At 39.0% G+C, this 72,089-nt stretch overlaps 2 protein-coding genes, 1 long non-coding RNA gene, 1 other non-coding gene and 1 pseudogene across 4 annotated transcripts in view; 1 reads left to right on the forward strand and 4 right to left on the reverse strand.

The window, feature by feature from the left end:
• Positions 1-25,011: 25,011 nt before the first annotated feature.
• On the reverse strand, positions 25,012-29,503 carry LOC111796789 (annotated as a pseudogene).
• A 4,040-nt stretch (positions 29,504-33,543) lies between these two features.
• LOC111796942 lies at positions 33,544-34,224 on the forward strand. Its single transcript, XR_002815443.1, has 2 exons — positions 33,544-34,062; positions 34,187-34,224. It is a non-coding gene; the product is annotated as an uncharacterized LOC111796942 (long non-coding RNA).
• Positions 34,225-37,022: 2,798 nt separating this feature from the next.
• LOC111797786 lies at positions 37,023-37,162 on the reverse strand. Its single transcript, XR_002815611.1, has one exon. It is a non-coding gene; the product is annotated as a small nucleolar RNA Z247 (small nucleolar RNA).
• Positions 37,163-43,966: 6,804 nt separating this feature from the next.
• Positions 43,967-57,400, reverse strand: LOC111796790 (TMV resistance protein N-like). The gene is made up of 6 exons (XM_023679548.1): positions 56,910-57,400; positions 54,722-55,793; positions 54,353-54,628; positions 52,868-54,274; positions 51,522-51,642; positions 43,967-44,103 (listed from the first exon to the last, which is right to left on the reverse strand). The coding sequence occupies exons 1-6, from the start codon at positions 57,398-57,400 to the stop codon at positions 43,967-43,969; spliced, it is 3,504 nt and encodes a 1,167-aa protein (XP_023535316.1).
• Positions 57,401-71,218: 13,818 nt separating this feature from the next.
• The window catches only part of LOC111796791 (TMV resistance protein N-like), a 41,090-nt gene continuing 40,219 nt past the window's right edge, over positions 71,219-72,089 (reverse strand). The window contains exon 4 of the mRNA XM_023679549.1: positions 71,219-72,089. This exon is cut by the window's right edge and continues 299 nt beyond it. Coding sequence (XP_023535317.1) covers positions 71,219-72,089 — 871 coding nt within the window.

Here is a 72,089-nt window from a genome sequence, read left to right on the forward strand (position 1 = left end):
ATAGGAACTCCGTGGGAATTAGTAGACTATCATACTCATATCCTAGAGTCATAACCTTTCCATTAACATGCATAACATACTCACATTTACTGCATGCTTTCATACATTTATCATGTTCAACACATAGAACATTCTAGTAATCATTTATAACATGCTTACATTACAGGCAAACACTCATAATACACAAATCGTCAGTCAAAGCTCATATTCACATACTAAGCTCTTAATCATGTAAACAACATATTCGCAAGTTGTAAAACAAGTTAAGAACTAGTTTAAAGCATGATATGCTACTTACCTGGTTTCGAACTCCTCTTTTCTGGGATGTACGTTTAATAAGGTATTTCGACACAATTCCTCCCTATTAGACCTATATTTCACAAATTTCAAGATAAGTATAGGCCAATTTTGATAGGACAGGTCAAAAGGAGTCGAACGGGACAAACCGAAAGCTGAAATGAGGTCTCACACGCCCTCACATTCTCGGTGTGTTTGTCCCATGTGCCAGGAGAGCTCCCAGTTGCATGCCCAGTTGTGGCTCCTCACGCGCCCTGCGTGTAGTGCACGCGCTCCTTCTTCTTCCTTGCGTTTTCTGCAATTTTCCCAACTTTCCTATTAATGCCCGTTATGTCCCGAAGCCATATTCCATCTCTACAGCTCGGATTTCATTCCGACTTCTTCTACAACTTTATAGATCTCCTTATTACGATTCGAGCAAGCCATATTTTATAACTTACTACTCAGTATACACAAAGACATCAAGATTGAAAGGTTCAGTAACATGGGTTTCTTTGTTACCTTTGAATAAACGTTCGATTCAGCTTAAATTCAAAGCTTCAATGGCTGAAAATCATCACACTCGTTCCCCCATCCTCACGTTTGCACACTACCACAACAATCGCTGAAGAATCTTTCGAATTACCGAACACATGGGTAAGTTTCTCCTTCCTCTATTTTTTGGGTTTCAACCATCCATTACCCTTCGGTTTCAAATCCTAATCCATTCCCTATCTTGCTTCCCCAGCCTCTAGCAAACCCTTCTTCATTCCACACCTCCATCTTCCTCTCTTTTTCTCCCTTTAATCCACCTGTCCCTTCCTCCTTTCTCCATGGCATCAACTTCAAGCTGTTGTTGTCTTTTTTTTTTCTTTATTTATTTATTTATTTAACTAATTCATTTATTTTCTTATTTCATAAATATCATAATAATAATAATTATCATTATTGTTATTATTAATTTCAACCCAAAAAACTTACCTACCTAAACACACATTATTTTATTTTTGGATCATTACAAAATGTCTCCAAGCTGTTTCTTTCTTCGGATGAAATCAATCTTGATGAGCCCTCGATCTGCACATTCATAGATGTAGTAGAATTTGATTTCTATGTGCTTGCTCCAGTCGTGCAAAACTGGATTTTTTATCAGGGAGATCGTAGCTTTGTTGTCCACATATAGCATTGGTGGATCGCTTTCTCTTTCGACGAGTTCTTCCATCAGTCGTGCAAGCCAGACCCCCTGTGTTACCTTTTGCTTTATTGATTGCCAGCAGATCGCGCCGCCTGAGAGGAAGTAGATCATCCCGCTGGTGCTCTTACGATCATCAACGTCACCGGCCATATCACTATCACTGTAGCCGACCAGCTCAAGCTTCTCCTTTCCTCTCCCTGTGCAGTATCTCACACCCCAGCCTCTGGTTCCAGCCACATAGCACAGGATACGCTTGACAGCCACAAGATGCTCCTCCCGAGGTGCTTCCGTGAATCTACTCACGTATCCAACTGAGTAAGCAAGGTCAGGTCGTGTGTTTACCAGATAGCGTAGGCTCCTGACAATGCGGCGGTAATTGGTGGCGTCGACTGTCATCGTAGTGCCAGTTTTTCTTAGCTGGAGCCGAGCCTCCATGGCGTCCTTGTAGAGTTACTGCCTGCAAGCCCAATTGTGGCCAGCAGCTTCTTCGCATATGCACTTTGGCAGATGGTGATGCTGGTAGAACTCTGTTGCACTTTGATGCTGACGTAGTAGTTGAGCACGCCGAGATCGCTCATCTTGAAGTTCTTTGACATCTCTCTATTGAACCTTCTGAGGACTTCCATGTCGCCTCCAGTGATTATGAGGTCGTTAACGTACACTCTCACGATCAGTCGCTGCTCTCCGTGGTCGTGCGTGTACATGCCATGCTTAAATGCACAGTACTTGAACTTCAGTGACAGTAGGGTACTGTCGTGCTTCGCATTCCAGGCTTGTGGTACATGCCGAAGCCCATAGAGTGCCTTGTGCAGGCGCAATACCTTACCGGGGTTGTTGTTGTCCAGGAAGGCAGGTGGTTGTCGGACGTAGACGGTCTCCTTCAGCACTCCGTTAAGGAAAGCGGACTTCATGTTGATTTGGTGGATCTCCCAAGAGCAATGTGCCGCGATTGCCAGCAAAAGGCGGACGGATTCTAACCTTGCCACCGGTGCAAATACCTCCTCGAAGTCCACTCCTTGGTTCTAAACGTAGCCCGTCGCCACCAGACGGGCCTTGTGCTTCACAACTTCTCCCTTTTCGTTGCGCTTCAGTTTGAAGACCTATTTGAGCCCTATGGCTTAATGTTTCGGCGGCATATCCACTAGACTTCATGTCTGGTTCTCGATGATGGATGTCATCTCCTCCTGCATTTCCTTCAGTCAGCACGAGTTCCTTTCTACTTTGGTGAAGGTGTTCGGTTCATCTGCGCTGATGGCATGCAGTTCGGTCACCTCTTGTTCAAGTTCGCGCGGTGCCAGTCTAGGTGGTTCACCTCCTCCCACTAGGTCGTCCATCCTCTAGTACCTGGCCGCAAGATCATCATCGTGATCAGCATCCAACGTTGAATCTGCAGTCCGTGGTGTTGCGAACTCCAGTGGTTCAGGGGGTGCAGCTGCTGGCGGCAGTGACGGTTCCTGATGCTGGGCTCCTCCTTCTTCTGGCTCGGTGATGAGGTACTCCACTGTTAATTGATTTGGGTTGTGGTCTACCTCGATCACGTCATTCCACTGCTAGAAGGTGCTTTCGTTGAAGATGACGTCGCGAGACATGTGAGCTTGCCCCCCCCGCAGGATCAGAGTCTGTACGCCTTGCTCCTGGGTTCATAGTCGATGAAGATGACTTTCAGCCCCCTTGAATCGAGCTTGGCGAGGTGGGAACTTGCTACCTTCATGTATGCAACGTAGCCGAACACTCGGAGATGATGTACTGCAGGCTTCTTGTTGTACCAGGCCTCATGTGGCGTCTTCCCGTCGAGGTTTCGTGTTGGTGAACGATTGAGGAGGGTAGACTGCCGTCATTACCGTCTCTCCCTAGAATCTTTCAGGCATTTTGACCGTCACCAGCAATGATCTCGCTGTCCCGACGATGGTCTAATTTTGGCGCTCCACCACCCCGTTCTGTTGGGGGGAGTAGGGCGCCATTAGGTGTCGTTTTATGCCAAACTCGTTGCAGTACTTACCGAAACTTGTCGAGGTGAATTCTCTGCCTTGGTCTATGCGCGACACTCGCATCTTATTCCAGCATTCGGCCTCTGCTCGTGCCTGGATGCGCTTAATCGCTTCAACCGCCTCACTGTTTTCGTGCAGCAGGATTAGTGTCATCGACCAGCAGGAGGAAGAGGATCTTGTTGCCTGGGGTCGCCGGCTTGATGGGCCTGCAGATATCACTGTGTACAAGCTCCAACGGCTCATCAACGCAGTAGGATATCCGAGACGAAAAGGGGGTGCGCCTCTGTTTGCCGATGAGGCACCCGTCGCACAGCTTGTTCACGCTTTTGATTGCCGGCAAACCGTGCACCATCTCCTCCTTTTGTAGTTTTTCTAGAGAAGGAAAGTTTAAGTGCCCGTACCTTGCGTGCCACCTCTAAGATACCTCTTCGGTCTTGTCCGAGAGGCTGACGGGTTGCTCTATCTCTAACTCCAGGATGTAAAGACGGTTTGTCGTGCACCGAACTTGCGTGAGCAGCCGAGTCTTTCTTAGTGCAATACCTGAAACTGCCCTTAAAGCGTGCGAGTGCCTAACTACTAAAGTTGCGAGATTGAAAGGTTCGAAGGACTAAGCTTCACCGAATATGCAACTCGGTTTTATGCCCGAACGATCCTAACGGACGGAAAAGAAAGAAGAAAGGCAAACAAGCGTACGGAAAAGANTATTGAACCTTCTGAGGACTTCCATGTCGCCTCCAGTGATTATGAGGTCGTTAACGTACACTCTCACGATCAGTCGCTGCTCTCCGTGGTCGTGCGTGTACATGCCATGCTTAAATGCACAGTACTTGAACTTCAGTGACAGTAGGGTACTGTCGTGCTTCGCATTCCAGGCTTGTGGTACATGCCGAAGCCCATAGAGTGCCTTGTGCAGGCGCAATACCTTACCGGGGTTGTTGTTGTCCAGGAAGGCAGGTGGTTGTCGGACGTAGACGGTCTCCTTCAGCACTCCGTTAAGGAAAGCGGACTTCATGTTGATTTGGTGGATCTCCCAAGAGCAATGTGCCGCGATTGCCAGCAAAAGGCGGACGGATTCTAACCTTGCCACCGGTGCAAATACCTCCTCGAAGTCCACTCCTTGGTTCTAAACGTAGCCCGTCGCCACCAGACGGGCCTTGTGCTTCACAACTTCTCCCTTTTCGTTGCGCTTCAGTTTGAAGACCTATTTGAGCCCTATGGCTTAATGTTTCGGCGGCATATCCACTAGACTTCATGTCTGGTTCTCGATGATGGATGTCATCTCCTCCTGCATTTCCTTCAGTCAGCACGAGTTCCTTTCTACTTTGGTGAAGGTGTTCGGTTCATCTGCGCTGATGGCATGCAGTTCGGTCACCTCTTGTTCAAGTTCGCGCGGTGCCAGTCTAGGTGGTTCACCTCCTCCCACTAGGTCGTCCATCCTCTAGTACCTGGCCGCAAGATCATCATCGTGATCAGCATCCAACGTTGAATCTGCAGTCCGTGGTGTTGCGAACTCCAGTGGTTCAGGGGGTGCAGCTGCTGGCGGCAGTGACGGTTCCTGATGCTGGGCTCCTCCTTCTTCTGGCTCGGTGATGAGGTACTCCACTGTTAATTGATTTGGGTTGTGGTCTACCTCGATCACGTCATTCCACTGCTAGAAGGTGCTTTCGTTGAAGATGACGTCGCGAGACATGTGAGCTTGCCCCCCCCGCAGGATCAGAGTCTGTACGCCTTGCTCCTGGGTTCATAGTCGATGAAGATGACTTTCAGCCCCCTTGAATCGAGCTTGGCGAGGTGGGAACTTGCTACCTTCATGTATGCAACGTAGCCGAACACTCGGAGATGATGTACTGCAGGCTTCTTGTTGTACCAGGCCTCATGTGGCGTCTTCCCGTCGAGGTTTCGTGTTGGTGAACGATTGAGGAGGGTAGACTGCCGTCATTACCGTCTCTCCCTAGAATCTTTCAGGCATTTTGACCGTCACCAGCAATGATCTCGCTGTCCCGACGATGGTCTAATTTTGGCGCTCCACCACCCCGTTCTGTTGGGGGGAGTAGGGCGCCATTAGGTGTCGTTTTATGCCAAACTCGTTGCAGTACTTACCGAAACTTGTCGAGGTGAATTCTCTGCCTTGGTCTATGCGCGACACTCGCATCTTATTCCAGCATTCGGCCTCTGCTCGTGCCTGGATGCGCTTAATCGCTTCAACCGCCTCACTGTTTTCGTGCAGCAGGATTAGTGTCATCGACCAGCAGGAGGAAGAGGATCTTGTTGCCTGGGGTCGCCGGCTTGATGGGCCTGCAGATATCACTGTGTACAAGCTCCAACGGCTCATCAACGCAGTAGGATATCCGAGACGAAAAGGGGGTGCGCCTCTGTTTGCCGATGAGGCACCCGTCGCACAGCTTGTTCACGCTTTTGATTGCCGGCAAACCGTGCACCATCTCCTCCTTTTGTAGTTTTTCTAGAGAAGGAAAGTTTAAGTGCCCGTACCTTGCGTGCCACCTCTAAGATACCTCTTCGGTCTTGTCCGAGAGGCTGACGGGTTGCTCTATCTCTAACTCCAGGATGTAAAGACGGTTTGTCGTGCACCGAACTTGCGTGAGCAGCCGAGTCTTTCTTAGTGCAATACCTGAAACTGCCCTTAAAGCGTGCGAGTGCCTAACTACTAAAGTTGCGAGATTGAAAGGTTCGAAGGACTAAGCTTCACCGAATATGCAACTCGGTTTTATGCCCGAACGATCCTAACGGACGGAAAAGAAAGAAGAAAGGCAAACAAGCGTACGGAAAAGAAAGAAGAAAGGAAGAAGAAAGGCAAACAAGCGTACGAAAAAGAAAGAAGAAAGGAAGAAGAAAGGCAAACAAGCGTACGAAAAAGAAAGAAGAAAGGAAGAAGAAAGGCAAACAAGCGTACGAAAAAGAAAGAAGAAAGGAAGAAGAAAGGCAAACAAGCGTACGAAAAAGAAAGAAGAAAGGAAGAAGAAAGGCAAACAAGCGTACGAAAAAGAAAGAAGAAAGGAAGAAGAAAGGCAAACAAGCGTACGAAAAAGAAAGAAGAAAGGAAGAAGAAAGGCAAACAAGCGTACGAAAAAGAAAGAAGAAAGGAAAACAAGCGTACGAAAAAGAAAGAAGAAAGGCAAACAAGCTAGCTATCCCTAACTAGAAAGCTTCACGACCCTCCTAGTCAATAGCTGAATTCTGGTCACCTCTTCCACTGTTAGGTCGTTCATATGTCAAGCAATGTCTCGATCGTTTCTCCTTCCTCTAGCTCAACAAGCATCCTTGAGCCTGTAGGTCAAGGCAGATCAACAAGGCCCATCGGGTAATACTGAACAGTGGTGGTCGCCGTCTCCCTGATCACTTCTCACTCAACAACTCGATGTCCGTCATCACGGTGTTGGCCTCTTTATAGCGATGATGGAGATGCCGACACGCAATGTGTGTATTTTCGCGCTTTGCATTTTCTTCTACTCGAACCCAAGACCTGTGTGTTGTTACTCTAACCACTTGAGCTATTCAACTTAACTATTGATAAAGTTNCCTCGAAGTCCACTCCTTGGTTCTAAACGTAGCCCGTCGCCACCAGACGGGCCTTGTGCTTCACAACTTCTCCCTTTTCGTTGCGCTTCAGTTTGAAGACCTATTTGAGCCCTATGGCTTAATGTTTCGGCGGCATATCCACTAGACTTCATGTCTGGTTCTCGATGATGGATGTCATCTCCTCCTGCATTTCCTTCAGTCAGCACGAGTTCCTTTCTACTTTGGTGAAGGTGTTCGGTTCATCTGCGCTGATGGCATGCAGTTCGGTCACCTCTTGTTCAAGTTCGCGCGGTGCCAGTCTAGGTGGTTCACCTCCTCCCACTAGGTCGTCCATCCTCTAGTACCTGGCCGCAAGATCATCATCGTGATCAGCATCCAACGTTGAATCTGCAGTCCGTGGTGTTGCGAACTCCAGTGGTTCAGGGGGTGCAGCTGCTGGCGGCAGTGACGGTTCCTGATGCTGGGCTCCTCCTTCTTCTGGCTCGGTGATGAGGTACTCCACTGTTAATTGATTTGGGTTGTGGTCTACCTCGATCACGTCATTCCACTGCTAGAAGGTGCTTTCGTTGAAGATGACGTCGCGAGACATGTGAGCTTGCCCCCCCCGCAGGATCAGAGTCTGTACGCCTTGCTCCTGGGTTCATAGTCGATGAAGATGACTTTCAGCCCCCTTGAATCGAGCTTGGCGAGGTGGGAACTTGCTACCTTCATGTATGCAACGTAGCCGAACACTCGGAGATGATGTACTGCAGGCTTCTTGTTGTACCAGGCCTCATGTGGCGTCTTCCCGTCGAGGTTTCGTGTTGGTGAACGATTGAGGAGGGTAGACTGCCGTCATTACCGTCTCTCCCTAGAATCTTTCAGGCATTTTGACCGTCACCAGCAATGATCTCGCTGTCCCGACGATGGTCTAATTTTGGCGCTCCACCACCCCGTTCTGTTGGGGGGAGTAGGGCGCCATTAGGTGTCGTTTTATGCCAAACTCGTTGCAGTACTTACCGAAACTTGTCGAGGTGAATTCTCTGCCTTGGTCTATGCGCGACACTCGCATCTTATTCCAGCATTCGGCCTCTGCTCGTGCCTGGATGCGCTTAATCGCTTCAACCGCCTCACTGTTTTCGTGCAGCAGGATTAGTGTCATCGACCAGCAGGAGGAAGAGGATCTTGTTGCCTGGGGTCGCCGGCTTGATGGGCCTGCAGATATCACTGTGTACAAGCTCCAACGGCTCATCAACGCAGTAGGATATCCGAGACGAAAAGGGGGTGCGCCTCTGTTTGCCGATGAGGCACCCGTCGCACAGCTTGTTCACGCTTTTGATTGCCGGCAAACCGTGCACCATCTCCTCCTTTTGTAGTTTTTCTAGAGAAGGAAAGTTTAAGTGCCCGTACCTTGCGTGCCACCTCTAAGATACCTCTTCGGTCTTGTCCGAGAGGCTGACGGGTTGCTCTATCTCTAACTCCAGGATGTAAAGACGGTTTGTCGTGCACCGAACTTGCGTGAGCAGCCGAGTCTTTCTTAGTGCAATACCTGAAACTGCCCTTAAAGCGTGCGAGTGCCTAACTACTAAAGTTGCGAGATTGAAAGGTTCGAAGGACTAAGCTTCACCGAATATGCAACTCGGTTTTATGCCCGAACGATCCTAACGGACGGAAAAGAAAGAAGAAAGGCAAACAAGCGTACGGAAAAGAAAGAAGAAAGGAAGAAGAAAGGCAAACAAGCGTACGAAAAAGAAAGAAGAAAGGAAGAAGAAAGGCAAACAAGCGTACGAAAAAGAAAGAAGAAAGGAAGAAGAAAGGCAAACAAGCGTACGAAAAAGAAAGAAGAAAGGAAGAAGAAAGGCAAACAAGCGTACGAAAAAGAAAGAAGAAAGGAAGAAGAAAGGCAAACAAGCGTACGAAAAAGAAAGAAGAAAGGAAGAAGAAAGGCAAACAAGCGTACGAAAAAGAAAGAAGAAAGGAAGAAGAAAGGCAAACAAGCGTACGAAAAAGAAAGAAGAAAGGAAAACAAGCGTACGAAAAAGAAAGAAGAAAGGCAAACAAGCTAGCTATCCCTAACTAGAAAGCTTCACGACCCTCCTAGTCAATAGCTGAATTCTGGTCACCTCTTCCACTGTTAGGTCGTTCATATGTCAAGCAATGTCTCGATCGTTTCTCCTTCCTCTAGCTCAACAAGCATCCTTGAGCCTGTAGGTCAAGGCAGATCAACAAGGCCCATCGGGTAATACTGAACAGTGGTGGTCGCCGTCTCCCTGATCACTTCTCACTCAACAACTCGATGTCCGTCATCACGGTGTTGGCCTCTTTATAGCGATGATGGAGATGCCGACACGCAATGTGTGTATTTTCGCGCTTTGCATTTTCTTCTACTCGAACCCAAGACCTGTGTGTTGTTACTCTAACCACTTGAGCTATTCAACTTAACTATTGATAAAGTTGGCTCCTCCGCAATGATATATCACCAATGGCTTAAACAACGCTGTGATACCACTTGTTGACTTCTGGCCATTAAGAGGAAAACGTCGACGAGGAAAAACCGGCAGAAGGAAATCTTCTTCGAAAAAAAAGAAAAACGGAAAAAAAAGNCTATTTGAGCCCTATGGCTTAATGTTTCGGCGGCATATCCACTAGACTTCATGTCTGGTTCTCGATGATGGATGTCATCTCCTCCTGCATTTCCTTCAGTCAGCACGAGTTCCTTTCTACTTTGGTGAAGGTGTTCGGTTCATCTGCGCTGATGGCATGCAGTTCGGTCACCTCTTGTTCAAGTTCGCGCGGTGCCAGTCTAGGTGGTTCACCTCCTCCCACTAGGTCGTCCATCCTCTAGTACCTGGCCGCAAGATCATCATCGTGATCAGCATCCAACGTTGAATCTGCAGTCCGTGGTGTTGCGAACTCCAGTGGTTCAGGGGGTGCAGCTGCTGGCGGCAGTGACGGTTCCTGATGCTGGGCTCCTCCTTCTTCTGGCTCGGTGATGAGGTACTCCACTGTTAATTGATTTGGGTTGTGGTCTACCTCGATCACGTCATTCCACTGCTAGAAGGTGCTTTCGTTGAAGATGACGTCGCGAGACATGTGAGCTTGCCCCCCCCGCAGGATCAGAGTCTGTACGCCTTGCTCCTGGGTTCATAGTCGATGAAGATGACTTTCAGCCCCCTTGAATCGAGCTTGGCGAGGTGGGAACTTGCTACCTTCATGTATGCAACGTAGCCGAACACTCGGAGATGATGTACTGCAGGCTTCTTGTTGTACCAGGCCTCATGTGGCGTCTTCCCGTCGAGGTTTCGTGTTGGTGAACGATTGAGGAGGGTAGACTGCCGTCATTACCGTCTCTCCCTAGAATCTTTCAGGCATTTTGACCGTCACCAGCAATGATCTCGCTGTCCCGACGATGGTCTAATTTTGGCGCTCCACCACCCCGTTCTGTTGGGGGGAGTAGGGCGCCATTAGGTGTCGTTTTATGCCAAACTCGTTGCAGTACTTACCGAAACTTGTCGAGGTGAATTCTCTGCCTTGGTCTATGCGCGACACTCGCATCTTATTCCAGCATTCGGCCTCTGCTCGTGCCTGGATGCGCTTAATCGCTTCAACCGCCTCACTGTTTTCGTGCAGCAGGATTAGTGTCATCGACCAGCAGGAGGAAGAGGATCTTGTTGCCTGGGGTCGCCGGCTTGATGGGCCTGCAGATATCACTGTGTACAAGCTCCAACGGCTCATCAACGCAGTAGGATATCCGAGACGAAAAGGGGGTGCGCCTCTGTTTGCCGATGAGGCACCCGTCGCACAGCTTGTTCACGCTTTTGATTGCCGGCAAACCGTGCACCATCTCCTCCTTTTGTAGTTTTTCTAGAGAAGGAAAGTTTAAGTGCCCGTACCTTGCGTGCCACCTCTAAGATACCTCTTCGGTCTTGTCCGAGAGGCTGACGGGTTGCTCTATCTCTAACTCCAGGATGTAAAGACGGTTTGTCGTGCACCGAACTTGCGTGAGCAGCCGAGTCTTTCTTAGTGCAATACCTGAAACTGCCCTTAAAGCGTGCGAGTGCCTAACTACTAAAGTTGCGAGATTGAAAGGTTCGAAGGACTAAGCTTCACCGAATATGCAACTCGGTTTTATGCCCGAACGATCCTAACGGACGGAAAAGAAAGAAGAAAGGCAAACAAGCGTACGGAAAAGAAAGAAGAAAGGAAGAAGAAAGGCAAACAAGCGTACGAAAAAGAAAGAAGAAAGGAAGAAGAAAGGCAAACAAGCGTACGAAAAAGAAAGAAGAAAGGAAGAAGAAAGGCAAACAAGCGTACGAAAAAGAAAGAAGAAAGGAAGAAGAAAGGCAAACAAGCGTACGAAAAAGAAAGAAGAAAGGAAGAAGAAAGGCAAACAAGCGTACGAAAAAGAAAGAAGAAAGGAAGAAGAAAGGCAAACAAGCGTACGAAAAAGAAAGAAGAAAGGAAGAAGAAAGGCAAACAAGCGTACGAAAAAGAAAGAAGAAAGGAAAACAAGCGTACGAAAAAGAAAGAAGAAAGGCAAACAAGCTAGCTATCCCTAACTAGAAAGCTTCACGACCCTCCTAGTCAATAGCTGAATTCTGGTCACCTCTTCCACTGTTAGGTCGTTCATATGTCAAGCAATGTCTCGATCGTTTCTCCTTCCTCTAGCTCAACAAGCATCCTTGAGCCTGTAGGTCAAGGCAGATCAACAAGGCCCATCGGGTAATACTGAACAGTGGTGGTCGCCGTCTCCCTGATCACTTCTCACTCAACAACTCGATGTCCGTCATCACGGTGTTGGCCTCTTTATAGCGATGATGGAGATGCCGACACGCAATGTGTGTATTTTCGCGCTTTGCATTTTCTTCTACTCGAACCCAAGACCTGTGTGTTGTTACTCTAACCACTTGAGCTATTCAACTTAACTATTGATAAAGTTGGCTCCTCCGCAATGATATATCACCAATGGCTTAAACAACGCTGTGATACCACTTGTTGACTTCTGGCCATTAAGAGGAAAACGTCGACGAGGAAAAACCGGCAGAAGGAAATCTTCTTCGAAAAAAAAGAAAAACGGAAAAAAAAGGAGAGAGAATATATTTGCTTAAGACCTGATGATTTTATTTGATTCAGATTTATGTATTTAAATTACAAACCTATCCTAAATTTATCAGCCGTGGGCACGAGCCCAAAGTTTGCCAAAATGACCAGCAAAAATTACGCTCTTCCATTAAACGGGAGCGTTAATTCAGATTTTTCAAAAGTAAAAAACAACTAATGAAATCTAAGGAAACCATAGACTTTATCTATCCGTCTTTTCATTTGGGGAAACTTCAAATGTAATCTATTGCGGCTCATGTTCTTTACTCCCATCCCAACTCACGTTTTCATTAAATATTACATCCCTTCTAACNTCACCTCTTGTTCAAGTTCGCGCGGTGCCAGTCTAGGTGGTTCACCTCCTCCCACTAGGTCGTCCATCCTCTAGTACCTGGCCGCAAGATCATCATCGTGATCAGCATCCAACGTTGAATCTGCAGTCCGTGGTGTTGCGAACTCCAGTGGTTCAGGGGGTGCAGCTGCTGGCGGCAGTGACGGTTCCTGATGCTGGGCTCCTCCTTCTTCTGGCTCGGTGATGAGGTACTCCACTGTTAATTGATTTGGGTTGTGGTCTACCTCGATCACGTCATTCCACTGCTAGAAGGTGCTTTCGTTGAAGATGACGTCGCGAGACATGTGAGCTTGCCCCCCCCGCAGGATCAGAGTCTGTACGCCTTGCTCCTGGGTTCATAGTCGATGAAGATGACTTTCAGCCCCCTTGAATCGAGCTTGGCGAGGTGGGAACTTGCTACCTTCATGTATGCAACGTAGCCGAACACTCGGAGATGATGTACTGCAGGCTTCTTGTTGTACCAGGCCTCATGTGGCGTCTTCCCGTCGAGGTTTCGTGTTGGTGAACGATTGAGGAGGGTAGACTGCCGTCATTACCGTCTCTCCCTAGAATCTTTCAGGCATTTTGACCGTCACCAGCAATGATCTCGCTGTCCCGACGATGGTCTAATTTTGGCGCTCCACCACCCCGTTCTGTTGGGGGGAGTAGGGCGCCATTAGGTGTCGTTTTATGCCAAACTCGTTGCAGTACTTACCGAAACTTGTCGAGGTGAATTCTCTGCCTTGGTCTATGCGCGACACTCGCATCTTATTCCAGCATTCGGCCTCTGCTCGTGCCTGGATGCGCTTAATCGCTTCAACCGCCTCACTGTTTTCGTGCAGCAGGATTAGTGTCATCGACCAGCAGGAGGAAGAGGATCTTGTTGCCTGGGGTCGCCGGCTTGATGGGCCTGCAGATATCACTGTGTACAAGCTCCAACGGCTCATCAACGCAGTAGGATATCCGAGACGAAAAGGGGGTGCGCCTCTGTTTGCCGATGAGGCACCCGTCGCACAGCTTGTTCACGCTTTTGATTGCCGGCAAACCGTGCACCATCTCCTCCTTTTGTAGTTTTTCTAGAGAAGGAAAGTTTAAGTGCCCGTACCTTGCGTGCCACCTCTAAGATACCTCTTCGGTCTTGTCCGAGAGGCTGACGGGTTGCTCTATCTCTAACTCCAGGATGTAAAGACGGTTTGTCGTGCACCGAACTTGCGTGAGCAGCCGAGTCTTTCTTAGTGCAATACCTGAAACTGCCCTTAAAGCGTGCGAGTGCCTAACTACTAAAGTTGCGAGATTGAAAGGTTCGAAGGACTAAGCTTCACCGAATATGCAACTCGGTTTTATGCCCGAACGATCCTAACGGACGGAAAAGAAAGAAGAAAGGCAAACAAGCGTACGGAAAAGAAAGAAGAAAGGAAGAAGAAAGGCAAACAAGCGTACGAAAAAGAAAGAAGAAAGGAAGAAGAAAGGCAAACAAGCGTACGAAAAAGAAAGAAGAAAGGAAGAAGAAAGGCAAACAAGCGTACGAAAAAGAAAGAAGAAAGGAAGAAGAAAGGCAAACAAGCGTACGAAAAAGAAAGAAGAAAGGAAGAAGAAAGGCAAACAAGCGTACGAAAAAGAAAGAAGAAAGGAAGAAGAAAGGCAAACAAGCGTACGAAAAAGAAAGAAGAAAGGAAGAAGAAAGGCAAACAAGCGTACGAAAAAGAAAGAAGAAAGGAAAACAAGCGTACGAAAAAGAAAGAAGAAAGGCAAACAAGCTAGCTATCCCTAACTAGAAAGCTTCACGACCCTCCTAGTCAATAGCTGAATTCTGGTCACCTCTTCCACTGTTAGGTCGTTCATATGTCAAGCAATGTCTCGATCGTTTCTCCTTCCTCTAGCTCAACAAGCATCCTTGAGCCTGTAGGTCAAGGCAGATCAACAAGGCCCATCGGGTAATACTGAACAGTGGTGGTCGCCGTCTCCCTGATCACTTCTCACTCAACAACTCGATGTCCGTCATCACGGTGTTGGCCTCTTTATAGCGATGATGGAGATGCCGACACGCAATGTGTGTATTTTCGCGCTTTGCATTTTCTTCTACTCGAACCCAAGACCTGTGTGTTGTTACTCTAACCACTTGAGCTATTCAACTTAACTATTGATAAAGTTGGCTCCTCCGCAATGATATATCACCAATGGCTTAAACAACGCTGTGATACCACTTGTTGACTTCTGGCCATTAAGAGGAAAACGTCGACGAGGAAAAACCGGCAGAAGGAAATCTTCTTCGAAAAAAAAGAAAAACGGAAAAAAAAGGAGAGAGAATATATTTGCTTAAGACCTGATGATTTTATTTGATTCAGATTTATGTATTTAAATTACAAACCTATCCTAAATTTATCAGCCGTGGGCACGAGCCCAAAGTTTGCCAAAATGACCAGCAAAAATTACGCTCTTCCATTAAACGGGAGCGTTAATTCAGATTTTTCAAAAGTAAAAAACAACTAATGAAATCTAAGGAAACCATAGACTTTATCTATCCGTCTTTTCATTTGGGGAAACTTCAAATGTAATCTATTGCGGCTCATGTTCTTTACTCCCATCCCAACTCACGTTTTCATTAAATATTACATCCCTTCTAACTAAAATCTTTTTACTAGGGGGTTGTGTATAATTTAAATGCCTTTGATTGAGTACAATAGCCAATGAAANCGCAAGATCATCATCGTGATCAGCATCCAACGTTGAATCTGCAGTCCGTGGTGTTGCGAACTCCAGTGGTTCAGGGGGTGCAGCTGCTGGCGGCAGTGACGGTTCCTGATGCTGGGCTCCTCCTTCTTCTGGCTCGGTGATGAGGTACTCCACTGTTAATTGATTTGGGTTGTGGTCTACCTCGATCACGTCATTCCACTGCTAGAAGGTGCTTTCGTTGAAGATGACGTCGCGAGACATGTGAGCTTGCCCCCCCCGCAGGATCAGAGTCTGTACGCCTTGCTCCTGGGTTCATAGTCGATGAAGATGACTTTCAGCCCCCTTGAATCGAGCTTGGCGAGGTGGGAACTTGCTACCTTCATGTATGCAACGTAGCCGAACACTCGGAGATGATGTACTGCAGGCTTCTTGTTGTACCAGGCCTCATGTGGCGTCTTCCCGTCGAGGTTTCGTGTTGGTGAACGATTGAGGAGGGTAGACTGCCGTCATTACCGTCTCTCCCTAGAATCTTTCAGGCATTTTGACCGTCACCAGCAATGATCTCGCTGTCCCGACGATGGTCTAATTTTGGCGCTCCACCACCCCGTTCTGTTGGGGGGAGTAGGGCGCCATTAGGTGTCGTTTTATGCCAAACTCGTTGCAGTACTTACCGAAACTTGTCGAGGTGAATTCTCTGCCTTGGTCTATGCGCGACACTCGCATCTTATTCCAGCATTCGGCCTCTGCTCGTGCCTGGATGCGCTTAATCGCTTCAACCGCCTCACTGTTTTCGTGCAGCAGGATTAGTGTCATCGACCAGCAGGAGGAAGAGGATCTTGTTGCCTGGGGTCGCCGGCTTGATGGGCCTGCAGATATCACTGTGTACAAGCTCCAACGGCTCATCAACGCAGTAGGATATCCGAGACGAAAAGGGGGTGCGCCTCTGTTTGCCGATGAGGCACCCGTCGCACAGCTTGTTCACGCTTTTGATTGCCGGCAAACCGTGCACCATCTCCTCCTTTTGTAGTTTTTCTAGAGAAGGAAAGTTTAAGTGCCCGTACCTTGCGTGCCACCTCTAAGATACCTCTTCGGTCTTGTCCGAGAGGCTGACGGGTTGCTCTATCTCTAACTCCAGGATGTAAAGACGGTTTGTCGTGCACCGAACTTGCGTGAGCAGCCGAGTCTTTCTTAGTGCAATACCTGAAACTGCCCTTAAAGCGTGCGAGTGCCTAACTACTAAAGTTGCGAGATTGAAAGGTTCGAAGGACTAAGCTTCACCGAATATGCAACTCGGTTTTATGCCCGAACGATCCTAACGGACGGAAAAGAAAGAAGAAAGGCAAACAAGCGTACGGAAAAGAAAGAAGAAAGGAAGAAGAAAGGCAAACAAGCGTACGAAAAAGAAAGAAGAAAGGAAGAAGAAAGGCAAACAAGCGTACGAAAAAGAAAGAAGAAAGGAAGAAGAAAGGCAAACAAGCGTACGAAAAAGAAAGAAGAAAGGAAGAAGAAAGGCAAACAAGCGTACGAAAAAGAAAGAAGAAAGGAAGAAGAAAGGCAAACAAGCGTACGAAAAAGAAAGAAGAAAGGAAGAAGAAAGGCAAACAAGCGTACGAAAAAGAAAGAAGAAAGGAAGAAGAAAGGCAAACAAGCGTACGAAAAAGAAAGAAGAAAGGAAAACAAGCGTACGAAAAAGAAAGAAGAAAGGCAAACAAGCTAGCTATCCCTAACTAGAAAGCTTCACGACCCTCCTAGTCAATAGCTGAATTCTGGTCACCTCTTCCACTGTTAGGTCGTTCATATGTCAAGCAATGTCTCGATCGTTTCTCCTTCCTCTAGCTCAACAAGCATCCTTGAGCCTGTAGGTCAAGGCAGATCAACAAGGCCCATCGGGTAATACTGAACAGTGGTGGTCGCCGTCTCCCTGATCACTTCTCACTCAACAACTCGATGTCCGTCATCACGGTGTTGGCCTCTTTATAGCGATGATGGAGATGCCGACACGCAATGTGTGTATTTTCGCGCTTTGCATTTTCTTCTACTCGAACCCAAGACCTGTGTGTTGTTACTCTAACCACTTGAGCTATTCAACTTAACTATTGATAAAGTTGGCTCCTCCGCAATGATATATCACCAATGGCTTAAACAACGCTGTGATACCACTTGTTGACTTCTGGCCATTAAGAGGAAAACGTCGACGAGGAAAAACCGGCAGAAGGAAATCTTCTTCGAAAAAAAAGAAAAACGGAAAAAAAAGGAGAGAGAATATATTTGCTTAAGACCTGATGATTTTATTTGATTCAGATTTATGTATTTAAATTACAAACCTATCCTAAATTTATCAGCCGTGGGCACGAGCCCAAAGTTTGCCAAAATGACCAGCAAAAATTACGCTCTTCCATTAAACGGGAGCGTTAATTCAGATTTTTCAAAAGTAAAAAACAACTAATGAAATCTAAGGAAACCATAGACTTTATCTATCCGTCTTTTCATTTGGGGAAACTTCAAATGTAATCTATTGCGGCTCATGTTCTTTACTCCCATCCCAACTCACGTTTTCATTAAATATTACATCCCTTCTAACTAAAATCTTTTTACTAGGGGGTTGTGTATAATTTAAATGCCTTTGATTGAGTACAATAGCCAATGAAAATGCATTTTTCAGATTTTTCATCAAGCTTTTGACGAATTTGAAGATGTTTCAAAGCATAAGCAACACAACCAAAGATTCGCAAATGACTTACCGATGGTTTCATTCCATGTCAAGCTTCATTTTTCATCAAGCTTTTGACGAATTTGAGGATGTTTCAAAGCATAAGCAACACAACCAAAGATTCGCAAAGGACTTACCGATGGTTTCCTTCCATGCCATGCTTCATAAGGAGTTCGATTCATAACCGCCTTTGTTGGTGAGAGGTTTAATAGATAAACAGATGTTGCTACAGCTTCTGCCCAAAATTGGTTTGGAAGTCTCCTTGCTTGTAACATACTTCTTGCCATCTCCACAATAGTTTGATTTTTTTGTTCAGCGATTCCATTTTGTTCTAGAGTGTAGGGAGCTGTTAACTCACTTTGGATGCCCTCTTCTTCACAAAACAAATTGAACTCTTTAGATATGAACTCGCCACCTCTTTCTGTGCGAAGAACTTTAATGTGACAGCCACTTCGATTCTCCACCATAGCTGTAAAAATCTGGAACTTCTGAAAAGTTTCGAACTAATGTTGTAGGAAGTAAACCCAACTCATGCGACTATAGTCATCAATGAATAACAAAAAGTATATACTCCCACCCAAGAACTTTGTTTGCAGTGGCCCACATAAATCAGCATGAATTAGTTCTAGACAATGTGAAGCTCTTTTAGCTTTTCCAACCGGAAAGGACTTCCTAGTCTGCTTGCCATAAATACATCCTTCACATAAATTAGTTGAGTCAATTCTTGGTAATCCGAAAACCATAACTTTATCCCTGAGTATTTTCAGGCCGTTCATATGAAGATGTCCATATCTGAGATGCCATAATGTTCAGTCATCTTTCGTGCTAGCCGTAAGAGCAAAATCCTCCATGTTAGAAACATCTTATTTGAAGTCATGACAAATGACACATGTATTGTCATCAAATAGAATGGAATGTCCTCTGGTCATCAATTGTCCAACACACAATAAATTGTACCCTAAATCAGGTACAAGTTGAACATTATCTAATTGTTTTATCTTACCATGACTGGTTTCGACTTTCACTGTACATTTTCCTTCAACTTGCATCTCTTTTGTATTTCCAAGTTGCACCTTAATTTTTTGCGTCTCATCAAGCTCTTTGAATAAGATTTGGTGCCTGTCATATGGTTCGAGCATCCGCTATCAACAAACCATAAGTCACCTTTTTTTGGATTAGTATCCATGCCCGCCATAAACAGCTTTTCTTCTTCTTCTTCATTCTTTACTGCAAAATTCATTCGTTGATTTTTATACCAACAATCAGATTTTGTTTGCCAATACCTTCTGCAATGGTAACATTGTATGACATTTCTATGTTCATTGAATTGTCTCTGTCCATCATTTCTCCATCTACCCCTGTTATCACGACCACCATGGAATCTGCGAAATCTTCCTTTTCCACGACTTCTACCTGCTAAATGAATATTTTCTCTTTCGTTGTTTTCGTTGTTGGTTGTCTCCTTTACTTGTAGTGCCTTTTCTTCGTTCCTTTCTGATGCTCTATTAATTCTTGCCTCATGAGCCTGAAGCGAGCCCAACAGTTCATCAACGAAGAGTATGGATAGATCCTTAGCTTCTTATATGGCAGCCACCACATGGTCAAACTTTGGAGTCAAGCTTCTTAACACCTTTGCAACAATTGTTTCGTCTAAGATTTTCTCTCCATAGGTACGCATCTGACTCACTATTGCCATTGCTCTTGACAAAAAATCAGCAATTGATTCGCCATTCGTCATGAGCAGAGTTTCAAAATCACGTCTTAGANTTTGCCAATACCTTCTGCAATGGTAACATTGTATGACATTTCTATGTTCATTGAATTGTCTCTGTCCATCATTTCTCCATCTACCCCTGTTATCACGACCACCATGGAATCTGCGAAATCTTCCTTTTCCACGACTTCTACCTGCTAAATGAATATTTTCTCTTTCGTTGTTTTCGTTGTTGGTTGTCTCCTTTACTTGTAGTGCCTTTTCTTCGTTCCTTTCTGATGCTCTATTAATTCTTGCCTCATGAGCCTGAAGCGAGCCCAACAGTTCATCAACGAAGAGTATGGATAGATCCTTAGCTTCTTATATGGCAGCCACCACATGGTCAAACTTTGGAGTCAAGCTTCTTAACACCTTTGCAACAATTGTTTCGTCTAAGATTTTCTCTCCATAGGTACGCATCTGACTCACTATTGCCATTGCTCTTGACAAAAAATCAGCAATTGATTCGCCATTCGTCATGAGCAGAGTTTCAAAATCACGTCTTAGAGATTGTAATTTCACTGTCATGACCTTTGAATCTCCTAGAAACTTCTTCTGTAGAATTGACCATGCTTGCTTTGATGTGGTTGCTGCTGCAATTCATGAAAAAATAGTCTCATGAACTGCTTGCTAAATAATGAATAGAGCCTTGACATTGTTTTTATTAGTTTCTCTCAGTCTCTCCTTTTCTTCTATTGTGGGTTCTAATACATCAACAAACTCGTGATCCACCAAGTCCCATAACTCCTGCGATCTGAGCAAGATCTTCATCTTGATGCTCCACCACTCATATTTCTCACAATTAAAGATTGGGAATAATGATGCAGAGGAAGAAAAGTCAACTACTGCCATTTTTGTTTTGTGAAAGAAAATAATCACTCACCCTCGTGTCGAAGGAACTTGGCTCTGATACCAAATTNGCCTTTTCTTCGTTCCTTTCTGATGCTCTATTAATTCTTGCCTCATGAGCCTGAAGCGAGCCCAACAGTTCATCAACGAAGAGTATGGATAGATCCTTAGCTTCTTATATGGCAGCCACCACATGGTCAAACTTTGGAGTCAAGCTTCTTAACACCTTTGCAACAATTGTTTCGTCTAAGATTTTCTCTCCATAGGTACGCATCTGACTCACTATTGCCATTGCTCTTGACAAAAAATCAGCAATTGATTCGCCATTCGTCATGAGCAGAGTTTCAAAATCACGTCTTAGAGATTGTAATTTCACTGTCATGACCTTTGAATCTCCTAGAAACTTCTTCTGTAGAATTGACCATGCTTGCTTTGATGTGGTTGCTGCTGCAATTCATGAAAAAATAGTCTCATGAACTGCTTGCTAAATAATGAATAGAGCCTTGACATTGTTTTTATTAGTTTCTCTCAGTCTCTCCTTTTCTTCTATTGTGGGTTCTAATACATCAACAAACTCGTGATCCACCAAGTCCCATAACTCCTGCGATCTGAGCAAGATCTTCATCTTGATGCTCCACCACTCATATTTCTCACAATTAAAGATTGGGAATAATGATGCAGAGGAAGAAAAGTCAACTACTGCCATTTTTGTTTTGTGAAAGAAAATAATCACTCACCCTCGTGTCGAAGGAACTTGGCTCTGATACCAAATTTGTTGGGAAAAGAGATATCGAAAGAGATAGGAATAGATAAAATAGATCAAAGCTGTAGTGCTTTATTATCGTTTTCTCACTCAATTCTTAAAGGGTTACACAATTACCGTATTTATAGGTCTATACACTGTACTTGAAATAGTAAATTATGGAAATCTAGATAAACTCAAATCTACTAACAATCTACTAAAATTTCCTAAAATCTTGGTAGTTTGAATACTTCGAATCATATCTCAACTACTTTAAATCATATCTCCATTTTGAATATTTTGAATCATATCTCAACACTTTGAATCATATTTCAACAAAACACACGTAATGCCTCTTTTTTCTTAGAGTGTACACCCACATCCAATGGCTATAACCATCAACAAGTAAGATAAAATAATTGTTACCAGCAATCGATGATGGGGTGATCGGGCCACGCAAATTTGCATGAGCTAGTTGTAGTGTCGCTCAGCACAAAAACTAGTTTGAGTTGGGAATGACAGTCTTGCTTGTTTTGAGACTAAACAACTTTCCCATAGCTGGATTGGGTGTGATTTTGGATAGTCTCATAGCCATCTTCTTGTCCCCCATCATTTTGAGCGTCTGAAAGTTCACATGCCCAAGTCTTGCATGCCATGGCCAAGCTAGGCCTGCGAGTGACGTCACTAGAGAGGTGGGTTGGCTGGTTTTCACTAGTATCTTGTACAGGCAGTTATGCAACCGTTTTACGTTCACCAACAAGGTTCCATTTCTGTCAAACATCTTGAGGAACGAATATGCTAACTCTACTCTATTTCCTTCTTCTGTCATAAACAAAGACGGATAATATTACTCTTCAAGCTTGGGATATAATATACCTTGATCAGTAGACATTGGTCACTGTTCTTACACTGGAACGAGATGGATCATTTGCCTTCGATTGACACAATTGATCCATCGCCAAACTTCATGTTTTCAATGAGCTTCTCATCAAGCTCTTTGAACTTTGTTCGATCTTTGGTCATGTGGTTGCTTGCTCTGTTATTAAAGTACCACATATTGGTCTGCACTCAGTCTTCTCTTTTTGTGAGAAGGTTTGCCATAACCTTCTCTTCATTGAGCATCAACAAGTTTAACATCTTCTAGGCCAACATCAATGCAGGCTCTTGATCCTGCATAAATGTGAGGTTTGCCTCGTCATTATGCTTCTTGTTGCGGCACTCTACTGCATAGTGCCCATATTTTTTCATAAGAGTAGTACTTGATCATACTCTTGTCCTTCGAGGGGTTGGCATTGTCGTGGGTTTGTAAGGTATTGTCACAGCGTCCTCTACCACCATGTCTGCGACCACATCCATGACCTTTATTTTTCTTGTTATGGTTACCACGTCCCCTCGTACCTAAAAAGGAAGAGTCACCTGCATCATTTTTTCGTTTGTGCGAGCCACTCCTCATGAGTGACTGAGAGGTGTTTCTCCTCTTCTTTGTCTTCGTAGCGACAAAGTATCTCCTCATGAACCTTAAAACGAACAACAACCAACTTAAATGGCCTATTCTTGAGGTCAATGAGCAGCTCGATGGAGGTAACAATCTGCATGAATCTCGGGAGGACAAGCTCGATGGAACTTCTTGACGATGGAGATCTCCTCCACTTTGTCGCCTAATGAACGGATTCCACTAATGATCGTCATCAACTTCATGGTAAAGTCCTCTATTGATTCACCATCCTTCATGCGTATAGCCTCGAACTCACTTCTCAAGGTTTGCACCTTTGCTTTCTTGACATGTTCCACACCCACATGCATTGTTTGCAATGTCTCCCACACTGCCTTTGTCGAGTTCTTCTCTGCTAACATGAGAAGGATGTCCTCTAGAACTGCTTGGTAGATGGCAGTAAGAGCCATCCTATCCTTACGCTCCTCAATGTCATCATGCTCAATGGAATCCCATATGCCTTGTGCCTGTAAGTTGACACACATCTTTATCGTCCATGCTGTGTAGTTACTTTCGTGAGTAATGAGTATTGGAGCGTTACACTCCTCTCCTTTCCGCTTTTCATTGATGTCATATCTTCTCCTACAACTTTGTGTGGTGACGACGTTTTTTTTTTAATCCTAGCTCTGATACCAAATATTGGATGTAGCCCACGAATGAAATATGTCAAAACAACAACTAAAGCAGGAAGAAAAACTTGAAGGGAGAGAGAGCTTTTTGGATAGAGGAACCATAAGCACGCTTTTTAATTTTCTTTGTTGTTGTTTAAAAAACATACCTCTCATGAATATTTATAATGGAAAATTACTAACTAGTTTTCTAAACTTTGTCCTCAAGTGAGAACCACCACACCTGGTCCACAATTTGGCAACTACTAATAATTCTCCAGTAGTTGCGCCATAAGTTAGTTACTTATTCTACTAATTCAAGTTTATTACGTAACCACATGTTAGGAATCACCGATCTCTACAATGGTCGATATTGTCCACTTTGAGCATAAGTTCTCATGGCTTTTCTTTTTGTTTTCCCAAAAGGTCTCATACCAATGGAGATAGTGTTCTTTAACCAAGGTGAGACTATTTCTTTTCAATAATCCTCACATAGTGTACAGTGAATACATACTTAATTGTAGTTCAAAATAAATATTTTGGGAGAGATTGTAGAGTTTCTTTATGGATATGTCTTATCTAGTTTTCTTGAAACTTTTTGAAAACATTTTTGAAATTTTCTAAAAGAAAGTTTTATTTTACCAGGTTTTCAAACATATGTTATTTAATGTTTTTACTAGTTTATGTAAGATGAATGGAATCCTAATAGACATTTGAGATTTATTGGACATGTCTTGGACTAGGTTAGCATAACATGACGATAATCATCTATTAGTTGAAAAGTAAATCTAAATTATGTCACAATTACGTGAGGACTACTACTCAAATCAAAGAACTTGTAAATGTGAAAATTAGTATTGATTGATAAGAAAATGATATTACAAAGGTTTGAACACGAGATCTTCTGATATGATAGCCATGGTAAGTAATCTATTCATACTTCAATAGTGATTTCATCCTGTTCTTTACGATAATATACGAAGCATACCGTTTCATGGCCTCACTTTCTTCTTCCATATTTATCAAACCAACCCCACACATTTTTAGTTCGACATTTGGAGTAATAGTTTGAAATGGGACTAAGAATCGAAACTCAATCTCTTTACAGTTGTGGATCTTTCTTGTTAGAGTCGTAGTTCGAGGCAAAACGAACATCCAAATATGGTCTAACTTCTTCATCCCTAAAACATTGAATGAACCAACTATAAGATCTCCATTGTTTAAACTTGGGTCATTACGGTCTTTTCCAGTCACAGATGCAACAATGATGGTGGGAACATCGATAGTGTCGTTCTTGTTGCATGGTCCACAAACGACACAGACCGCAAAGCGAACCATGTTGGCATTTGGTGCGTCATGATCCCACTCGACACATATTGAAGATCCCATTTTTTTCGTCGTGAACCAATCTGGAATTTCGCTCCCGGGAACCATGATGTTGAAGGCTCCCTTTCGAAAGAGCATCTTTTGCATCCAAGAAGTGTCAATTTATGGAGCTCTTTGTTGTCAATCCATTGGTAGCAATTCAGAAGATTCACTTCTATCATGAAATATGAATGGTCAACTTTTGAAATGTCTAGAAAATCTTTCAATGAAATGCAACCCGTTGACATCACCCTTAAGATCCTTGGTGGTAGCTCTGGGAAATGAAGAAGCTTTTCACATTGGTTTATGTTCAATCTTCTCAAGTTATGGAGTCGGGAAATGCTCGTAGGAAGACGAGAGAAATTATTTCGAGACAAATTCAGATTCACCAACGACACCAAACACTCGATCCCTTATGGAACTTCTTCAAGCTTGCAATCACTCAAATTTAGCCTTGTAAGAGAGTACAAACCAGCCAGTGATGGGATCCCAAAAATGCCACTTACTGGAGCTTTGTATAACCATAGAAAAATCTTTCTAAAGATATTGTCTCCGTCGTCCCTTCTTCTTCGTCCGGTTCCTCTCATGCCGAGATCCGCCATTTCGACGTCGCCCCGCTTTCGTTTTCTATTTCCAAGCTTCCAACATCCCGTAAAATTTAAGTTTTTGAGAGATGTCATCTTATCCAACGCGTTTGAAATGTTGATAAGATTTTTGCAATTAGTTAAGCTCAACACTTCTAGGTGATCCAAGATTGCTATTGATGAAGGTAGGCTTGATATTGAGGTGCCATCCAAACAGAGTTTCAGTAATATATTTGTGTTGCCTGAAAATTCTGGGACCATCTTGAGTTTTGAACAGCTAGAGAGAATCAAAACTTGAAGAGCGTGAATGTTAATTTTGGTTGGAAAATTGGTGAGATTGATGCAATCTTTCAAACTCAAAAAAGTGAGTTTTTTTGCAGTAAAAATTGTTGGATGAATATTGACCAAATTTGTGCAACCTTCAAGCTCCAATGTTGTGAGATTTGGAATAGTTTCAAAGTTTGGAGTTTTGGACAACTTCTGTGAATGATTGAGTTTGATATACTTCAGCTCCTCCAAATGCTGTCAAGAGTAAGGATTGATATCAATTTAACTAAACAACAACATTTATGGGTACGCATAGGGTCCAACCCCACCGCTAGCAAATATTGTCTTCTTTGTGCTTTCCCTGTCGAGTTTTTTTAAAACGCGTTTGTTAGGAATAGGTTTTTACACCCTTATAAAGGGTGGTTCGTTCTCCTCCCCAATCAATGTAGGATCTTACAATCCACCCCCTTATGTGCCCAGTGTTCTCGCTGGCACTCGTTCCTTTCTCCAATCAATGTGGGACTCCCACCATATCCACCACCCTTTGGGGCTCAGTGTTCTTACTGGCACACTGACTCGTGTCTACCTCCTTCAGAGAACAACTTCCTCGCTGGCACATCGCCCGATGTTTGGCTCTGATACCATTTATAATGGCTCAATCCCACCGCTAGCGGATATTGTTCTCTTTAAGATTTTTCCTCAAGGTTTATAAAACGTGTACTAGGGAGAGGTTTCTACACCCTTATAAAGAGTGTTTTGTCTTCCTCTCGACAGATATAGGAGCTCACAAATAATACATATAATAGTATGAAATTGTTACCTTTTCTCCCTGCCAAAATTGCTTCAAATTGCTGTGGCACATGTGAAGCACAATAAGCTTATATTCTTCAGAATTCAATAGCAAAATCTCGAAGGGATACCCTTTCCACTTCAAATATCTTAACTCACTTGGAATGCAATATTCCAACTCATTTTTCAGTCTCACATTCTGAAAATTAAGCAACCTTAGTTGATGCATTCTTGAGAATAAAATTGGAAACTCCACAATGTTTCTTGTCGACTTGAACAATATGCTTTGGACCGATGCTTCTGTAACCTGAATTCACATGATACAAAATCAAGTTAATAATTTTTCAATGTTTTTGAGAATTTAGAAAGTCACTCCAAACAGACCAACCGTACATCTTACTATGCTTTTAATATCTTTCTGGTACCATAGTCGATCTTGAATAGGTTTTTGACGAACAATTTTTCGACCCATTTCTTGCAATAAATCATGCATCCTCAATCTCTTGCCATGAGAGAGAGTTAAGAGAGATTTTTGAATGAGAGATTCTACCCTTCCTTTGGCATAGAAACCACAATCATTTAGAATCTCTTCTACAAGCTCTTTTCTCTTCCTTTGGAAGAAGCAAGCAAGGTCTAGAAATATCTCTTTCTCCCGTTCATCCAATTCATCATAACTCACTTTAAGACACTTAAAAACTTTTTCATGAATATTCCCACCTCCTTTAAGCTTTTCTATCACGTACTCCCACACCCTCAGTTCTTTGTTTTTTAGAGATGATCCCAATAATTTGAGCGCAAGAGGGTGGCCTCCCACAATCTTGACAATGTTGTTGCCTCCCACAATCTTGACAATGTTCCTCGAGGGTTCTAAGCAATCTTCTTTTGGACAAGCACTCAAATTAAGGAGTTGAAGGGCTTCCTCGTTGGTAAGTTCTTCCATTTCAAAAATTCTTTTCACTCCCAACTCATTCGAAAGTAAATCTGCATTTCTTGTTGTCATAATGATTGTACTGCCATCTCCAAAACAGTCTTTATTTGGAATCAATCCCATGACTTGTTCTAAACAATTCACGTTATCTAGGACAAGAAGAATCTTTTTTCGTAAAATCGCTTGGTTTATCATAGCAATTCCTTCGTCAACATCCCATATGTCGTTGTTTTTAATTGAAAACATCCTTGAAAGGAGTTGGCTTTGTAAATATGGAAGACCAGAGGTTTCAAATTTCTCTTGAATGTTGGAGACGAAGCAATGAGCTTCGAATTTGTCGCGAATTCGCTCGTAACAAACCCTAGCTAATGTCGTCTTACCAATGCCACCCATTCCATGAATTCCTATATAGATCACATCCTCATCGGAGTTCGAGTTCAAAAGAGAAGAAATTTTGGTTAGTTTAGAATCGATTCCAACTAGTTTGTCTTCTTGAATGACATTCAAGGTCCGTTGGATTTTTTCCCATAGTAATGTGGTGATTGTTTCAATGACTTCTGATTCATATGTCCTGAGCCGAAGAAAATGGAGCACAAGTAAACAAGTAGTGTTATAGTTAATCATAATATAAATTGATTTGTAACTATAGCTAATCAATAAATAGGTAGATTGTTTACTTGTTTCTAGTGTCATGGATTTATAATTGATTTAGATTGGACGAACTTGAAATTTTAAGTTGGTTGAGTTGGTGATTCGAACAATCTGAATATAGTTCACAACCTAAGTCTTTATTATATTTTCTCGGTTGTAACCCAAACCCTATTTCAAGTTGATCCGATTGACCCAACAAAAAGAAAATGTCAATCCAACTTTATAGTTTGGGTTGGGTCGGGTCATATAAAATAAAAATACGGTGATAATGATAAACGCGTTAAAAATTCTATATTTTGCAAGTATGTTTTAAATAATGATACCAACTCAAAGACTTTTCGCCTTTATTTATATTAAAAATTTTGGTTCAATGGTATTTTTAATTTTGATTTTAAAAAGCAAGTCAATAATTCCTTTATTTATATTAAAAAAAGTCGAACATTCTTAATCTTCTCAACCATTTTAAAAGTAGAGTATACAGGCTCCGTTATAACTCTATTTTCATGTTCATTTTAAACCTAGAGTATACCAGCTGGATTGTAACCTTATTTTCATGTTGGTTAAGTTGACCTGACAAAAAAAATGAACTGGCTAAAACGAAAAATAAAATCTAACCCAACTCAAATTTGTTTAAACTAATTTTATAGTTTGATTTGTTAATACTGTTTTATGAAATTTTAATTATTAATATAACATAGGGATAAATAAGATTTTTTTAAATAATAATAATAAAAAATAACGAGACAATCCAATCCAACCTAACTCCAAAATAGAAGGTTATGTATTGTGAACTATTTGAGTCCGTCATCAACCCTAACAAAACTTTCTAATTGGTCCTAAAAAAAAATTTCAACCCTATCTAATCCAATCTATATATACTTTATGCATGACAGGTCAAAAGTAAAAATTTCCGACCCTACCTAATCTAATCTATAAGATTAGTTTAAAGAAATTTGGTTATAAAAAAGTAAAAATTATGGAAAAAGTTAAGAAATGAAGACATTGACTCAACCACTACAATAATTCTATAAATTTTTACGAACTCGCTTAAACATCATACTCGTAAACTTTACCAACGATCAACCATACTTAACCTAGGTTAATTTTTTTAAAAATATATATATTTATCTTAACAATATCAATTATAATTAATGAAGGAAAACAAAAAAAAAAAAAAAGAGAGGATAAAATTGATTTTGTTACCAAGCTTTGGAAGGCCAAGCCTTGAGGTTGGCGAGCTTTGTAAGAAGGTGCCTCCATTTTTGGATGTTGGGGTTATGTTCTCCAAATCTGTGTTGATGTTTAGCAAAAGCTTCAGCAAATGTTCCTGTCTGGTTCCGAACATCAGAAGGATCCACTTTATAAAAGATTGGCAACACGGTCATCCCAACCCGGTCGTGGCATTCAAAGATCTTACCCAGCTCCTCAAGGCACCACCTTGATGAAGCGTAGTTTTCTGAGACCACAACGAGCGCGATTCTGGACGCTTCAATGGCAGCGAAGAGATCGGAAGAAATGTCTTTGCCTTCTTCGATCTCGTCTTCGTCTCTGAAGGTGGAGATTCCTTTGCGTATTAAGGCGTTGTAGAGATGGTCTGTGAAGCCGCCACGGGTGTCTTCCCCTCTGAAGCTCAAGAACACATTGTATTTCCATTTACCATTTGAAGAACCAGAAGAAAGCATCATGGGTTTGGTCTGATCTGAGCAGCCTTCAAACCAAATGTGTTGTGTGTGAGACTTCTTTCTACATGGCCTTTAATAATTCAACTCGCTCTCCGTTCCCTTCTTGTCCTTTTTCTATTATTTGATTTGTGGGGGGAAAAATATAAGTACATTAAAATAAAGCGGAGAAAAGTATTAAACGAGCAATGACCTAAAGTCTACTAAAAGTAAATGCAACTATTCTATGTAGGTTTTATAGACTTTACTGCAATGTCGCTGTCAACCGTACAGTAGTGCCTTTCATTTACCATAAAAGTAGCACGTGATTTGAATATTTTAAGAAATACTCAATAAGTGATCTCACTATTTATTGGGGTTAGAGAATGTACACATACAATATGAATGAGACCCATCATTTAAAACTGTATTCTCTTAGGTAAACTTTTCAATTCGAGTTATCGGATGTGTATTTACTACTCTACACACAGCCCAGACATGCGAATATGGACCCACAAGGTGGTTTGTAAACCTCTTGGGACTTGTACTGGTTGACCTGTTTTCTCTTAAGAGATCCTATATTAACCAAGATTTTAGATCAACTTACGCCAAAACCAACCGGCAGTTTCTCTAAATCATCTAATGGTCGATTTTTATGCCAAGGGCGACTATGCGTGCCAACGATGGTAGAGCTAAAAAATGAGATATTAATCGAAGCACGTAACTCCCCATTTGCTATGTATTCAGGTGGCAATAAGATGTACCAGAATTTAGAATAACATTTTTTGTGGTGTAGCATGAAGAAGAACCTAGTATAATTTAAAAGTTAGTGTCTTATTTGCTAGTAGGTCAAGGCATCTAGACAAAGAATTGCAGGAATAATGCAACCCTTAAGCATAACAGAGTGGAAATGGGAGAATATAGTTGTGCATTTTATAGTAGGACTACCCACAACATTGGAGGGATACAATGATATGGGTAATTGTAGACAGGTTGACCAAGTCGCATTTCCTATCGGGTACAACCACTTTTAGAGTGGAGAATAGGGTACAATTAAACATGAAGAAAATAGTTAGGCGGCATGGAACTCTAACATGTAGTGGTTGTAGCATTTGAAATCTAGAAATAGGTTAGAATTTCGAATATACATCGAGGCACGGTATCAATGTGTAGTAGTTGTAGCAGTTCAAAGAAAGTGTCACCGTCTTCGTTCGTAGAAGAAATTGCGAGAAGAAATGGTTGCCAAAAAAGAGATATGTGAAGGAGAAGGATCCACGACCCATGTTTGCGACCCGCTTCAGCCCAACCCAGAAGCATACAAACCACAAACAAATAGCACAGTCGCTCGCAACCTAAGCCCAGACCACACGCGGGAAGCTTGATCCACGCATCGACCTGAGACCCGATCCTCGACCTGAGTGTTGATCCACACCCTTAGCTTCCGGCCGCGACTCCTCTCGACTTAGCTAAGTGAGTTAGCGACTCAGGTCAGCGGCTCGGTCAGCTCAACTTCTCAGCTAGGTTAGTTTGGCTCCTCAGCTTGCTCCAGCTCGGCTTGGCTTCTCAGTTTAGGCGACTTAGTTATTTGGTCAAACTTGACCTACTTCACTCCTAACAGGCCTCTTATAAATTTAAATAATTTTTTTTTTACTCTTTCCACGGTTTCTAAATAAATTTAAATACATCTCTCTTTTTACGAGTTCAAGATGAAACTCAATTTTTCAAGATTTAGGATCAAATCATTACCCGTATTGAAATTTTGAATAACACTACAACTCCATTCAAGAACATATTTCTAAATTTGAGAAGTCACAACTTTATTCTCACTATGCAATAGAAGTATACGAAGAATGAGTTAAAAAATAATAATAACAATCATAATTGGAAGTTTGGAGAGATGAAAATATTGAGAAGAAAAATGAACTTGAAATTAAATAGAAATTAAATGTCGAAATTAAAAGAAAATAATAACAATTGTCACCAAATATTATATTATTTATTAAAAAAAAAATCTTCTCTCTTATTTTATAACAATCAAAAGTCAACCTTCGTGATGTCAACTTAGCTATCACATCACGGAGTTAGGTAATTTTCATTCAACTTTATATAGGTCATCAACTTCTTTATTTAACTCCAATTAGAGTGATCTAAAAGGTATTGAAATCGTTAGCTCTACACTATAAACGCTTCAAAATACTAAAATTATTAGTATTTAAGATCAGGTTTGTTATCATCAAAATATTAATTAATTTGAGATTAAGTGTCAAAAAGTCAAAAACTTTATCTATATAATATCGACCTTTTAGGTTATTATTCGAACGTGATTCTCTTATATATCAACCACAATAAAATTATCCTAATAATCTTGATTTTTCATACAATAGATAATTATTATTAAATATTAAAAAATTAATTACAAGACGTTAGGACATAAATCCCAACCGTCTCCTACTTGCACTAAATATGATGAGACTGTGTCCCAAGGCATATTTTATACCTAAATGTTCTCCCACTTGCCCTAAAGAAGATGAGATTTGTCTCATAAACCTAAATATTCTAGGTGACCCTCAAACACTTTAGCCTAGAGTCTTATACATATCAAACCATTATTATTAAAAGCAATCTTGGTCACTACCATAATGCTTTCTCTTTCTCGATATGATTCCTTATACACTGATCTTTTCCTTAATATTATCATAATAAAGAATGATGGACTAAATCACAACTGAAACATTGCTCTAAATCTATATAAGAATTAGCGTATCACGTAAATATCAAATATGTAAGAATTATTTCTTTTTCATCTTATTCTTGAGTGATGTTTATTGTATTGTGAGGAAATAGTTGTGAGTGATTAAATTGTAAATCTACTCTTTTAGAAAATTATGGTGTGCTCCTACAAAAATTCAGACACTTGTACCAGTTTGATCCTGAGCCGTGAAAATGATTGAGTTTGGTCTTAAACTCGTAAAAAGAGCGGCGTAGCGGTTGCGTAAAAAGAGTGGTGTAGCGGTTGGGTTGTGATCCGAGGAAAGAGTTGAGAAAAGTTAATTCAAATTCCCAAGAGTGGTGTAGCGGTTGGGTTGGAGTAGGAAAACTCGACCCACTATAAAACACACAGTTATATTTTCCAACTCTTTCCTATTTAATGTCGAAATTGTTATTAATATTTATTGAATGTTATAAGTTTTTTCTATAATAGTTAATTGCTATTTCTTGATATTAATTATCATCTTCTACTTATTTAAAAAAAAAATCATAATTAGAAAAATTAATCATGCTTAAATACTTTTATTGTTCAATTGTCATACCCATCCAACAATTGGTATCAGAGCAGGTTGCTCCTATAGATTTTTTATATAAACTTTATTGTTAGAGGTTATGACAAACCTAAGTGTTAATAACTGTTTTTGTGAAGGACATCAACCTCTAGGCCTTCTTATTTTGATGGAACAAATTATACTTTTTGTAAAGCTAGAATGAGAATTTATTTGCAATAGGTTGATTATCCATTATGGTTAAATGTTAGTAAAGACCCTTACCTTCCAATAAAAATTGTTAATAATATTGAGGAGATTAAAATAGAGGATGAATTTGATGAACATGATATGAAAAATATTCTTTTCACTGTTCCCTAAGTAATGAAGAATTTAATAGAGTATTGTGTTCTTCAACATATAATATTTAGAATGTTAGATTGAATGGCACGATGACCTATATGGGTCACGACCTCATGTATTTATAGATGTGTATAATGAAAATTACTTTCCAAATCTATGATTTGGTAACAAACCATAAAATCATAGATTTGGTAACAAACCCTTCAAATCATAACAACTAGTAAATCTTAGACTATTTTAGTATATACAGTTATGATCTATTTTAGGTTTAACACCCCCCCTCAATCTGGACGATGTACTACTAAGTTCAGATTGCGCCTAAAATAGCTAAAAGAAGGAGCTGGCAGTGGCTTTGTCATGATATCGGCGAGCTGATCCTTGGAAGATATGAGTCGAACATCAAGCTGACGAGTCGATACTCGTTCACGAACAAAGTGATAATCAACCTCAACATGCTTCGTCCGTCGATGAAAGATTGGATTGGCGGATAGGTAGGTGGCACCAATGTTGTCACACCATAGGCTAGGCGCTCGCGCTTGCGAGATCCCGAGCTCACGCAAGAGGACTTGGATCCAAATTAATTCGGCAGTGGCATCAGCAACCGCCTTATATTCGGCTTCCGTACTAGAACGAGAAACTGTCGATTGTTTCCTCGAACTCCAAGAGATAAGATTGCCACCAAAGAAGATCACATAGCCTCCAGTGCTTCGACGATCATCAGGATTCCCAGCCCAATCAGCATCTGAAAAGGCACTCAACAAATCAGTGCTGGACTTTGTAAGACACAAACCCATATCAATAGTGTCATGTAGATAACGGAGAATTCGTTTGACTGCCGCCCAATGTATAGAAGTCGGAGAGGACATGAACTGACACACTCTGTTGACACAGAAGGATATATCAGGACGTGTCAGAGACAAATATTGGAGAGCACCAACGACACTTCGATAGCGAGTAGTATCCTCAGGTGAGAGCTTTTCACCACCATTCAATAACAACTTCTCACTGGGAAGCATAGGTGTGGGCACACCTTTGGAGGTGAGCATATTGGTTCTGGCTAATAAATCTCGAATGTATTTATGTTGTGTCAGAATAAGTCCACTAGAAGTATGGCGGACCTCAATCCCAAGAAAATAACTCAAAATACCAAGATCCTTGACGGCAAAATCATCCTGAAGCTGTGTAAGAAGTTTCTCAGTAGCCGTAAAAGATGAGCTGATGATATTAATATCATCAACGTAGATGAGGATATACATCTGAATGCCCGTTTTGTTAAAAATAAAAAGAGAGACATCAGCCTTTGAAGGTGTAAAATCCAGCTGTAATAGTTTGGAGCTAAGGCGAGAAAACCAGGCACGCGGAGCTTGTTTAAGGCCATAAAGCGACTTATCCAGCTTGCAGAGATAACCAGGGTGTTGAGAATCCACAAATCCAGGGGGCTGCTTCATATAAACATCTTCATTAAGAAGGCCATGAAGAAAAGCATTTTGAATATCAATCAGCCGAATAGCCCAACCACGAGAAATAACAAAAGATAATAAGAGTCTAATGGTAGTGGGCTTAACAACTGGACTAAAGGTATCATCATAATCAACGCCATACTGCTGTTTAAAATCTTTAGCAACCAGGCGTGCTTTGTAGCGATCAATAGAGCCATCTGGCTTTTGTTTGAGTTTGAAAACCCATTTGCAATCAATAACGTTAAGGCCAGCACGAGGAGGAACTAAGTGTCATGTCTTATTTTTTTGAAGTGCCTGAAATTCATCATTCATTGCTTGACGCCAGAGGGGATGCTCCATAGCAGTAATATGTGAAGTACGTTCAGAGGCAGAAGACCGAGCTACAAGATATGTTACTGTTTCATCTGTACGCACCTTGGGTTTCTTGATATTGTGCTTCAATCGAGTACCATACAGATGAGTAGTAGGTGCAGGATCCACATTTGAGGGGACGGCCGTATCAGCCGTTGCGAGGGGAGCAACCAATGCTACAGCAGTTGGTTGACCAGCGGCCGAGGATTCGACCGAGCATTGCGCAATATCATCTGCTGGCAGAGGAGCCGAGGCCTCAATCATTGGAGGAACAACCAACGCCGATTCGCATGGCAGCGACGCGGAGGATTGTTGCGGCAATTCCGAAGCTGATGTAGACACCAAATTTTCTGCATCCAAAGAGTTAGTAGGCCCAGACATATGCATGTGATCATTCTCCAAATTAGTACTGCTATTACCCAAATGCAAGGTGCACAAATCAGGGGCATTATGCGTCGACTGCATGATTGGGGAAGAATTAGGTGAGGCTCTCTTGAATGGAAAAACATTTTCATCAAATATGACATCTCTAGACATATAGACACGACCAGAATCGGTGTCAAGACACTTATACCCTTTATGTGAAGAACTGTAGCCTAGAAAGACACATTCCTTTGATCGAAAAGAGAGCTTTTGTTTGTTATAAGGACGAAGATGAGGCCAACAAGCACACCCAAATTTTTTTAATAAGGAGTAATTTGGTGGGGTATGAAAAAGAAGCTCTAAGGGGCATTTTTTATCGATGACACGAGTAGGAAGACGATTGATGAGATATGTGGCTGTAAGAAACGCGTCGTCCCAAAATTTAATAGGTACATGAGCATGAGCTAGAAGGGCTAGGCCAGTTTCAACAATATGACGATGCTTGCGTTCAGCAGACCCATTTTGTTGATGTGTGTGAGGGCACGAAACACGATGACCAATTCCAAGGGAACGAAAAAATTTGTTATGAATTTTCTGATATTCCCCACCCCAATCAGATTGGACCCACTTGATTTTAGTATCTAGGAGGCGCTCAACATGAGCTTGGAATTGCAAAAATATACGAGGAGCTTCTGTACGATCATGCATCAAATAGATCCACGAAAATTTACTGAAATCATCAATGAAACTAATATAATATTTAAAACCCCCAACAGATGGAGGTGCAGGGCCCCAAACATCCGAAAAAATAAGTTCCAAAGGTGACGAAGACCTATGGGAAGAACTAGTATATGGTAATCGATGACTCTTTGCTAACTGACACGCATTACAAACTGACAAAGATGACTCACTAGCACACGAAATATTATTTAGACGCAAAATGGATTTTATTACTTGAGATGAAGGATGTCCAAGACGTGCATGCCATTGGGCGTGAGTAGTAGATCTACTCACCAAGGCGTGCTTGAGATTATCGACATCGGATGGCTTAATAGGATAAAGACCAGATTCACACCTCCCATTTAGGAGACTTTTCCTCGACTGTCGATCCTTTATAGAAAAATGCCAAGGATGGAATTCAAAAAATACGTCATTATCACGAGAAAATTTATGAACAGAAAGAAGATGTTTGGAAATTTCAGGCACATGCAAAATATTACGCAACGCAAGAGGACGAGTAGCAGTATTAATTAGAGAATGACCAGTATGCAAAACACGCAAACCTGCTCCATTGCCGACTTGAACTTGTTCACCTCCATGATAACGTTCACGCACAGCGAGACGATCCAGGTCACTGGTGATATGGTCCGTAGCGCCTGTGTCGCTGTACCAATTTGGGTCAATCTTGTAAGAGGAAGTAGCCGCCAGTGCCGTAGGAGGAGCAGAAGAAGGTTCATCTTGATAGGACTCATCCATCCTATGCCAGCAGCGGATAGCAGTATGCCCCACTTTGCCGCAGATCTGGCAGGAAGGACGAGCAGAAGGGCCACGACGATCACCAGCAGGACGAGAGGGTGCATAACCTTGAGAACGACCACGACCGCGATCCCTACGCCCACGATTCTTCTGCTGACCACCACGACTAGCATAATTGGCAGAAGATCCAAGATTTAACTGAAGTTCAGCACGACCAGTATAATTGGCCGAAGATCCCAGATTTAACTGAAGTTCAGCCTGGTGTTGTAGTTGGCGAGCTTCATACGTCATTAGATGTGCAAACACATCATCAAGCGTGAGGGCTTCACTCTTGGTAGTCATTGAGGTGACGAAGGGATCATAGTCAGGGCCAAGACCAGCGAGAAGATACGCGATCACATCATCATCCTGCAAGGCAGAGCCGGCGGCGGCCAGCTCGGTGGCTAGCCCTTTGATCTTGCAAAAATAATTTGCAGCAGATTGATCTCGTTTCTTGGACGTGGCGAGCTCAACACGAATCTGAGTAGTGCGAGCACGAGTTGACGATGAAAACATCCGCTGCAGGGTATCCCACGCCTCCTTGGACGTAGTAGCGGCAACCACATCATGAAGAATCTCCTCAGACATGGAGGAGAGAAGGCCGCTAAGGACTTGTTGATCCTGATCATACCACTGATTATAGGCCGGATTAGAGACCAGCTCAGCACCAGCAGCAGTTGAGGAAGGGATCAGCTTGGCAGGTGCAACATTGGTGCCATCGAGGTAGCCCATAAGCTTCGTACTCCGTAGGTAGGGGAGGAGCTGGGCACGCCATATGATGAAGTTGTTTTTGGTTAGACGAATTGTGACAACATGGTGTAGAGGGATTGGGCCAAAAGTCGCCATGGTAGTTGAGACGGTGTTGGAGATGGTGGATGGAGAGGAGGAAGAAGACATGGCGAGGAGTTTAAAAAATAAACCTTGGCTCTGATACCATGTTAGATTGAATGGCACGATGACCTATATGGGTCACGACCTCATGTATTTATAGATGCGTATAATGAAGATTACATTCCAAATCTATGATTTGGTAACAAACCATACAATCATAGATTTGGTAACAAACCCTTCAAATCATAACAACGAGTAAATCTTAGACTATTTTAGTATATACAGTTATGATCTATTTTAGGTTTAACATAGAAAACTCTTGAAGTAACTCGGAAAAAATCAAGTTAAAAGAAAATAAAGATTAACATGTTAGTTCATAATTATGAACTATTTAAAAATGATGCAAATGAATCTATAGGTGATACGTTTACTAGATTTACTAATATTCTACATGCTTTAAAAAATATTTTAAAAGTATATTCTACTCTCGAAAATGTAAGGAAAAAATTCTTAGGTCTCTACATAAAAATTGAGAAACAAAAGTGACGGCAATTCAAGAGGTAAAAGATCTCACAAAGCTTTATTTGGATGAACTTGTTGGTTCTGCCATGACAATGAGATTACCATGAAGGAGCACAGGGAAAAGGACTCCAAAAAGAAGAAATTGACTTTGATGATGAGAAAGCTCTCGATGAAGATGATGTTGCCTACTTCACACGCAGGTATAAAATTTCATCAAAAGGAAGAAACAATTTAGGAAACATTTCACCAACAAAAGAGGTGAAAAGAGCAAAAATGATGAGATAATATGCTATGATTGTAAAAAGTCAGGTCATATAAGACCAAATTGTCCTCTTCTCAAATCATCTAAGAAATCCAAGAAGAAGCAATGAAGGCTACTTGGGATGATAGTAATGAAGAAGAAAGTCGGGTCATAATGACAAAGAGGACAAAAAAATATGAGGTAATTCTTGAATCACTTTCTTATGATGAATTATTTAAAGTTTTCGAGGGGATGCAACTTAATTTAGAAAAACTTGTTCAAAGTATGTTGTGCTTCAAAAGACATATGGCCTCCATAAATAAAAATAGGATGAAATTTCTTTCTTAAGAGAGAAATAATTAAAAATAAGTCTTTATTAAATGAAATTTAAGGCTTAAAAGAAAATGATCATAATATTGTAAAATTTGATATACCTTATGAAAAACATGTATTTGATTGTGAGGAGAAAAATGCATTAATTGATAAAGTTACATTTCTTGAATATGATTGTTGTAAAAAAGATAAGTTAATTAAATTGCTAAAAAAAAAAGAATAAAATACGGTGCAAGAACTTGGTAAGACTAAAAAGTATTTTTAATTAATTGCTAAAAAATTAGATAAAATAATTGAAGCAGACAAGTCTTATAGTGATAAAAGAGGATTAGGCTATGGACGAATGTTCTACCTCTTCAAGTTCTAAAATAATATTTGTTAAAACATCCTCCATTATGTCTAAACCTAACACATGTAAATTTGTATCTCAATATGATAAATCTATATTTGTGTCTATATGTCATATGTCATTATTGGGGTGTTGAACGTCATATTTGACCAAGTGTTTTAAATTGAAAAATTATATGTCATTATTGCGGTGTTAAAGGTCATATTAGACCTAAGTGCTTTGAATTGAAAAATTCTAAAAATATCCATTCAACATGAAAATTTTCTCAAAATATAAAATTTAACAAAGTTTTTGTTAGGATATGAGCTTGTTACTTATAGCTTAGTCAACCGTTATACATAGTAAAGGAAAATATGATAAATGATATAGAGTAAATTATCATCAATAGTAAATAGTTATGTATAGTAAAGAGCTATGTCTATATATATATATATATAGTAGATTGCTATATCAGGTAAAACTATATAGTAAGCTGAACTGTAACGACCCAAAATTTTCTACTTAATTTAAGGTCGCTACTGTATACATACCATAAACATTGAATGCGAAAGACTTCATTTAAATTCCATAAAACATAACCTTTAACTTAAAACACAGCCATGGACTTACGTGTTTCGAAAACATCTTTAAAATGACACAACAAAAGACTCGAAATAAAATAAATAAGCGTTTAAGTTTAAAACATCCTACTCTATCCTAAGTCTAAGAAAATAAATGCCACTATCCTATGCATGTGCCATGATCTCGAGTTGCGATGCCGTCGTCAGCCGTACAGGAATGCCTTGCCTTAACCTGAAAAATGTAGTAGCACATGGCTTGAGTATTTAAAGAAATACTCAGTAAGTGACCCCACTATTGGGGTTAAATGCAACAATCACATGCAATGAAATGATGGGACCTATCTTTCATTTCGTTTCCTTTCATTTTGTTTCGTTTCGTTTCGTTTCGTTTCGTTTTCCCTACGGTGTAATCCTAACAGGTAATCGTGGACGTGTACCATATACTCTACACGCAGCCCATACGTGCGAGTATGGGCTCACCAGCTAGTTCGCACACCGCTGGGCCACTGTCCCTAGCCGGTGGGCATGCTCTGGGGGCCCACCGGGACCCGTTAAAACTAAAACCGTCACGGCAGCGCTATGCAGGGCATAACGATCGTTGTCCTGCCATTTGGATGTACGCGTCCGTACCCTCGTGATGGGATAGGGGTATCCCCCCAAATGCATGATCACACAATATGCATGAGGTCCCACTAGTCCTACAGTCATCATTTAATGAACATAACCCCGTGTCACGTTTTCATGCTTACATGTCATTCTCATTCTCATTTCGTTACATATCATACATATTCCTAGCGGGGTTATGTATCATGCAATTTACCGTATTTCATGTCATACAATTCATTCAGTTACATTCCAATACTCATACAACAAGCCATAATCGTACAAGGGTCACACATCGTCACATGCATTCATATCACATCAACTAAGCAGCATAAATAACATACATTCACGTTCACATGATTTCGTACTTAAGCACAATAATCTAGCATACAATGTATCATATCATAACCAAGTCATAACGTAAACACTTCATAGTCATATCGTTCTCTAACTTACCATAGCCTTAACGTTCTTATACCTATCACAGACATATCATTACGTGACGTACCTTAGTCATATCATCACCAGAACGTATCCTAACGCCATCGTTTTATCAATCTATCACAAACCTATCCCTCTCTACCCATAACCTAACCGTATTCTTTCATCAATCTCTCCTATCCATAGCACTCCGGTATGTAACCTAACCTTAACATTTCATGAACGTATCTTACTCCTATCGTTACATTTTGTTTTGTGCATCCTTCTCGTATCCTATCTCAAACATCTCCTAGAGCACATCGTACCATAATTATTATCATACAATCCACATATTATAACATAACATAACATATAGGAAGCATATCGATCCACAGACAATGCACACATATCAATATATATGACACGTGCAGAACCATAGGGCACGTGTCAACATAAAAAATAACCATGCCGATAGTAAGGTCACTTACTTGGTTAGCTTAAGTCGTTGTCACGAATATATCCTTAATGAAAGTTTGATTCCGTCGTTATCCTTAATGAAAGCCCATTGTACTCCAAGTCAACCTATGTGAGCCCATGACATCAGTTCCGAGTTTGAATTTCTACAAAATTGTTTCTCTAATTTATATTGATCCATGTGTTATACTTCATACGAACGTTAGAGTCTTTGCCTGAGTTAGGTCTTGAAATATTTATATACGTTTGTTATAGTATTATTTTCATATAAACCATTTAATACCCATTAAAATTTTCCACATATTCTATTTTCTCTTACCGTGTTTAATACTCTTTAACATTTTTCAGATAATTTCAATTATATTCACAATCTTCCCTCCCTGTCTCTTCTTTCTGTATTTCCCTTCTTTTAATTATCCCCTGGGTTTGAGGATGACTTTTAATATCATTAAATAATATAAAAGGAAAACTATTAAATGCAAAATCCTTTTAATATCATTAAATAAAATAAAAGGAAAACTATTGACTTCTTCAAATGCAAAATCTTTTTCTAGCAAAATATCTCTCATTGCCAAAACTAAATGTGAACCTTTTTTTTTTTTTGTGTGTTTGTTTTTGCCGAGAGAACAAACTCTGATACGTTAAATCTGTTTAACCCTTCTTCTTTAGTTTTGTTTGCTACCTTTTCATCAATTAAGTTAGCAATTATTTTGGCCAATTTAATCGATTCTCTTTTTTTTGTGCTATTGATCCTGACGATCTTTCTAACAAGCTAAATTGCTAAATAAAACTAAATAATTGGATAAAAAAAAAAAGAGATCTGAGATATAACTTACAGATAAATCTCAAATCTCTCTCCCATGTAAATCTTGATCATCTCTGTAAATCCATCTCCTATCAATTTGACGAAGGTATTTCTGTTTTCTCAAATCTGACCTTTTTCATTTTTGTTTCATTTTTGGAGGAACTATCTGGTGGGTTGAGGAGAGATGGTTGGGAAAGTGACTGAGGAGAGATGAGGGAATAATTATTTTTATTCACTCATTTATTAATTTATTATTTTTTTTTTTGGCGGTTACATTTGAACTATATATATATACCAGACCTTTAAAAATGTAATTTTTGTATTATGTGTATTCTCTCTTACTTACGTACCTGAAGTCATCAATACAAATTTCTTTATCGAGATTTCTCCTTGCATTTTTTCTCTCCTATTTTTTGTGTTCATCTAGATCGAGTGTATGTTGTTGTGCGATCCTAACAACTGGTATCAGAGTTAGGCGAAATTCACCACGATCTGTGAAGATGAAGAGCTTAAAGATTGGAATTAAGAAGTTCGATGGATCCGATTTCGGTTTTTGGAAAATGCAGATTGTAGATTATCTGTATCAGAAAGATCTTCACAAACTCCTGTTGGGTGTGATGTTAGATACCATGACCACGGAGTAGTGGAAGCTCAAGGATCGACAAGTTTTAGGGCTGATCCGGTTGACGCTATCCAGAAACGTGGCGTTCAACATCGTCAAGGAGAAAACAATGTCAAATCTGTTGAAGGTGCTGTCGAATATGTTCGAAAAATGGTCGACTATAAACAAGGCGTATTTGATGCGTAGATTGTTTAATTTACAAATGTCTAAAGGTGGATTTGTTGTTGATCATATGAATGAAGTGAATATGATCGCAAGTCAACTGAGTTCGGTGAAAATTAATTTTGAGGATGAAATTAAAGCATTAATTTTGATATCATCTTTACCCAAGTTGTGGGATATTGTTGTTGCTGCAACGAGTAAACTGAAGTTTGATAAAATTCAAGATGTAGTTCTCAGCAAAAGTATCTGCAAACGAGAAATTGGGAAATCATCTGGTAGTGGTCTCAGTGTTGACTAACGGAGAAGAAGTAAATCGAAGGGCCCAAACAAAGGGCGATCAAAATCAAAGAACCGAGAAAAATCTCCAAATAGACCAAATGTAACGTGTTGGAATTGTGGAAAAAATGGTCACTTTCGAACGGATTGTACAAGATCAAAGAGGAAGTAGAATCACAAATCTAGAGATGGTTGATTCTATAAATTCAGTAGAAGATATTGAGAATGCTCTAATCCTCAGCGTGGACAATTGAATCCTGGATTTTGGATTCAAGTGCATCTTTTCATTCGTCTCCAAATAAAGAGTTGTTCCGAAATTTCAAGTTTGGATGAGAAGATGTGTCTTGCTGATAACAAAGATTTGAAGATTAAAGAAAAATTGGATGTCTGCATAAAAACTCTGGCAGGAAAATCCGTGGACATAAAAGGATGTCACATATATTCCTGTTCTCAAGAAGAACTGATCTCTATTAGTCAATTGGACAGCACATGTTATGCAACAGAGTTAGGGAAGAGTTCAAAGAACATTATGAAGGGTGCTATGGTGGTAGCATGTGGCACAAAATCTAGAACCTTATACACCATTACAAGGTGTATGAACATGACTGTTGTTGCTGAGAGTGCTTAAAATTTAAGTTTATGGCATAATAGACTTGGACATATGATTGTGAAAGGAATGAAGATGCTGGCTGCGAAAGATGTTTTAGAAGGTCTGAAATCTGTTTATATGGGTCATTGTGAGAACTGCATTATGAGCAAACAGAAACGAGTTAGCTTCATAAAGACTGCCAGAGAATTGAAGAAAGTGTTGTTGGAAACGGTCCAGACAGACGTTTCGGGACCCTCTAAAGTTCCAAAACTTGGTGGATCAAAGTTCTACGCCACCTTCATCGATGATTTCAACAGGAAGGTGTGGATTTATTTCATGAAACACAAGTCAGAAGTGTTTGTCACCTTCAAGAAGTGAAAAGCTGAAGTTGAAAATCAGACCGGCTTGAAGATCAAATATCTGAGGTCTGATGAAGGGGAGTATGACAAGTGAGAATTCAAAGCATTTTGTGCAGTGGAGGGAATTAGATTAACAAGGACAATTCCCAGTAAAACAAGACAAAATGGTGTTGCTAAAAGGATGAACAGAACATTAAATGAGGGGGCAAAGAGTATGAGGATTCATTTTGGATCGCCAGAGACATTTTGGGCTGATGCTTTAAATACAGCAATTTACTTGATCAATAGAGGGTCGTCAGTACCCTTGGAATTCAAGATGCTAGAAGAAGTATGGAAAGGAAAAGAACTCAAGTACAGGTTGAACTACGTATATTTTTGTTGATCCAGAGAAGAGCGACACATTTAACGTTGAAGCTGTGAAGTGTTACTTCATAGGTTATGGTTCTGACACGTTCGAGTACAGGTTTTGGGATGACAAGAAAAAAAAAATTCCTAAGACATTGTGACGTGACCTTTGATGAAAATGTCCTATACAAGGATAAAGAGAAGATAAACTCTAAGAGTTAAACTTGAGTTGCAGGAAAACTCACCTAGTATTATTGTAGTAGATACACATGAAACTCCTAAGACTACTGCTGAGTAACCAGATGTGGAGCAAGGTTCTAACACGACGAAGCAAGTGGGAGTTGAGCTTGAATTGCAGGAAAACTCACCTAGTGATGTTGTAGCAGATACTCATGAAACTTTTGAGACTACTTCTGAGGAACCAAATGTTGAACAAGGTTCCAAGACGAAGCAAGTGGGAGTTGAGGTTGAGTTGCAAAAAAAATCACCTAGTGATGTTGTAGCAGATACTCAAGAAACTCCTAAGATTGTTATAGAGGAACCAACGTAGAGCAAGTGACACCTGAATCGGTGTTGAGAAGATCATCCAGTAATATCAGAGTACCAGATATGTATGTACCTTCATTACACTATCTATTGCTGATGAAAGGGAACCAGAGCCCTTTGATGAGGCCCTACAATTGAAGGATACAACCAAGTGGGAGCAAGCCATGAATGATAGGATGTCTAGGCTTCAAAAATGCGTTGTATTGAGGTTGAGTACGTGACAATAGTTGAAGCTGAAAAGGAGACGATATGGATGACTGACTATTTGGAAGAATTGGGCAAGAAGCAGCACTTAAAGATTCTTTATAGAGATAATCAGAGTGTCATACAGTTCGTGAGGAACCCAGTCTATCATTTAAAGACAAAACACAGAGGACGATACCATTTTACTTGTAGGTTAGTGGAAGATGGTGGTGTGTTTGGAGAAGATAGAGGGTTCAAAGAATCCAGCAAACATGTGTGATAAAATTTGTTGATGTTGGAATATTGAGATTGTGCAAAGCCTCAATTGGTATTGTGCAGTGAAGATGCTAATGGTCATTTGAGAATGAAATTCTTGGTTGATTAGATCAGTTTTAAGTGTGGGAGAATTGTTAAGTTATGGAATCTGCTGGTTATTTATAGCTTAGCCAATGTTATACCGAGTAAAACTATATATATATATATAGTAAATGACATATAAAGTAAATTGTCATAAATAGTAAATAACTATGTATAGTAAAAAGGTATATCTAGTAAAGCTATATACGGTACATAATTATATATAGTAGATGACTATATCCTGTAAAGCTATATATACTAAGCTGAACCATATATATATCCCCTAGGCAGACCTTTAAAAATGTAGTTTTCTGTATTCACTCTTGCGGTACATACATGAAGTCATCAATACAAATTCTTTTAGCTAGAGTTCTCCTTGCATTTTCTTTCTCCTTTTCTTTGTGTTCATCTACATCGAGTGTGTGCGTTCTTGTGTAACCCTAATAGTTTTAAGAAATAATTTTTCTATTGAAAATAAAATACATAAACTTAGTCGAAGAAATAAATTCTTGCATGATGTTGTTTGTTTCTCATTTGGTAAGTTTGGACATAAAGATTATTCTTGTTACTTATCCAAATACAATGTCTTTAATATGAATGCAAACATGATTCCTAAACTAATGAAAACGAACTTTTTAGGACCCAAACAAATATGGGTACCATCAATTTTGAATATCTTGATTTTTAGGTTTATTTGAAAACCTCCAAGAAAAAATGAATGGTACTTGGACGGTGGTTGCTCAAGACATGGGAAACTAATCCAAGTTTGTGAGTCTTTCCAAGAAGGATGACGACTTAGTAACTTTTAGTGACAACAATAAGAGTAAAATAATTGGTAAGGGTACTATAGGTAATGACTCTTGTACTCTCATTGAAAATGTACTTTTAGTTGATGGTTTAAAGCATGACCTACTTAGCATTAGTCAATTATGTGATAAGGGTTTTAGAATTATATTTGATAAAAATAATTGCATAATTGAAAATGTTAGTGATAGAAAAGTGTTGTTTGTTGGAAATAGAGATGATAATGTGTACATTATTGATTTAAATGATTGTCCTACAAATGATAAATGTTTGCATGATAACTCTTGGCTACGACATATAAGATTAGGACATGCTAGTATGCACTTGATTTCAAATATCTCAAAAAATTCATTAGTTACAGGTTTTCCAAAATTTAAATTTGAAAAAGATAAAAGTTGTGAGGTTTGTTAAATGGGTAAGCAAACTAAGTCCTCTTCCAAATCTAAAAATTTGTTTTCTATTACTAGACCTCTTCACGTAGAGAGGGAATTACTATGCCTTTGTGATAGTTGATGATTATTTGAGATTTACTTGAGTTTTGATGTAGGGACTTATTTAACCCTTTTAAAATAGCCAGCTGTGGAGGGAATTCTATCCATTTGTGATAGTTGATGGTTTTTTTAGATTTACTTATCATAAAACCTAAGAATGATATTTTGAAAAAAAATGGGTAGTTTTGTAAAAAGAATTCAAAATGAAAAAGGTTTTTTAATTATTAAATTTGGAGTGAGACTAGAATTGGTTAGTATAGCATTTGAAAATTTTTGTGAAGATAATGGTATTTCTCCTCTCCAACGACTCCTCAACAAAATCGTGTGGTTGAAAAGAAAAATCGTACTTTACAAGAATTTGCTAGATCAATGTTAAATGAGAATGATTTACTTAAATATTTTTGGGCGGAAACAGTTAATATTATATTTTAAATAAAGTTTTAATTAGACTCTTCTTACATAAAAATTATGTGAACTTTGTCCTAATAAAATTTCAAATATTTGAAATTGGGAAGTTTTTAGTTGCAAATGTTTTATTTTGAACCACAAATAAAAGAAAAGGTGGGAAAATTTGATTCCAAGACAGATATTGACATTTTTCTTGGTTATTCATGTACTGGCAAAGCTTATAAAATTTTCAATAGGAGAACTTTAGTTATTGAGGAATCTATGCCGGTGATGTTTAATGATTCTTGTAATAATATTTCTGATGAGTCGTTATGATTTACAAAAAAAAAAAAAAAACTTTGGAGATTTACTTGTTAGTGACAAAGGCAAAAAGTGAGTTTAAATGTAAACGAAGAAGAAAGGTTCTCAGTGCCAAAAAGAATGAGGTATGCTTTATCTTATTTTAAGGACTTAATTATTGGTGATCTCAAACAATGGGTGAAAACTTGTTTTTCTATTAATTTATTTAATAATCTTGCTTTTGTTTCTCAAATTGAATCAAAAAGTATTAAGGATGCCGAAAATGAAAATGATGAGTTTTGGATTTTAGCTATGCAACAAGAACTAAATCAATTTCAAAGGAAAAAAGTTTGGGAATTAGTCCCTTTGCCCTCTAATATTTCCATTAGTGGAACAAATCGGTTTTTAGAAATAAAACTGATGAGGAAACACTAGGGTTATGATAGATTGATAAAACAATACGATAAGGTTATGTATAGGAAACACTATGGTTATGATAGATTGATAAAACGATACGATATGGTTATGTATAGGAAGCACAATGGTTATGATACATTAATAAAATTATACGATAACATTATGTATAGGAAACACTAGTGTTATGATAGATTTGATAAAATGATACGATAAAGTTATGTATAGAAAACGCTATGGTTATGACAGATTGATAATACAATACGATAAGGTTATGTATAGAAAACACTATGGATATGATAGATTGATAAAACGATACGATAAGATTATGTATAGAAAACGCGATGGTTGTGATAGATTGATAAAACGATATGATAAGGTTATGTATAGAAAACGCTATGATTATGATAGATTAATAAAATGATACGATAAGATTATGTATAGAAAATGTTATGTTTATGATAGATTGATAAAACAATACGATAAGGTTATGTATAGGAAACGATATGATTACGGGAGACTAGTGAGACGATATGGTTAGAATAAGTTTAGAAAACGATATGACCATGATATGTAAATGGAACGATATAACTAAGAAATGTTTACGAAATTGTCCGGATATAGGAACGATGTATATATTTATATATATCGTAATATAATATGAGAATGATATGATATATGTTATGGTACGATAGGTTTTATGAATTAATATAGCTATGATAAGATATGTTGAAGGCATGCCCGGGATATGCTATGTGATTATTATAATTTACGACATGATATGATATGTGCATGGTATGGATTGTTATGTCTGAAAACATATAAATGTTATGATATGGTGTATGTTGATAGGAATGATATGATTGACATGCAAAACAATGAACTAGCATAAAATACAACCCTGACATAGCATGCTAAATATAATAAATGATATGATAAATGATATGATAGAATGATATGAGATGAAGGAAGACGTTGCAGGGTTGTATTGAATGATAATGAAAATGGAAAAATGTTGGGACCTCATGCCTTATTGTGAGTTCATGTGGGAGATACCCCTATTTCTTCACGATAGTACAAACGCGTACACTACTAGGCAGGGAAATATTCATTATATTTATCATAATGCTTTCGTGATGGTTGCTATTCTTAACGGGTGTTCGACATCAATAGCTCATGGAGAATGCTCACTCGACCAAAAAGGGGTCCAAGAGGTGTGCAAACCGACTAGTGGGTCTATACTTGCACATGTGGACCGTGTGTAAGAAAATTAAGTACACATCCCAATTACTTGTTAGGATAGTCGCCGTATGAAAATAGACTGTTATGATAGGTCACATTCATGAAATTTCATGTGTTTACATTTATCCCCAATACTGAGGTCACTTACTGAATATTTCTTTAAACGCAAGGCATACCTGTACGGCTGACGATGACATCGAAACTCAAGACCATGAAACATGCGTAGTGTAGTAGCATTTATTTTTCTTAGACTTAGGCTACAATGGGATGTTTTTAATTTAATCACTCATTTATTTTACTTAGTTCTTTATTGGGTCGTTTAAAGATGTTTTTGAACACATAAGTCCATGGTTGTGTTTTAAGATGAAGGTTATATTTTATGAAAGTTTGAAAGGAGTAATTCTGCATTCAATGTTGATGATAGGTGTACAACGACCTTATCAAGTAGAAAATTTAGGGTCATTATATTAAATATTAAATTATAAATAAAATAATAAAATTTATTATTAAATATTAAAAATTAATTAGAGCATAATCCCAACAGTATCGTACTTGCACTAAATATGATGAGACGTGTGTCTCAGGGTATACTTTATACCAAAATGTTCTCCCACCCGCACCAAAAAAGATGAGATATGTCTCATAATCCTAAATATTCTACGTGACCCTCAAATATTTTAGCCTAGAGAGTCTTTTTATACCTATCAAAACATTATAATTAGAAGCAACCTGGATCACTACCATAATGGTTTCGATATGATTCCCTATACGCTCTTTTCCTTAATATTAGTGTTTGCACCACTCTTAACATAATAAAGGGTAATAAAGAGTGATAGACTAAATCACAACTCAAACATTTTCCAATTTTAAAGGAACTTCTATAGTCATACGAGTTCTTTTGTTGCTTCTAAAAAAAACATTCAACTCGTATACCATACTTCACAATCGAGGTAAAGTTGATTTAAATATAGAAATTAAATTAAATATTGATTCTCTAGGATCGGGTAAATAACAAATATTTATCTCCATACATAAAATTTAAATTTCTGATTATTCATAGATACATTAAGAAAACTTTTAGTTTCCTAATCAATGATCATATCCCTGTCCAATTAAATGTATATTAGATGGTAAGTCTCGTCTATGCATTAATTGTGTCTCACGAAAGGTAGTATTAACCACATGTTTCCAACCTTTGAGTTTCTTAGGATAATCTTTCTTTAATTAATATTAAAATGATAAACTCTCGCTCCCCTCTCGTACACGCCCTTTCCTGAAGCCCACGACATGCCAAAATGCACAAAAATCTTCTTCCATCTTCTCAGATCCCCTCTCATACCCATTCTTCATTTTACGATGGTACGAATGCATACACTACGAGGCAGAAAAATGATAACTATATTTATTATAATGCTACGACGGTCGCTATTTCTAACGGGTGTCTGGCATCAACAACTCCAGAGAATGCTCGCTCGACCAAGAAAGGGGCACAGGAGGTGTGCGAACCGATTGGTGGGTCCATACTCGCACGTGTGGACGGTGTGTAGAACAGTAAATACACATCCAATTACTTGCTTAGAATAGCCACCTAAAGAATATAAATGGATATGATAGTTCCCACTCATGATTGTATGTGGTTGCATCTAACCCGAATAGCAGAGTCCCTTACTAAGTATTTCTCAGAATACTTAAGTTATGCAATACTCTTATTTTCAAGGCTTCCATGTACGACTGACGGTGACATCGCAACTCAAGAGACCATGACACATCAGTAGGGTAGTTTGCAATTTAAATTTGTAGTCTATAGGTTAGTATAGATTAGTATGCATTTAATTTTGTAGTATATAGGTTAGTATAGAACATTTCCATTTTATTTTATTTCAACTCCCCATAATATGCTCACTTGGGGGACTGATTACTCTAGATGTCCTTCCTGCTGCAGCAGTTGATGGAGAAGCATTGAGCAAGACAAGGAAAACCTTCTATAAAACATGTAAGTCCATGACTATGTATTTTATCGTAAAGTTTAAGTATTTCCGCATAAAATGACTATGATACGTGTACAGTAGCGATTTAAGGTTAAGTAGAAATCTAGGGTTGTTACCGTTTGTGTCAGAGTTTTAGGTTACAAATTTTGTATACTAGGCTACAATGTAGGCTTGACATGTTCCATGGTCCAACCATCAATTCCTCGTCACAGTTAGGTACATGACGTTTAAAAGGGCATTTACTGCAATTGCTTCCTAGTATGAAATTTAATGTAACATTGAAAGTCACGAGCCATGATGATATCGTTGATTGTAGCATGATGGTTGATTTAATGTCACATTGATATGCTTGCTATGCTGTGTGATTATAATAGTGTGCAATATAATATTATTTATATTAGTGAACTATAGACTTAAGAAAAATTATCTTGGTTTCTAGAACCATGTCGGCCAAAGGACAAGGAAGAGAAAGACGAGAGAGGGGATGACCCCCTATTAGAGGTAGAGGAAGAGGTGAGGGTGAAGAGAGCTCACCTCGGGAAGGTTCATTCACTATGACGTCCTTCGGGACTTCTTGGTAGATGGCAACAAGAGTCATCCTATCCTCAAGCTCCTCAACGTCACCATGCTTGATGGTGTCCCACACGCCTTGTACCTGTAAGTTGACACACATCTTTATCGACCATGCTGCATAGTTACTCTTCGTGAGTAACGGGTACTCGAGCGTTGCACTCCCCTCCTAAATGCTGTTTATTGGAGTCATATCTCCTCTAGAGACTTTATGTGGTGACGACATTTGTTTCATCCTAGCTCTGATACCAAATGTTGGATGTAGCCCATTATCTAAATATGTTGAAACAAACAATTGAAGTAGAAAAAACAACTTAAGGGGAGAGAGCTTTTAGGATAGAGGAACCTTCAGCAGCTATGCTTTTCAATTCTCCTTTTCAATTCTCCTTGTTGTGGAAAGAGCTTAAAGTAACCCGTAAATCTTAGTCAAGTTAAGAACTACTAACAATGTTACTAATTAAATCACTTGGTCCACAATTTGGGCAACTAATAACAATATTCCTATAATTTCTCTATAAGTTAGTAAGTTTGTAACTTATTATTCTAGTAAGTAAGTTTATTAGCTCATCATAGATTAGAAATCACTAACGTCATAATATTGTACACTTTGAGCATAAGCTCTCGTGGCTTTGTTTTTTATTTCTCCAAAAGACCTTGTATGAATGGAGATACTGTTCTTTACTTATAAACTCATGATTTTTCTCTTAATTAGCCAATGTAAGACTATTTCTTTCAATAATTCTCAACACAGTTTAGGGTGAACACACTCCAGTGTAGTTCAAAATAAATATTTTCGGAGGGATTATAGAGTTTCTTGTTGTTTTATCTAGTTTTCTTGAAACTTTTTTAAATTTTCTCAAGATTTAATAAAAGAAAGTTTTTCAAACATATGTTAGTTGAAGTTTTTGCTACATTACTTAGTTTATGTAAGTTGTGGAATCCTTATAGCCATTTGGAATTTATCAACACGTCTTGGACTAAGTTATGGGTTGAAAAGTAAATCTAAATCATGTCACAATTATATCTCATTCATGATACAACAAGTTCGTACTTCGAATCTACAAAGAGCTGCGTGCCTAAGTCCTTGATTCACAAGAAAATGATATTACACAAGAAAATGATATTACAAAGGTTTGAACACGAAATCTTTTCATATGATAGCTGTGATAAATAATCTATCAATACTTCAAGAGCGACTTCATCCTGTTCTTTACAACAATATACGAAGCATACCTTTTCATGACCTCACTCTATTCTTCCATATTTATCAAACGAACTCCACACTTTTTTAGTTCGACATTTGGGATAACCGTTTGATTGTGATTAATGTGGAGCAAGAATCGAAACTCAATGTGGTCTAACTTCTTCATCAGAGTTGTAGTTTGAGGCAAGACGGACATCCAAATGTGGTCTGACTTCTTCATCCCTGAAACATTGAATGTACTAACAATAATATCTTCATTGTTTAAATTTGGGTCGTTACGGTCTTTTTCAGTCACATATGCAATAATGACGAAAGGAACATCGGTGATGTCGTTTTTGTTGCTCGGTCCACAAACAACGCAGAGCACAAAGCGACCCATGTCAGCGCTCGGCGCGCCATGATCCCACTCGACGCATATCGAAGAACCCTTTTTTATCATCGTGAACCAATCTGGAATCTCGCTCCCGGGAACCATGATGTTGAAGTGTCCTATTTTGAAGAGCATCTTCTGCATCCAAGAAATGATGAATTTATGGAGCCATTTGTTGTCAGCCCATTGGTAGCAATTCATAAGATTCACTTCTATCATGAAATGTGAATGGTAAACTTTTGAAATGTCTAGAAAATCTTTCAACAAAATGCAGCCCTTTGACATCAACCTTGAGATCCTTGGTGGTAGCTCTGGGAAATGAAGAAGCTTTTCGCACTCGTTTATGTCCAATATTTTTAACTTACGGAGTCGAGAAATGCTCGTAGGAAGACGAGAGAAGTTATTGCCAGACAAATTCAGATATAACAACGACACCAAACACTCAATCCCTTCTGGGACTTCCTCAAGCTTGCAATCACTCAAATTTAGGCTTGTAAGAGAGTACAAACCAGCCAGTGATGGGATCCCAAAAATGCCACTCCTTGGAGCTTTCCATAACCAAAGAAAAATCTTTCTAAAGATATTGTCTCCGTCGTCCCTTCTTCTTCGTCTGATTCCTTTCACGTCGAGCTCTGCCGTTTCGACGTCGCCCCGCTTTCGTTTTCTTTTTTCGAGCTTCGAACATCCCGAAAGATTTAAGCTTTTGAGAGATGTGATCTTATCCAATACGTTTGAAATGTTGATAAGATTTTTGCAGTTGGTTAAACTCAACACTATTAGGCGATCCAAGCTTGCTATGGATGAAGGTAGGCTTGATATGGAGGTTCTATCTAAATGGAGTTCCAGTAATATATCTGTGTTGCCTGAAAATTCTGGGATCTTTTTGAGTTTTGAACACCCAGAGAGAATTAAAATTTCAAGAGCTTTGACGTTAATTTTGGTTGGAAAATTGGTTAGATTGATGCAATCTTTCAAACTCAAAAATGTGAGTTCTTTTGCAGTGAAAATTGATGGATGAATGTTGACCAAATTTGTGCAACCTTCAAGCTCCAATCTTGTGAGATTTGGAATAGTTTCAAAGTTGGGAGTTTTGGACAACTTCTGAGAATGGTTGAGTTTGATATACTTCAGCTTCTCGAAATGCTGTCAAAGAGTAAAGATTGATATCAATTTAACACAAAAACAACTTTTATGGGTACACATATAATATGAGATTGCTACCTTTTCTCCATGCCAAAATTGCTTCAAATTGCTGTGGCACATGTGAAGCTTAATAAGCTTATATTCTTCAGAATTCAATACCAAAATCTCCATGGGATATCCTTTCCACTTCAAATATCTCAACTCACTTGGAATGCAATAATCCAACTCATTTTTCAGCCTCACATTCTGAAAATTAAGCAGCCTTAGTTGGTGCATTCTTGAGAACGAAATTGGAAACTCCACAACGTTCTTTGTCGACTTGAATAATATGCTTTCGACCGATGCTTCTCTAACCTGAATTCATATCACACCAAATCAAGTTAATGATTTTTCAATGTTTTTAAGAATTTAGAAAGTCACTCCAAACAGAACGACAATATATCTTACCATGCTTTTAATATCCTTCTGACGCCATAATCGATCTTGAATAGGTTTATGACGAACAATTTTTCGACCCATTTCTTGCAATAAATCATGCATCCTCAATTCATTGTCACAAGAGAGAGTTAAGAGAGATTTTTGAATGAGACGATCAACCCTTGTTTTGGCATGAAAACCACAATCATGTAGAATCTCTTCTACAAGCTCTTTTCTCTTCCCCTTGAAGAAGCAAGCAACATCTAGAAATATCTCTTTCTCCCACTCATCTAACCCATCATAGCTTACTTTAAGACACTTAAAAACTTTGTCATGAATATTCCCACCCCCTTCAAGCTCTTCTATCACATACTTCCAAACCCTCAAATCTTTGTTTCTTAGAGATGATCCCAATAATTTGAGTGCAAGAGGGTGGCCTCCCACTATCTTGACAATGTTCTTGGAGAGTTCTAAGCAATCTTCTTTTGCACAAGCACTCAAATTAAGGAGTTGAAGGGCTTCCTCGGTTGTAAGTTCTTCCATTTTAAAAATTCTTTTCACTTCCAACTCGTTGGAAAGTAAATTTGCGTTTCTTGTTGTGATAATGATTCTACTGCCATTTCCAAAAGAGTCTTTGTTTGGAATCAATCCCGTGATTTGGTCTGAACAATTCACATTATCTAGGACAAGAAGAATCTTTTTTCGTAAAATCGCTTGATTTATCATAGCAATTCCTTCGTCAACATCCCATATGTCGTTGTTTTTAATTGAAAACATCCTTGAAAGGAGTTGGCTTTGTAAATATGGAAGACCAGAGGTTTCAAATTTCTCTTGAACATTAGAGACGAAGCAATGAGCTTCGAATTTGTCACAAATTCGCTCGTAACAAACCCTAGCTATTGTTGTCTTACCAATGCCACCCATTCCATGAATTCCTACCCATATCACATCCTCATCGGAGTTAGGATTCAAAAGAGAAGAAAGTTTGGTTAGTTTAGGATTGATTCCAACTAATTGGTGTTCTTGAGTGACTTTCAAAGTTGGCTTGATTCTATTCCATAGGATGGTTGTAATTTCTTCTATAACTTTTGATTCATGTGTCCTAAGCCCAACAAAATGGAGCACAAGTAAATAAGTAATGTTATAGACAACCATAACATAAATTGATTTGTAAATATAGCTAATCAAATAGGTAGATTGTTTACCTATTTCTATCATCATACATTTATAATTGATTTAGGTTAATGAATAGAATTATCATATTATGAAAGTGAGTAGAGCTCAATGATAATTAACATGCCCTATTTTCAGGTCGATCACGTTAACCCAAAAAAAAAATACTGTCAACCCGTATGTCAAAATCAATCCAACCCACCCAAAAAAATAATAATAATAATAAATAGAGAGAAATAAGAAATGCTAATAAAATTTTATAATTGGGAGGTGGGGGACAAAAAAAAAAGTTATATATTATTTTATGTAGCGAGTCAACGATATTGTTTTGTGATAAGATTAGGGCTGCCTACAACGTCACTCATTGTTTGAAGACAATGTCAACTAAAATTTTTCCATGAATTTTCATTATTGAATGTTTTTGAAGTTCCAATTATACTTTCTTTTAAGATATTAAATTGTGGCCAGCAAAAGTGTTTATATGACTCGAAAATTCGACTAACCCAAACTATCCAACTCAAATCATAAAAAGCTGAGTTGTGTTAGATTTTTCTTCGTTTTGGGTTTGAAAATTCGAGTGGATTTGCGACTTAACAATTTTTTTATCGAGTCAACCCCAAAATAGAGGTTGGGTATTGTGAACTCTATTTGAGTTAGTCCGGTCATCAACCCAATCAACCTACAACTTTCGAGTTGGTTCTAAAAAAAATTTCAACCCTACCTAATCCAATCTTTATTTTACGGGTAAAACTTTCCAACCTTACCTAATCTAATCTATAAAATTAGTTTAAAGAAATTTGGTTAAAAGGTAAAAGTAAAAATTATGAAAAAGATTCAGAAATGAAGACGATTGATGAACGACTTCTCTCTAATTGCTTGGCCAACTCGCTACTAATTCTATAAATTTCTATGAACACGCTTAAATATCATACTTGTAAATTTTACCAATGATCGCCCATACTTAACTTATGTTAATTTTTTTTTTTTAAAAGAATTATATTAATGAAGAAGACATAAAAAGAATGGAAGAAATTGATTTTGTTACCAAGGTTGGGAAAGCCAAGCTTTGAGGTTGGCGAGGTGTGTAAGAAGATGCCTCCATTTTTGGATGTTGGGGTTATGTTCTCCAAATCTGAGTTCATGTTTAGCAAAAGCCTCTGCAAATGCTCCTGTCTGGTTCCGAACATGAGAAGGATCCACTTTATAAAAGATTGGCAACACCAGCATCCCAAGCCTTTGGTGGCACTCAAAGATCTTATCCAGCTCCTCAAGGCACCACCTTGACGAACCGTAGTTTTCTGAAACCACAACGAGCGCAATTCTGGACGCTTCAATGGCGGCGGAGAGATCGGAAGAAATGTCTGTGCCTTCTTCGATCTCGTCTTCGTCTCTGAAGGTGGAGATTCCTTTCTGTGTTAAGGCTTTGTAGAGATGGTCGGTGAAGCCACCGCGGGTGTCTTCCCCTCTGAAGCTCAAGAACACATTGTATTTCCATTGACCATTAGAACCAGAGGAAGAAGAAGAAGAAAGCATCATGGGTTTGGTCTGATCTAAACAGCCTTCGAACCAAACATGTAGTGTGTGAGACTTCTTTCTAAAGGGGCTTTAATAATTCAACTCCCTTTCCCTTCCCTTGTTGTCGTTTTTTTTTTATTATTATTATTTGATTTGAAGGGAAACAAAAAGATTGTCAAAGATCACTTATTTAGATTTGAAGTATCTGATTAAATTTCCTTGGAGGGGTTAGATTTAGTTTTGATTTCATTTAGAATTGATTTGATTTAGTTTTTTATTTGTTTACGGGACTAGATTATTTTTGGCAGATTTTTAGGTAGAATTTCTAAAAATCTTTTTGTATTCTCTGTATATATAGAGCATCTTCATAATATAATCTTCTCATCAACCATTCAATAACTCACTCTTTCACTAACCATGGGTATCAGAGCTATCTTCTTAATGGATATGTGAGATCAAAATGGGAGAAAAATCCAATTTTTCAGCTGTTGCATCATCCGTCTTCGATGGAAACAATTATCAAATGTGGGCAATTCGTATGGAGACTTATTTGGAAGCCTTGGATCTTTGGGAAGCAATAGAAGAGGATTACGAGGTCCCTTCGCTTCCAACAAATTCTACTTAGCACAAATCAAAGTTCAGAAGGAAAAGAAGACAAGGAAATCAAAGGCAAAAACTTGCCTATTTGGCGCTGTATTTCAAATGATCTACATGCGAATACTGTCCCTTAAAACAGCAAAGGAAATCTGGGATTATCTTAAGGCTGAATATGAAGGAGATGAGAGGATTCGTGGAATGAAAGTCCTGAATTTGATTAAGGATTTCGAGTTGCAGAAGATGAAGGAGTCGGAGTCGGTGAAAAAGTACTCTGACAGACTTCTCAGCATTGCCAACAAGGTGAGATTGCTTGGTTCTGTGTTAAATGATTCCAAGATCATTGAAAAGCTGCTAGTCACTGTTCCAGAGAAGTATGAAGCCACCATTACCACTCTGGAGAACATAAAAAACTTGTCAAAAATTTCTCCTATAGAACTCAATGCTTTACAAGCACAAGAGCAAAGGATGTCTATGAGGCAAGAAGGGGTGATTGAAGGTGCCTTACCTGTTAAGCATCAAGACAATAGCAGGTATAAAAAAAAATAATAAAAAAAAAACCAATCGACGAATGGAGATTCATCTACCAATTATCAGAAGACAAAAGGAGGAGGTTTCAAAAACTCCTATCCACCTTGTTGCCATTGTGAGAAGAAAGGTCATCCACCATGTGTTGGAGAAGACTTGATGTCAAATGCTCCAAATGCAATCAACTTGGACATGAAGCTGTGATCTGCAAAGGCAAAGAACAGGTGAAAGAAGTAGATGCACAGGTAGTTGGTCAAGTAGAAGAAGATCAATCGTTTGTGGTCACTTGTTTCTCAGGCAAAGAATCAAACGAGAGCTAGTTGATTGACAGTGGGTGCACAAATCATATGACATATGACAAGAAGTTTTTTTTAGGAACTAAGAGACACTGAAGTCAAGAGAGTGAGAATTGGCAATGGAGAACACTTGGAAGTCAAAAGAAAAGGCACAGTAGCTATAACAAGTTATGAATGTACAAAATTTATTCCAGATGTTTTATTTGTACCTAAAATTGATCAAAATCTCTTAAGTGTTGGTCAGTTACTTGATAAAGGCTATAAAGCGTTGTTTGAGAATAAGCGGTGCTTGATTAAAGATGCTAGTGGCAAAGACTTGTTCAATGTCAAAATGAAAGGAAAACGCTTTGCTCTAAATCCGATGGAGAAAGAGCAGATGGCCTTTACATCTAGAGCTAGTGCCACTGAGATTTGGCACAAAAGACTTGGACACTTTCATCATCGAGGTTTGCTTCAGATGCAGTCAAAGAAGCTGGTAGAAGGACTCGCTGACATTGATGATGACACGCCTCTTTGCCGTGCTTGTAATTTTGGGAAGCAACATAGGCAACTCTTTCCTAAACAAGCATGGAGAGCCTCGAAAAAGCTGCAACTGGTTCATACTGATCTTAGTGGTCCTCAACGAACACTATCATTAAATGGTAATCTATATTACATTGTTTTTATTGAAGAACTAACAAGAATGTGTTGGGTTTTCTTGCTGAAGCAAAAGTCAGAAGTTGCGGGTGTATTTTGGAAATTCAAAGCCAAAGTTGAGAACGGAAGTGCATGCTTAATTCAGACTATAAGATCCGATAATGGCAAGGAGTAGACTTCAGAAACTTTTAACAGATTTTGCGAAGAGGCTGGAATTGAACATCAATTGACAGCACCATACACTCCTCAACAGAATGACGTCAGTGAAAGGAGGAATAAATTCATAATAGAGATGACGAGATGCATACTTCGTGAGAAGGATCTTCCAAAACGTTTTTGGGGAAAGCAGCAAACATTGTTGTGTGCTTGCAAAATTAAATTTCAACAAAAGCTGTGAAGGACCTCACACCATTTGAAGTTTGGTATGGTTACAAAGCTTCTTTAAAGTTCATTAAAGTATTTGGGTGTCTTTGCTTCACTTACATTCCACAAATCAAGCATGATAAGCTTGACAAAAAGACAGAAGCTAGCATCTTTGTTTGGTATAGCACTATATTCAAAACTTACAGAGTTTTTCAACCACACATTAGTCGTGTTATTGTGAGCCGAGATGTTCATTTTGCTGGAAATGAGCAATGGAACTGGGAAGAATTGACGAAGGTGAATCAGACTTCTAATGCACCAAACAATTTAATCTTTGGTAGCATGCTAGAAGAGTCTGAAGATGAATGACAAGAAGAATCTGAAGATGAACGACAAGATACTTTGGTTGATGATGCACCTGTCAAAGGAGGAGCTTTCGATGATCGAGAAAGACAAAACCTGGGAGTTGGTTAATCGACCTCTAAACAGAAAGATAATTGGAGAAAGATGGGTGTTCACGAAAAAACTCGGAGTTCACAGCATTTAAACAAGGAGGAGCGTTAAAGATCACTTATTTGTTTAGATTGCTGTATCTGATTAAATCTCCTTCTAGTTATGAGTTAGATTTAGTTTTGATTTGATTTAGAATTGATTTGATTTAGTTTTTTTATTTGTTTACTGGTTTGTTACCGGATTATTTTCGGCAGATTTTTAGGTAGATTTTTTAAATATCTTTTTGTATTCTCTGTATATAGCATTCTTGCTCTTCATAATATAATCTTCTCATCCACTGTAACACCCGCTCATCGACAATACGATTAACAGGAGTTACCATCGACACTGATAACAAACTCTGATAACCAATCATAAATTTTCCAAACATTTCTAAAACATATCATAATATTAAGTAAAATATTTAACCAGTTCTGTTTAAAACATTATTAACCAACAAAAAAAATAAAAATTTAACAACGAAAACATAATTACATAAACAGACCTAGACATGGATTTCCAATAGTCTCTAGCCAGCTGGTCTCGTCCTAGGTTGGCCTGCATTATCTAAATCTAAAAATAAAAGTTATAATAATTTTGATGAGTATTTAGATTACCCATGAAGTAGCTAGCTTATCACTCATGAGTTCATAACTAATCTTTCCCGGTGCTTTTAAGTTTTATTCGTCATTGACTCCTAGTTTTCTCTTACTAGGGTCATCTGTTCATTAATGAGGTATCTCAGCTACCTCCAGCTTAGGTTACTGACTCTCTCTCGATATGCTTAACTGGAATTTTCGGACTCGTATGTAAGACTCGCTCTCGGTCAAATACGGCCCGTCTACTAATTTCCCTGGCTGCTTGTTTAACTCATATACCAACGGTCAGGAGTACTCATGCTCCCTGACTTAGCACACAGCGCGTTGGTCAGGAACTCCGCGAAAATTAGTAGACTATCATACTCATATAAATAAGCCATGGCTCAACAACTCATAAGCATATCCTAGAGTCATAACCTTTCCATTAACATGCATAACATACTCACATTTACAGCATGCTCTCATCCATTTATCATGTTCAACACATAGAACATTCTAGTAATCATTTATAACATGCTTACATCACAGGCAAGCAGTCAATATCATCAAAGCTCATTTTAACATACTAAGCTCTTAATCATGTAAACAGCATACTCGCAAGTTGTAAAACAAGTAAAGAACTAGTTTAAAGCACGATATGCTACTTACTTGGTTTCGAAGTCCTCTTTCCTTGGATGTACGTTTAATCAGGTATTTCAACACAATTTCTTCCTCTTAGACCTATATTTCACCAATTTCAAGATAAGTATAGATCAATTTTGATAGGACAGGTCAAAAGGAGTCAAACGGGACAAACCGAGAGCCAAAACGACGACGCGCGCCTGCACACGCTTGGTGTGTTTGTCCCACGCGCCAGGAGAACTCCTAGTCGCACGCGCTCCTTCTTCTTTCTTGCGTTTTCAGTAATTTTTCCAACTTTCCTATTAATACTCATTATGTCCCGAAGCCACATTCCACCTCTACAGCCCGTATTTCGTCCCGACTTCTTCTACAACTTTATAGATCTCCTTATTAGGGTTCTAACAAGCTCTATTTCATAATTTATTACGCAGTATAGACCAAGCTATCAAGATTTAAAGGTTTGGTGATATGGGTTTCGCGTTACCTTCGAATAATTGTTCGATTCAGCTCGTGGCTGTGTCCCCTTCCTCAAAGAATTCCTCAGCAACAACCTCTCTTTCCTTACTCTCAATTGACAACCAAATTTAAGCCCAAGCGTCCGTTCCCCTTTTTCCTCCATTACAGCAGCTGCTGTGTTTTTCATTTTCAATTTATTTATTTATTATTATCTTTTTAATTTCCTTATTTACAGAATTTATTTTTATTATTATTATTGTTATTATTATTATTGTTATTATTATTATTATTATTATACACAATAGCAAATAAATACAAAAAATACATATTATCATCACTATTTTATATTATTACATCAACCCTTCAATAACTCACTCTTTCACTAACAAAGATAAAGTATATTAAAATAAAAGGGAGGAAATGACAAAATTTAGTGCAATTTAGTGCTAGTTTGAATTAGTCAAAATATTCGTAATTAGTTAATATTTGGAGAATATATTAGTGATAGAATATATCTTACATATTAGTAATCCGTTAATATTTTTCACTCTATGATTCGATTAGTAGTATATTTTATTTTATTCTCAATATTTAGTTAGTTTATATTTTCCTTATCTGTAGGTATTAGTTGGTACATTGTATTCTATTTAAATGTTGTGAATATCAATGAAGATAGAACCTTCTATCCCAATTCTATTTCTCATTCTTAACTCTTTATGGTTTGCTTGAGTAATAATATTTTCATATCTATTTACACTTTTGAGTGGTAGATATTGTGTTAGTTGGTATCAGAGCGAAGTTGGTAATCAAGGGTTTGATATTATTAGTCAACGAGATGAATGGTGGAAGTGTTTCTATGGATATAGCTATGGAAAAGCTTGTTGGCAATAATTATAATTATTGGAAGTTATGTATGGAAGCTTATCTATAGGGGAAAGATTTGTGGGATTTAATTGAAGATGATGACACAGAAATTCTAGCCGATACAACACAGAATGCTGAATTATGCCGAAAATGGGAGATCAAATGTGGAAAAACTTTATTTACCTTGCGAACTTTGATTAGCAAGGAATATATTGATCATGTTCGTGATTTAAAGTCACCAAAGCAAGTGTGGGAAACACTTCAAAAGCTGTTCACTAAGCAAAATACAGCTCGATTGCAATTTCTAGAGAATGAACTAGCTGTGGTAACTCAAGGTACTTCTTTTGTTGAAGAATATTTCGTGAAGGTGAAAATCTGTGTTATGAAATTTTAGAATTAGATGTTGAGGAGCCAGTGAGTGATGTTCAACTACGACGTTATCTTATTCGTGGATGACGAAAAGACTTTATGCCCTTTGTTTCCTCAATACAAGGATAGGTAAAACGACCTACACTTATTGAATTGGAGAATTTGCTTTCTAATCAGGAAGTTTTGATTAAGCAAATGATTAGCAGCAACGAGCTTTCCCCAAAGTCAGAAGATGTGTTGTATGCCAAAGATCAAAGGAGACAAAATTTTCATTCAAATCCTTCATCAAGCAATGAGAATCAATTCAGAAGTGAGGAGTCGTCAAAGAAGCCATATAAAGCTTGTTACAAGTGTGGAAAACGTGGCCATTTTAAACGAGATTGTCGAGTGAAAGTGGTGTGTCATCGTTGCGGAAAGCTAGGCTATATTAAGCCAAATTGCCAATTTAAAATGCAGGAATCAGAAGCAAATGTTGTACATGAAAGTAAAGGTTCTTCAGATCCAATTTGGGAACACTGCTCAACCACTGAGGTTCTTGACCAGCCAACAAATGTGACATCAGCGGTACATCAAGATGATGTCTCTACCAATGCTCATGCCTTTATAGACTATAATGAAGAATAGATTGTCGATTCCGGTTGTTTTCATCATGCAACTAGAAACAAAACTCTTCTATCAGATGTTTGTCCACATTGTCAAAAGAAGGTCATTGTGACAGCTAATATTTCAATGCATCCTGTGACGAAAGAAGGAGATTTGAATGATGGGAGTGTTCTACTCAAGGACGGTTATCATGTTCCTGGTTTGAAGAAAAACCTTGCTTCTATATCACAAATAACAGATTCAGGAAGGTGTGTTCTTTTTTATCCTAAAGATGTTCAAATACTTTCTAATGTGAAACATGTTGCTGCTGATATCCTGTTTTGTGGAAAAAGAAAAGAATCTTTGTATGTTTTATTCTTTGGCATGCTCGTTTGGGTCATGTGAGTTTTCAGTTGTTGCAGAAAATATCCACAAAATAACTTCATGGTGTCCCTGTCCTTAAAGATATTCAGCATGATGAGGTTTGTCCAGGCTGCCAATATGGCAAGTCTCATCGTCTTCCTTCCACAAGCTCAAAGAGTAGAGCTTCAACAGTATGGGAATTGATTCATTCTGATCTTTTGGGACCGATGCGAACAACAAGCTATATCGGCCTTCATTACGTGATGTGTTTGTGGATGATTTCTCTCACTTCAATTGGGTATACTTCTTAGAACGCAAAAGTGAAGCTTTTCAAAATTTATTTAGTTTAAGCATGTTGTGGAAAAAGAATTTGAATTAATCAAGTGCTTGCGCACTGATAATGGAGGGGAATTTTTTTCAAATAATTTTATGGGATTCAGCGTCAACTGGCTTATCCAGTAACCCCGCAACAAAATGGATGGCTAAGCGCAAGTTAGCTCATCTTACATCAGTTTGCTTGTCTTGGCTGCATGCGAGGAGTCTTCCAAGAGAGTTATGGGAATCAACTTTTCAAACAGCTTGCCATGTTGTAAATCGACTGCCTCCATGGCCATGGACAAAATCATCACCATTCGAGCTAATTTATCATCGTAAACCCAATGTGAGTTATTTTTGTATTTTTGGGTCTATTTGTTATGTTCATGTACTGAAACATAATCGAACTAAACTTGTCCCAAAAGTCAAGAAATGCATTTTTGTTGGTAATGATACTCATAGAAAGGGTTGGAGGTGTCTGGATTTGGAAACCAAGATGGTTATTGTGTCTCGTGATGTGGTGTTTGATGAGATTTCAAGTTACAAAGACGATGCAAATGGCAGCAAAAGTACAACTACTGTTGCACTTTTTCCTAATGATTCTAAGTTAGGGAGAAAAGATTTTTCAATTGCGACAGACATTCAAGCTGAAGAAAATACATAAGCCACTACAAATATTGAAGTTGCCACAAGGAAAAATTCTCAAAGAAAGAAAAATTTACTAGGTCATTTGTCTGATTTTGTAGTTGACATTAATTAATTTTCTGTTCGGTCCTGTTTTTTTATGGGAGATACAAGTGAAAATGAGCCGAAGTTGTACAGTGAAGCTAAAGGAATTTCAGAATGGGAAAATGCAATGATAGAAGAAATTTCAGCACTCGAAAAAAATGACACTTGGGAGCTTGTACCAAAGCCTCATGATGCTGACTTAATTACTTGTAAGTGGGTTTATAAGGTGAAGAAAAAAGCTGATGGTAGAATTGATAGACACAAAGCTCGTCTTGTTGCTCGTGGGTTCTCTCAGCAATATGGTTGAGACTATGATGAGACTTTTAGTCTGGTCGCAAGGATGGTAACATCACGGACAATCATCTCTTTAGCTGCTAGTAAAGGCTGGAAATTATGGCAGCTTGATTTGAAAATTTTTACGGAGAGTTGGATCGTGATATTTTTATGGAGCAGCCGCAAAGATTTACCTTTAAGGAATATCCTGATTATGTGTGCAGACTTAGGAAGGTATTGTACGAACTCAAACAAGCTCCTCGTGCTCGTTTGGGTTCTCTCAGCAATATGGTCGAGACTATGATGAGACTTTTAGTTCGGTCGCAAGGATGGTAACATTATGGACAATCATCTCTTTAGCTGCTAGTAAAGGCAGGAAATTATGGCAACTTGATGTGAAAAATGCTTTCCTTTACGAAGAGATGGATCGTGATATTTTTATGGAGCAACCGCAAGGATTTACCTCTAAGGAATATCATGATTATGTGTGTAGACTTAAGAAGGCATTGTAGGGACTTAAACAAGCTTCTCGTGCTTGGTTTGGTAAGATTGCTCAATATCTTAATTTTTGTGGTTCTAAGTTTTCATGTGCTGATCCGAGCTTATTTGTTAAGAAAACAACAATTGAATGCACCTTACTCTTACTTTATGTTGATGACACTATTATTACTGGTGATGATATTGTTGAAATTAGTAGTCTCCAAGATGCCTTGTATGTTCGTCTTGAAATGAAAAGATTAGGTGAAGCTGATTGTTTTCTGGGTTTGGAAATCAAGAAATGTGAGGATGGTTATTTTCTCTCTAAAAAAGAACATGCATCAAGTTTATTGCAGCGGTTTCGTATGGAGAATTCAAGAGAAAAAACTACTCCTATGGAACCAAATCTCAAAGTAGCTGGAAATGAATGGAAGCCTTTAGTAGATGCTCAATTCTTTCGTCAACTTGTTGGTAGTTTATTCTATTTAACTATCACAAGGCCAGACATTGCTTTTTCAGTGGAGTTGTGTCTCAATTTATGGATCAACCACATGAGACTCATTTAGTTGCCACAAAAAGGATTGTTTGTTACGTCAAGTGCACTCTAAATTATGGATTAATGTATGAGAAATCAAAGTCATTTTTATTGAGTGGTTTTGTGGATGCTGATTGGGCTAGTGACGTGAACAACAGACACTCCACAACAGGTTTCTGTTTTACAACAGGCTCTGCTGCAATTTCATGGTGCAGTAAAAAGCAAAGCACTGTAGCTTTGTCAAGTTGTGAAGCAGAATATGTAGTTGTTACAATTGCTACTCAAGAATGTTTGTAGGTCAGGAGGCTTATTCAAGAAATGGGGACTACTCTCAATCAGTTCATCCAAATTAATTGTGATAATGAAAGTGCAATAAAACTTGCTGGAAATCCGGTGTTTCATGCTCGTTCGAAACATATTGAAACTCATTATCATTTTGTTCGAGAGAAAGTGTTATCGCAGGATGTTGAATTGCATAAAATACATACTAATGAGCAAGTTGCAGACATATTTACTAAGGCACTAGCCAAAGTGAAGTTTGAAGTTTTTCGTGAGGCTCTCTGAGTTATTGAGAAATAAGCTTGCACTAAGGGAGACTCTCAAAATTTAGTGCAACTTAGTGCGAGTTTGAATTAGTCAAGATACTCGTAATCCGTTAATATTTAGATAATATATTAGTTATAGAATATATCTTACATATTACTAATTCGTTAATAATTTGATTAGTAGTATATTTTATTTTATTCTCAAAATTTAGTTGGTTTATATTTTCCTTATTTGTACATATTAGTCGGTAACTTGTATCCTATTTAAACGTTGTGAATATGAATGAAGATATAATTTTTTATCCGAATTCTATTTCTCATTCTTAATTCTGTATTGTTTATTTGAGTAATAATATTTTCAGATCTATTCACACTTTGAAGTGGTAGATATTGTGTTAGGAAAGTATTCAAAGAGCAATCATGGATACTACCTTAAAGTCTACCAAATATAAATACAACTATCTTATGCAAGTTCCATGGTCTTTAATGCAATATCGTCGTCAAACGTACAAGGGTGTCTTGCCTTTACCTGAAATATAAAAGTAGCATGTGACTTGAGTATTTTAAGAAATACTTATTAACTGACCCCACTATCGGGGTTAAAGAATGCACACACATATAATATGGATAAGACTTATCATTTAAAACCTTATTCTCTTGGGTGACTTTCCAATCGGGTCATCGGATGTGTATTTACTATTCTACACATGGCCTAGACGTACGAATATGGACCCAAAAGGCGGTTTGTACACCTCCTGAGCCTTGTATTGGTCGGGCTAGCATCTTTGACACCAGATCATTGATTCTCCAAAAGGAGATCCTAGATTAACCAAGATTTTATATCAACTTACAATATAATCAACTGGCAGTTTCTCTGAATTATCTAATGGTGGATTGTTATGCTAAGGGCGACTGTGTGCGCCAGCGATCGAAGAGCTAAAAAATGAGATATTAATCGAAGCACATAACTCCCCGTGTGCTATATATTCCGGTGGCAATAAGATGTATCAGGATTTGAAAGAACAATTTTTTTTTTGTGGTGCACAATGAAGAAGAACATAATATAATTTGTAAGTGTCTTATTTTTCATTAGGTAAACCCATCTAGACAAAGAATTGCACGATTAATGCAACTCTCAAGCATGACAAAGTGGAAATAGGAGAATATAGTTATGGATTTTATGGTAGGACTACCCATGACATTGAAAGGGTACATTGCTAGGTGGGTAATTGCAGGGTAATTGTAGGCAGGCTAACCAAGTCAGCACATTTCCCATCTGTACAACCATGTTTACAGTGGACAATAGGGTACAATTATATGTGAGGAAAATAGTAAGGATACATGGAATTCCAACTTGTAGTAGTTGTAGCATTTGGAACCCAGAAGTAGATTAGAATTTTGAATATACATCAAGGCACGGTATCAACGTGTAGTGGTTGTAGCAGTTCAATGGAAGTGTCACCGTCACCGTTCGTAGAAGAAATTGCAACAGACGGTTGCCAAAAAATAGATATGTGAGGGAGAAAGAAAGCTAACGAGATTCAGGTGAAGGAGAAGGATCCACAACCCATGTTTGCGACCCGCTTCGGCCCAACCCAGAAGTATACGACCCACAACCAAATAGCAGAGTCGCTCGCAACCTAAGCCCAGACCACACGCGGGAAGCTTGATTCGCGCATCGACCTAAGACCCAGGCCTCGACCTGAGTGTTGACCCGCACCCTTAGCCCCGCATGTGACATGCTTCCAGCCACGACTCCTCTCGACTCAGCTTAGTGAGTTAACGACTCAGGTCAGCAGCTCGGTCGACTCAACTTCTCAGCTCCTCAACTTGCTCCAGCTCGGCTTGGCAACTCAGTGGCTTGACTTCATGGTTTAGGCGGCTTAATATTAGTGTCAACTTAGCTTGATTCGCGCTAATATTTGAGAAGTTGACCATTGTGAGCCATTAAGTGAAACTTCCAGTCATTGGATGTTTATCTCATTCTTTTTATCTCATTCTTCATATGCTTTTATTATACCGTGAGAATTAAAGTTTTCTCAAATTTAAAAATATGCTCTTGAATAGAGTTTTAGTGTTTTTTTTTTTTTCACCTAAAAAAATTCTTCTCTTATTTTATAATAATCAAAAGTCAACCTTGATGATTGATGTCAACTTAGCTATTACATCACGGGTTAGGTAATTTTCATTCAATTTGAGTGATCTAAAAAGTATTGAAATCGTTATTCCGAGCTCTACACTCTAAACGCTTCAAAATACTAAAATTATTAGTATTTAAGATCAGATTTGTTATCACTAAAACATTAATTAATTTGAGATTAAGGGTCAAAAAGTCAAAAAAATTATCCATATACTATCGACCTTTTAAATTATTGCTTCGAACACGATTGTCTTGTATATCAACCACATCAAAATTACTTTAATAACCTTGATTCTTTCGTACAATGGATAATATTAAATTGTAAAAAAAAAATAATCAAAATTATTGTTGAATATTAAAAAATTAATTAGAAGGCGTTAGGATATAACTCCCAACAGTTTCCTACTTGCACTAAATATGATGAGACGTGTGTCCCAAGGCATACTTTTTACCTAAATGTTCTCCCACTTATCCTTCTTAACACTTTAGCTAGAGTCTTTATATGCATATCAAACGATTGTCATTAAAAGCCATCTTGGTCACTACCATAATATTTTCTCTCTCTCGATATGATTCCCTGCACACTGATCATTTCCTTAATATTAGTGTTTGCACCACTATTGATAACAAAGAGTGTCATAGAATAAATCACAACGGAAACATTTTCAGATCTTAAAGGAACTACTATAGTCATACGAGTTCACTTGCCCTAAATACAAGATGTCTAATATGAAGTTAACAATTGTCCTTGAATCTCTATTCACCAGACATATCGAGTTATTTCAAATAATTCAATTAGATTTGATTAGATAGTCAATTTATTCTTGTGGTCATCTCTCATTACTACTTTGAGCGGAAATAACCTTTAACTTCATCATATAACATGACAACTTACCCTTAATTTAGTCCTTCACTATGATGGAGCTCATCAAATTTATGATTAAGATCCATTTGACTCTCAAATGTAATTAAAAATTGTTAACTTTTGTTAACTATTTAGTGTCACTGGAAAACTCCCAAATATATATGATAGACATTTATATAAATATATATGTAGAGGTATACATTGAATTATAGGAGTTGGGTTATGAAACGACTCTAATTCTGTACTAACTAAAGTCTCATGACTTTTTATGTAGAAATAATCATTTAAAACATATTCATAAAACATTGTCATGAACTTACATATTTAATAAAATGTAACGGTTAGTTTAAAAAAAAAATTGCGTTAGTCGCTAGGGAACGCGAGAATTCTGGCGGGCACTAGAATTCTCGCGACCTCAATTAGGAGCGTAGACACCTCAGTCCCTACACCCGTTCAACCACTCTCTCCTTGTACACCAAACACGTTGAAATCATCTGAGAGCGTGAGAACGAAGATAGAATGGAGAGTGAATGGCTGGTGAGACTTCAGACAAACACAAGTTTACGAGTTAAGTTTGCAAAGATGCGAAAATTGCTGGAAGTGAAAAATCTCGAAAAAAGTCAAGTTTACGGAGGAGATTATGAGATTATAAACTTGACATAGTAGAAGAAGTCAGTAACTTATTAAGTAACTTGAGAATTATTAGTAGACTTAGTGGAATTGTGGACCAAGTTTTGTGACTGTGGCGTAAATTTTCGTTTTAATTAAAAAAATAAATTAGAAAGCTAAATACTTTAAGGTTTCATTTGTTCCAAAAAGCTCTCTTCCCACAAATTTTTCTTTGGCTCTTGTACTTGTTTTGACATAATATAATTCCGATAGTCAGTCAAATCCTCGTCGGTCAATCCAACAAAGCATACCGATTCATGACCTCACGACCTCACTCTCTTCTTCATTATTTATCAAACCAACTCCACACTTTTTTATTTTGACACTATGGGTAAGAGTTTGAAATGAGAATGAGAAACGAAACTCAATTTCTTTACCGTTGTGAATCTTTCTTCTCACAGTCATTTGAGGCACAGTAAACATCCAAATGTGGTCTAACTTCTTAATATCCGAAACATCGGAGACATCAACTATATCTTCTTTGTATGGGTCCTTACCGTCTGCTTTAGTCACATATGCAAAAAATTTCTAAGGAAAATCGATGGTGTCGTTTTTGTTGCTTGGTCCAAAAACGACACAGAGCACAAAGCATCCCATGTTGGCGTTCGGTGCGTCGTTGTCCCACTTGACGCATATCGAAGATCCTATTTTTGTCGTCGTGAACCAATCTGGAATCTCGCTCCCAGGAACTTTGATGTTGAATTTTCGTTTTCGGTAGACCATCTTCTGCGTCCAAGAAGTGATCCATTTGTTGTTAGCGCATTGGTAACAGTTCACAAGATTCACTATTAACCTCGAATCTGAATGGTCAAGTTTTGAAATGTATGGAAAATCTTTCAACGAAATGCAGCCCTTTGACATCAACATTGAGATCCTTGACGGTAGCTCTGGGAAATGAAGAAGCTTTTCACACTCGTTTATTTCCAATCTTTCCAAGTTATGGAGTTGAGATATGGTTATTGGAAGACGAGAGAAGTTATTGCCAGACAAGTTCAGATATTCCAACGACACCAAACACTCAATCCCTTCTGGGACTTCCTCAAGCTTGCAATCAATCAAATCAAGAAAGCCCAAACGAGCCAATGATGGCATCCCAAAAATTCCACTCCTTGGAGCTTTGCATAAACATAGAAGATTCTTTCTAAAGTACCTTCTTCTTCTTCGTCCGGTTCCTCTCACGTCGAGCTCTGCCGTTTCGACGTCGCCCCACTTTTGTTTTTTATTTCCGAGCTTTGAACATCCCGAAAGATTTAATATTTCAAGAGATGTCATCTTATCCAAGTCGTTTGAAATGTTGATAAGATTTTTGCAATAGCTTAAACTCAACCATGTTAGATGATCCAAACTTGATATTGATGAAGGTAGGCTTGATATGGAGGTGCCATCTAAATAGAGTTTC

The sequence above is a fragment of the Cucurbita pepo genome, chromosome LG06 (assembly GCF_002806865.2).
Source record: "Cucurbita pepo subsp. pepo cultivar mu-cu-16 chromosome LG06, ASM280686v2, whole genome shotgun sequence".
Classification (NCBI taxonomy): Eukaryota; Viridiplantae; Streptophyta; class Magnoliopsida; order Cucurbitales; family Cucurbitaceae; genus Cucurbita; species Cucurbita pepo.

What these genes read in the sequence shown, in the direction of transcription:
- LOC111796790 (XM_023679548.1), bottom strand. Translation starts at nt 57,400, where the DNA reads ATGATGCTTTCTTCTTCTTCTTCCTCTGGTTCTAATGGTCAATGGAAA. An exon ending in ACATTAATCACAATCAAACG is followed by an intron (nt 51,643 to 52,867) that starts GTTATCCCAAAT and finishes GTCAACTTACAG; the next exon opens with GTACAAGGCGTGTGGGACAC. An exon ending in AGTGAATGAACCTTCCCGAG is followed by an intron (nt 44,104 to 51,521) that starts GTGAGCTCTCTT and finishes TCATCCTTTTAG; the next exon opens with CAACACCATTTTGTCTTGTT.